The sequence below is a fragment of the Magnolia sinica genome, chromosome 9 (genome assembly GCF_029962835.1).
Source record: "Magnolia sinica isolate HGM2019 chromosome 9, MsV1, whole genome shotgun sequence".
NCBI lineage: Eukaryota > Viridiplantae > Streptophyta > Magnoliopsida > Magnoliales > Magnoliaceae > Magnolia > Magnolia sinica.
Genome location: NC_080581.1, coordinates 32,592,781 through 32,664,869, shown reverse-complemented (window position 1 = coordinate 32,664,869; position 72,089 = coordinate 32,592,781). Strand labels below are relative to the sequence as shown.

The following is a 72,089-nucleotide window of genomic DNA, read 5'->3' as shown; positions in this document are numbered from 1 at the left end:
ATTTGATGTATATGAGGCCTAATGAGACGTATGTAAGGCCTTTGTGTGGGCCGAATGTGATGTATATGAGGCCCATTGCGATGTGAGATTCCACCATGATATATATGACGATGTTTTTAACGGTCATGCCTTGGGAGCATGGTGGTTTGACGTCCACATTGTAAGAGCAATGATGGTTAAATGTCCGCATTGTAACTCTCCCCAGGGCCCATTGATTAGCCCATACTTGTAGTGTGTAGGCCATTTAGGTCCATCTTCGTTATGAACAGAATCCATCACCATATAACATGTTTAGTATAGTTCCATGATTCATGCTCATATGCATCATATGTATGCTTGATGTGAGGAGTGACTGATCATAACATATGCCTTCGAGCAAATTATTTATTGGTTCCCTAATAGGCGAAGTTGCCCTACATGAGCGCACGATACGCGCAGGATTACTGCATGACTGGATAATGTGATTCATGCATTTCGTATTATGTGACATGGTTACTGTACGCCCTAGCGACGTAAGGGTCGTAGCCTCCAGAGGCGTATCGTGGTTGGCAGGATTGGACACCGAAAATCTTGTTCTACATGGGGTACTATAGATGTCCCTGTGTGAAAGTCCCTAAACCGTTATGGTACTAGGAGGTTGCTCCAATGTTTAAACTAAGTGGATGCATGAGCGCCTAGTGCCGAATACCAGGAGGCCCACTACGTGAAAAATGAAAGAAAAAAGGATGAATTTAAAGACGACTTTGGACCGTCTTTAAAATTGCTTAGTTTAAAGACGCTTTAGAGACTGTCGTAAACCGTCTCTAAAATTTTAGACGGCCCCTGACCGTCCTTAATAGTCTTAAAAATTTGAACGTCCACAAATCATTTAAGCTTATATGGGTCATCTGAGACGGTCATTGGCCATCCGCATTAGAGACGGTCCTTGACCGTCTTATATGCGGTCATCTGAGACGGTCAGTGGCCGTCTGCATTAGAGACGGTCATTGGCCGTCTTTTACTTGTAATCTGAGACGGTCAAAGACCATCTCTATTAGAGACGGTCCGTAGTTGTTTTTTAGCCCTGCCAAAGACCGTCTCTATAAAAGACTATCAAAGACCATCTCTATTAGAGACTGTCAATGACCGTCTCTATTAGAGACGGTCCTTAGCCATCTTATAGCGGTCATCTGAGACCGTCGAAGACTGTTTGCATTAGAGATGGTTTTAAACCGTCTCTAATGCTCAGGTCAAAACCAAACAACAAAAAGAATTATGAAATTCAAAAAAAAAAAATTAGTTAAGAAGCTTCGAAAAAATAATTAACAATGTTTAAGAAAAATTTAAATTTTGAAAAAAAACTGTGATTTTATAAAAATTTAGATTTTGAAAAAAAATTAAGAACTTTGAATAATGTTGATAACTTTGAAAAAAAAAAGGATTTCAATAAAAAAATGATATTTTGAAAAAGAAAATATAAAAAATTAAACAAAATTGTGAAAAAATTGATAAATTGTAAAAAAATATATTTAAAAAAAAAAAAGAAAACTAGATTTTGTATTTTGACAAAAAAATTAAAAAGTTATATAACAAGATTTCGATAAAAAAATGATATTTTGAAAAAGAAAATTTAAAAAATTTAAAAAAATTGTGAAAATTTTGACAAATTGAAGAAAATATATTTTTTTAAAAGAAAACTAGATTTTGCATTTTGACAAGAAAAATTGAAAAGTTATATAAAAAAAGTGAGGTTAAAAAATTGATATTTTGAAAAAGAAAATTTAAGAAATTAAACAAAATTGTGAAAAAATTGACAAATTGTAAAAAAATATATTTTTTAAAAATGAAAACTAGATTTTTTATTTTGACAAGAAAAATTGAAAAGTTAGATAACAAAAGTGAGATTTTGATGATGTGCTGTATATCCATGCCGGTGCCCCTATGTTTCTCCAACCCATTTTTGGGCCGGGTGTAAAAAATTGTGTAGATTTAAATCTTAAGTGGACCAATATAGGACCTCGCCATTAAAAATTATAAAGAGCCCATCGTAAGGTTTTTGTAATGTTTATTTGCAATCCAACTTGTTGATAATGTAAAGAAGATCTAGATGAAGGTAAACTACAAAGATCAAATTAATCCAAAACTTTTGTGGCCTTCAAAAGGTTTTTAATAGTTATTCATAATTGTTTTGATTGGTATGGCTCACCTAAGATTATTGAGTTCTTGTGATTTGAAATCGCATCCTAAAATATGATGGAAAAATATATGGACGGTGTCGATATACATAAAATATATCAAGGTGGGCCCTACACGGTTAGAGTAACACCCATGAAGGAGTTACCTAAATAGTGAAATGGTATTATAAGGCCACCTCATGGGAAATTCCCATGAGGTTAATCTGTGCACCCCACCATGATGTGTGTAGAACATCAACACCATGCATTTGATGTATCACCTTTAAGTCCAAAAATCAGTTGTATACGAAACTCAGGTGGGCCATAGCATCTAAAACTATGCGAAGACATCCCTAAAACATATAAAAGCATTTGGTGGGGCCCACATGAGTTTTGGATGTGTATGAAACTTGGTCTGACTCCTCATCCAAGTGGGACACACATAATGAATGGGTTGGATCTATGAACCACATCTAGGTGGGCCCGATAAATGATTATGAATGTTTTAATGGGAGGGTAACGCTCTCAACTATAGTATGTGGTATGGCCCACCCAAGTCATGGATTGACTTTATTTTTAAGCTCGTGGCCCACCATGGAATGGTGCATTTGACTGACGGGGCATATCCAAAGTTCAAGTGGACCCACCATAGAAAAGAGTGGGATAGTGACACCCACTATTGAAACCTTCTTAGGGCCAGCCGCGATGTTTATTTGAGATCCAACCTATTTATAAGTTAATACTAGAGCTGGGCATCAGTCCGAGTCAGACCGAATTAGGTCCAACCCAATCAGATCTGAAATCTCAATGGCTTAACCCGAACCCGATCCGAACCGGGACCGAGTTTGGGTCACTGGCCTCGAACCGACCCGAAGTATACATGTCCTGATCCGATACGAGTCCGACTCAGTCAGGAAAATCGAGTCAGATCGGATGGGGCACTATTCGGATCGCTTCAGATTTTTTTACAAAAAAATTTTAAATTTCTTTTTTAAAAATAAAAATAAAAATTAAATTACCAGGACATCTTGGTAGATGCAATCCTTCTCTTCTCTGACATTCGCCTTGATCAATGCATGATACGTCTCTCTATTCATTGGAATCACAACACTCAACAAACGCACGAAAGCTTCTGTCCCTTCAGCATCAGCTTCGTCACCCAACTAACCCAACACACTGGAAGTGGAAACCACCCTATTGTTTGACCTCCATCCTTCATTCCCTAGAAATACTGAAATTGCCCTCTTCATATATTCCACTGCCTTCCCCATCTCACCCTTCTCTACATACACTGAGGCGATGATCCCAAAACCATTTGGTATCGGGGTTTGCTCCTCTTTTACCAACCGTTCGATCATAGCTTCTGTCTGACGCAATCAGTCGGGTTTACATCATCGAAGCAAAATATCAGACCTAACTGCTAATCATAAGTTATGATATAACTTTTTCCTATATTCTATCCCATATCTAGTTAATCCTATCCGTACAAAATGTGTCCCACACAATGATAATAATTTATTATGAAAATCTAGCCGTTCCATTCACAGAAAGCTCCACACATGTAAGTTATGTCACACCAACGGTTGTCCATTGATATTTGATGTTATTTCCCCGATCTATATTTGGATTCACCTGATTTCATATCAGATGACCACCATGGTGTGGCCCACATTTATTTTACCTATTTGACAGGTTGATGGAAAAGAAGATGCTATTTCATAACTTCGATAGAGCCGGTGTATCAAATCATTTCTCTACTTCCTAACCTATAATAGCAATTGAGAAAATGCTCCGGTGCTCTTATAGCACTATTTACAGTGCTCTGCAGTTCTCCTAGTTGTATTAGGAAATTTGTGAGTACAATCCATTGATCTAGACTGTTTATTAGGTCCAACTCATATTTCATAGGCTACCATGAATAAATCATACTGATCTAACTAAAAAAGAAAACGGATTTGATCAATGGTCTTAAAAATGGACAATCAAGATCATTTACAAAAAAGTAGGTCCGATCAACAATTTGATTCATCAAATTTTTAGGGACCATCATGGATTGCTTATGAGTATAAAGAATCACTTTTGTTAGCCAATTGAAAGCATCCTATCCATGTCTTGAAAAAAGGATGGTTAGAGAAAAAGGCCAAATTAATCATAGATTATATCACTTGTTTAGTTTAAATATTTTTCAAGGTAGCCCAGAAAATGTGTTCTGAACTTAATAGATGGTTGAGATCAACTGATTGGACCTTCTAAGTGTCTAAATACAACCAGAAGCACTATAAGTTATGTGCCTTGATAGCACTCCCCTTGACACCAGCCAATGACTGGTGGTCGGTGCTCTGTGGCCCCCACCATGATGTATGTGTTTCATCCATGCCGTCCATATATTTTTACAGATAATTTTACAATATGAGACCAAAAATGAGATATATCCAAATCTCAAGTGGACCACATTAAAGGAAACAGTGTTGAATGAGAGTCGACCATTAAAAACATTTTGGTAGCCATAAAAGTTTTGGATCAAGCTGATTTTTGTTTTTTCCCTTCATCTGGTCCTGTATGACCAAATCAATAGATTGGATGTCAAATAAACAGTACAATGGGCCTTAGGAGGATTTTAACGGTGGATATCCAATCACTATTGTTCTCATGTGGTGTGGACCACCTGAGATTTATATCCCTCTAATTTTTGGCATAAAGTTATAAAATGATCTTTAAAAATGGATGAACGGAATGGATGAAACACATACATCATGGTAGGGCCCACAGAGCACCTTCCATGGTCTCGCCCAAAAATGGGCGCGTGCTCAAAACATAGCGCGCCCAAGAACCCTTCATTTTTCTCTCTCTCTCATCTTCCTCTCTCTCTCTCTCTCTCTCTTTGTTCCCTAAACCCTCCCTCTCTCCCGATCTCTGCCCCATCTTTCGCAATCTCCTCCCTCTCTCTCTCTAATGCATCTCCGTCGTCTCTTCTATCTCCCTTGTATCATTATTTTTCTTGGACCTCCATTGCAGCAGCCATGAAGCACCGAAGGAATCTGAGGCTCCTCTCCATAGGTATGATTTCCTTTTGAAGTTTTCTTTTGTAATTTTTTTTAATACAATTTTTGAACTCGAATCAGCACAGATCTGTCATTCGCACATGTTTGATGTCTTGAAATTGAAGGAATTTGTTGCTCCTCCCTACAATTCGATCTCTTCCTCTTTGTTGCTCTCTCCTACGACCTCATTTTCTTTATTTTTTTTGTTAAGATTAGGGTTATATTTCTCTCTCTCTCTCTCTGTTTCACACTCTCAGATTTTGTTCTGCCATTCAGATTTTTAGCCCTTTTTAGATTTTTGGTGCATAGACCATAATATCATCATTTTATTAGGTCACTAAACAATGGTACACTTGTAAAAACTAAAAAGTCCCTTGTATAATATCTCTTATAATTGATGCATGCTAATTGTTTGATGAAATGGCTCAATAAGGAATGTTTTGTGTGGATATAGCTGAGCACAGGGTTGTTCTGCTTTGATTATGTGGGTTGGAGTTTGTGTTGTAGCAGTAAGAGGTGGGCTGTCATTGGCATTTGTAGATGCATGTTCACAGCATTCCTACTGTTAGATTCTCCTACTGGGGCATTTTGCAAGAGACTGTCCAAATGTGCTTGTCTTACCCGCTTTTGACACCAAGCTCTGCGACAATTGCTACAAGCTGGGCCACATTGCTGCTGATTGTACCAATTAGAAGGCATGCAACAACTGCCACCAGACTAGTCCAGTTGAAATTTGATTATGCAAAATCTGTTTATATAAAAAAATTATGCATGTGTCACCTATAGTGAAAAGTATGTAGGAACCAATCGGATCAAGATCCTCTGTTTCATACTGTTTGGTGTTTGCGGCTTTAGGATCCTGGTTGGATCTTCATGAGGGGATCATCAAAATTTTCATGAGGCAGATTCTGGTGACAATCATTACAGAAGGATATCTGTTGGAATTAGATAAACTCTCATAAAGTCACAGGTTGTTTTCTTCTTTCTAGTAATGTATCAGGATCCGTTGAATGGTGCCTGAGGGTACCCGATAAATGTTCACTTTTGGTCAAGGTGATTGACAGTCATCCCTATAAGCATTCTAGAAATGTGTCAAATTAAATGTTGTGGAATAGTTATGGACATTTATGGGCATGTTGGTAAAATTTGAGTGACATCAAGTGGTACAACATAATTTTTATGCACTGTTGTCTCTTTGATAACTTTTTGTCATGATTTGCTCCTATTTATTGTTCCACCAGGTTCATGCCTGGCTTCCAATAAGCTATAATTGGCTTTCAATGCCTCATGTTATTGTGAATAGAGGCCAGTGTTTTCAGGTTTTTTGCTCTACATATGCTTGAGGGTACTCCAGTCTCTTTGCTATGGCCCAGTCTTCACTTTACCTTTTGAAAGGTTTGGATTTTCTTGATCTACTAATTAGTTTTCAATTTTTGAAATATTACATGAATCCTTGCTTCATCATGGTTGAACAGGTAATTTGTATAATGTGCTATTCATTTGTTAAGAACCTTATCATATCGTGCAATGTATGTAGTTTTCATGTGTACCACTTGGGCAGAGTTTGTACTCCAAAGGAATGGTTGTACACTATGCATGCATGCATGGATGGACAGATTATACATGTGTCTGTATGCATGCATACATGCATGGATGGATTTATGTGTGTGTATATGTATGTATGTATGCATACATGGATGGAAGACTGGATGGATGGATCATCACGCATGTGTGTGTATGTGTGTATGCATGCATGGATAGATGGATGGATTGTTAAATCATGGATGGATGGATCATCATGCATGTGTTTATAAGTTATTTAATTGAAGGTATGACACCTCGATCATATTGGATACAATTCTATTTTGTGGACATGCAAGTGAGGTGTTACTGCAAGAATAGTGTTTTTTGCTACTTTAGTTCCTTTATATTGGCTTTTTCCTTATAAGTTTTATTATATAGCTTGATTGTTGAACTAGTTTCTTAACAGAAAAAGGGCTATTGGAATATGGGTATTACTGTCATGTGACAATAAGTCAAGTTTATAGGAGTTCAAACACCATATATCTGGAAGTCACATTTGAGCTTCTGGAAAATTCACAAGTTGCTGTAATTTTTCTTGCAGTGTAGCAGATTCCTTATTAGTTCACCTGGATATGGCATCTCTATACAACAGATTCCAATCTCATTATTGATCAACTCTATCCACACATACGGCCTTAGAGATCTCTTTGTAAGCTAAAATACAAAAGCTAAGATATAAAGAGATCTTTCAAATCTAGAGTTTACTAATTAAATCTACACCATGAGATGTACATTTTGAAATTTATAGGACATCAAAGGTAATGTCAACTTGGATGTAACTCAAAGATCCTTGTCAATGGATCCATCATCAATTTATGGACAGGGAGTAATGTAGTCAAAACCTAGACTTGGTGGTGCAGGTAAGATTGCTTGGTTATCTAGGAAATTACCACCACTTCCATGTCTTTACATCACATCTAGTCATCAGACATTTGGAAAGTTTTACATGTATTGTTCAATATACTGATTTAGGGGACAACAGGGACCATCGCTTTTTTGTCAAAAAATTGAGAGCCCTTTACTTTCTAAGTACACCCCTTGAAATGGTGAAAGGACCTTTAAAGACCAAAGATTAATTGACGTAAACTTCTGATAGCAGGCATTGAGCTATTGGTTTTGTTGTTCCTTTTCATTGCATTCAATAAAAAAAAACTTCAAATTTGGTGTTATCTTCTAAGATGTTAATATATGCCCTTTTTAATGAAAAAAAAACTTCATTACAGCAGGTATTGTTTATTGCATTTTGCTGCTCTTGTTTCCTAAATAACTTCTGAATTATTACTTCTTTCTTTTTGTGGATTGAAACTTCATATTTTCATTTAGTGCAAGAATGGTAAGACTGCTTTTCATATTTCAATCTACGTATGTGAGTTAATGCTTGAAAACTCATAACTTGATGTAGCCTGTAACCTATAACCTATAACCTAAAACCTGCACCTAATCATGTGCATATATTTGCGGATATATATAGATCTTTATTTTTTTTGTGATTGGTGACCACATGTGTGGCATGTTTTGACAGTTTATGAAAATTCTCTTTTTTTTTTATATATATATTGTATCTCATTTTTTATATGCTGCATGCACGTGATATCAGAAATGGATTTAACGCCCCCGAGCAAGAATTAGATGACGAAAGATATATTGAGTGATGAATACATTAAAGGCGTTGAATCATTTATTATTTTTATGGAAAAGAATTCGAGAGGTGTTGATTGGTATAGTTGTCCTTATGCTGGATGTTGTAATGTGTGTGGGAAGAAAATACTAAGTACAGTTTCTAAGCATTTGATTATGAATGGTATAGATCAGACATACACAACTTGGTTTTTTCTTGGAGAACAACTTCCCAATATGGGTGTCAATGCTAAGGCTCCTAGTACATCTACCACTGATTGTAATGAAGAGTTGTTGCCCAGAATGGTTGATTTGGTTAATGATACTTTTGGTCGTGTTCAACCTGATGACTTAGATACATGTATGAATGAGGTCAATGAGGAACATGGTAGTCAGCCTCAAGATGACATAGACAATGATACTCAGTACAATAAATTAAGGGAGGATGCGGTACAACCCCTATATCTATCGTGTAAACGTGAGTATACAAAGTTGTCAGTGATAGTTGAGTTTATGAGCATGAAGGCTAGATATCAATGATCAGATAATAGCTTTATGAGTTTGTTGTAACTGCTCAAGAAGATTTTACCAAGCGAGAACTCTTTGCCAGATAATACCTATAATGCAAAGAGACTGATCAATTCGTTGGGTATGAACTATGAGGTGATACATGCATGTCGTAATGATTGTATTCTGTACTAGAAGGAACATGCTAATAAGGAAAGTTGTGCTACATGTAAAGCAAGTAGATGGAAAGTGAATAGTGTTGTAAGATCAAGAGTCTCACATGTACCATGGAAGGTGCTAAGATACTTCCCATTAACACCAAGGTTACAAAGACTTTATAGTGTATGATGGATTGCATAGAATATGTTGTGGCATTCAAAGGGGGCTAAAAATGACTTGTACATGCATCATCCTGTGGATTCTTCTATGTGGAAGTTTGTACATAGAAAATTTAGTGATTTTGCTGCGGATCCACGTAACGTTTGGTTGGGACTTGCAACAGACAGATTCAACTCCTTTGGGCATATAAGCATCTCATATAGTTGCTGGCCTGTTATGGTTGTTCCATACAATCTTCCACCTCATTTATGCATGCGGAAGGAATTTATTATGTTAACACTTTTAATTCCCAGAAAAATGGTCCAGGGCATGACATCGCTGTATATTTACAACCATTAATTAAAGAATTAAATGAATTATGGAAAGGGTTGATAACATATGATTCATTCGGGAAGAACAGGTTTACAATGAAGGCGATTTTATTATGGGTAATACATGATTTTTCAGCCTATGGACATCTTTCTAAGTGTAAGACAGGAGGAAAGTATGTATGTCCTGTTTGTAGTGAGGAGACTGAGTCTCTTTAGCTAAAACATGGAAAGAAGTTTGCTTATATGGGGCACAGAAGATTCCTCCCAAGAGCTCATATCTTTAAGAGCCAAAGATCTCGATTCAATGGGAATGATGAAAATCGGCAGGCTCCAAAGTGTTTGTCTGGAGAACAGGTATTGGTTAAAATGAATAATATACAAACCAAGTTCGGAAAGTATATAGGAAATAAGAGGAAGAAGACCACGGATGAGGAGTCTAACCTTACTGCTTGGTCGAGAGATCAATCTTCTTTACATTGCCGTATTGGGAGCATATGCCCATTCGTCATAATTTGGATGTGATGCATGTCGAGAAAAATGTTACTAAGAACCTTATTGTAACAATCATGGACATGAAGGACAAGTCTAAGGATGGTTTACAAGACCATCAGGATCTTATGGCTATGAAGATAAGATCAAAATATTGGCCAGAGGAAAAAAATGGTAAGTTGTTATTGCCTAAGGCTCCTTTTACATTATCCAGATCTGAAAGAGAACTCATTTGTCGAACCTTGAGTGATTTGAAAGTTCCGAGAGGGTATAGTGCAAACTGGAAACATCATATCAGTATGGATGACTATAATCTCAAGGGCCTTAAGTCACATGATTATCATATTCTAATGCAGCAGTTACTACCCGTATTATTGATGCATTCATTCAAGAAAGAAAAGTCATTGCACGCCGCCATTATACAATTGTCAAGATTCTTTAACGTCATATGTTCTAAAGAAATTCATCGTATGGAGCTGCAAGAAATGAAAAATAAAATAGGGGAAACATTATGTGTTTTCGAAAAGTATTTTCCACCATTGTTTTTCATTTCTATGACACACCTTGTTGTGCACTTGGCGGAGGAGGCACAAGTTTGCAGACCTGTAGATATCGATGGATGTATCTTTTTGAGAGGTAACTTTAACTATTTTAATTTATTAACTTTTTCAAAATAGCTTATATTTTTTCATCAATACTTGATTTTAATATTTAGCAGGATGATGAGAACATACAAGAAGTAAGTGATGAATCAAGCTTACCCAGAGGGCTGTATTGCAGAACGCTACATTATAGAGGAATCTATGATGTACTGCATGGAATACTATCCTAATAATACAATAGGAGGTCATAAGCAAGGACTAAAAATATTCAATGATGATGAAAATACTGGTGATTCCCAGAATGATAAGAAAGGAAAAGTTTATGATCTTACTACAGTGCAATACCAACAAGCACGTAGATGGATTTTGCAACATCACGTTGAAAATTATCAATGAGAGGAGTAAGTTAATGAAGTATATTATTCTTTTTTATATTTTTAAATGGCTTATGGTAATAAACATTGTTATATATATAATTAATTGCTATGATTTGGAATTTGTAGGAAGTACCAAACATACATCCAGGGCCAAACACGTATGGGACAAAATTGAAAGGGTAATCTGTCAGTAGAAAAACCAATGGAATACATTCCTTGGTTAAGACATCAACTACGTAATCAAGAAATGTCTCAATTTAAGAGAATTGCCAATGGTCCTGACTTCAAATGCATATCATATAATACTTAGTAAATGGATATGTTTTTAGCACTGCGAATTCTGAAATGAACAGAACAACACAGAACAGTGGAGCCTCAATGAAAGCGCTAACTAGATTTGGGGCAAGCGCCGGGGATAGGAATCCTATAGAAGAAGAAGTCACTTATTATGGCATCATTAGACAAATTCTTGAATTGAACTACTTCGATTTCAGAGTAGCACTCTTCTACTGTGATTGGGTGCATATTGAAGATAAATTGAATGGATGTTTCATAGATCCCAAAACAAATTTGATATTTCTCAATCTAGGAAGGTTTAGACGGAACTTAAAGGAAGACGATGAGCCGTTTATTCTTACATCTCAGGCCGCTCAGGTCTTCTACTTTAAGGATCCAACTAGAGATGACTGACATGTTGTACTGGATGCTCCTAAGAGATTGACGAAAGATGCATATGTATTTGAAGATCCACTTGAGTTTGAGGCCAGAAGGAATGTAGGTTCTTCAGCACTTACATTAATTGATGATTTAAATGAAGAAGATGAAGATGTACAGGAAAAATCATGGGTAGAGAGTGAGCCGAGTACCTCACGTCATAGGAAACGGAAAAGAAACTAATAAGATTCAAATCAGTTTGAAAGTGAGTTGAATTCTATTTAGTAATGATTGTTACAATTTTTTAGCTATCAAAATATTAATAGAATGCCAATTACATAATAATGAGATATTGTTTTGTTTTATAAAATTGTAGGAATTATGTCGGATTTTGGTGTCAGATACTGCAGGCATCCCTCCAGAATGCATCAAAGTTGTAATAGAGGATATCAATGTTCGCACAGCAGAGTTATTTAATGATGATAGGACATTTGAATATATTCAATTGGGTTAAATTGTTGTTTGGCCCAAATTCCTGATGAGAATTTAAATATTCAGTAGTTTTGTTTAACTTTTTGAACTCTAGGACATTTTGTATGACGAAAACTTGATTATTCACTGAAATCCTTTTTTGACCAAGTTGCCTTTTTTATTTATTTAATCTTTAACATCCTTTTTTTTATTAATTATGGCTTGTTGTCATTTGTTTTTTATTAACCAAGTCACTAAAGGATTTCAATTTCAAATGTAACTGAAGTATTGACAGAACATTGTCTCTTGTTGCAGTATGAGATGTAACAAGAATATACATTGATTGTGTATTTGAATTTTTTTTAAATGCACCAACCAGAAATGATTTGAGACGATTTTCAATGATACTTTGTTAAATTTGAAATTTATGACCTTTAGTAACTTGGTTAATTAAAAAGAACTACGTAGTGACTTAATCCCTATCTGACTTTTTGGGTACGTAGGCAGCCGTTCATAATGTACTAGAATATCGGTGCAGCCATAAATCTTTTTTCTCCTTTGAATTGTAATAGACTATATCGGTTGCATTTTTCTCTGTCATACAGGTTGTGGCTATCAAAGATATAATATCACCTCCTTATAGGGAAACATTTAATGATGTATACAGGTAAATTCATTTTTTCTTATTCCTTATATTGTTTTCCAGTTATATTTGTGTTGGCTTCAGAGTACAGGTAATGATAGAAATTGTTGGTCGATTGTGGCTTGTAGACAAAGGGATGAGTAACCAACAATACAAATATGGGAGGCCTTTCCCAGGTAAAATGCACACTGTTGGAAAGTTTTCAATTTATCTTTCTGGTTTACTGCATAAGCATGGACATTTTAGTTCACTATTTACTTCCCATTTCATATACTATGCAATAGTTGACTGCAAGTCATTAGATTTTTCTAAATTTAGGGGGTTCCCGCAAAGTGGCAGTTTGGTAATTTTGGAGTCCTTGGTTAGGGTTTGGGCTGAAAGTACGAGTGTTGGAGCTGACGCTTTTGGAATCCGAACTCATTCTTTTGAAAAATAGAAAAATGGGAATATTAGTAGATATGGATTTTCTTATTAAGAAGAAAATGGAAGATGGATTGAAAAAACATAAAAAAGTTTTTTTTTTCTTCTTTTTTGCTTTAAGAGAGAGACGGAGAGGTGAGAGTGGGGAAATCGAGGGAGATATGGGGGAATGAAGTGGCCGTGTGAAATTTAAAAATAACGAGTGTAGTTTGGTTTGAAAATGACGTTTCGCATGTGTGGCGTGCATTTCTTTTAAGATAGTAATTTGATTTTACTGAAGACAATTGAATTACATAGGCAAGTGTTTAATGCAGGGAACTTCTCTGGAAATGTTATTCTGATAACTAACTTGATGAGAGTAATTTGTGCTTCAGTTCCTGAACCAATCTCTCTATCATATTCAAAGAAATCCACACTCTTCTTCATGTTTCTTACATGGTTCTCTGTCCCATTTTTGTTTAACTTGAAAGTAAAGGTGCATCTTCTTATTTATTCAATCATGGAATGTAGGATGTTGCCGTTAAGGTTCTTACAGATCAGGACTTTCATGAGGATTAACTGAAGAACTTTCTAAGGGAGGTATGCATTTGAAACATTGTTAATAATGTTCTTTAAAACTGTACCCATTTATGTATCCGAATGTGTGATGGAGCTATCTGGATGTTGAGTGGGGGTCCGTGGAAGGTGGGAACCGCTGTTATGACCATTGGAGGGGCCTGACCATTTGGACAGGCCATATTTATGCATTTGCTCGAAATTAATGGAGCAAATCTGGATGTGCATCGGAGCTATCTGGATGAGCGGGGGTCCTTGGAAGGTGGGAACCGCTGTTATGACCATGATGAAGCTGTCCATTTCCTGTGGACAACATTGGAGGGGCCTAGCCATTTGGATAGGCCGTGTTTATGTATTTACTTGAAATTAATGGAGCAGATCCGGATGTGCGTCGGAGCTATCCGGATGTTGAGCGGGGGTCGCTGGAAGGTGGGAACCGCTGTTATGACCATGATGAAGCTGTCCATTTCCTATGGACAGTATTGGAAGGGCCTGACCAATTGGAGCAGGCCGTGTTTATATCTGTATTTGCAGGGATCACACTCATAACCTATAACCTAAACCTATTCTCAAATCCCAAAACCTATAACTACAACCTAAACCTTAACCTAAACCTATAACTTATAACCTAAACCTATTATAACCTAAACCTATAACCTAAACTCAATTCCCTAAACTTTAAGCTAAAACCTAACCTAAACCTATACTTGTAACCTAAAGCTATTCTCAAATCCCAAAACCTATAACCTAAACCTATAACCTAAACTCAATTCCCTAAGCCTTAACCTATAACCTAACCTAAACCTATTCTCAAATCCCAAAACCTATAACTATAACCTAAACCTTAACCTTAACAAAAAACCTATAACCTAACCTAAACCTAAACCTATAACCTTAACCTAAACCTAAACCTATAACCTAAACCTAAACCTAAACCTATAACCTAAACCTATTCTCAAATCCCTAAATCTATAACCTAAACCTAAACCTATAACCTAAACTCAATTCCCTAAACCTTAACCTATAACCTAACCTAAACCTATAACCTTAACCCAAACATAAAACCTAAACCTAAACCTATACTTATAACCTAAACCTATTCTCAAATCCCAAAACCTATAACCTAAACCCTAACCTTAACCTAAACCTAAACCTATAACCTAAACCTAAAACCTAAACCTAAACCTACACTTATAACCTATAACCTAAATCTATAACCTAAACCTAAACCTAAAAGCCAAACGTAAACCCGATCTCGAACCCGAACCCAATTTCCTAAACCTAAACCTTAACGTATTCTCAAATCCCTAAACCTAAACTTACACCTAATCCTAATCTCAATTCCCTAACCTAAATGTCACGCCCCGAACTCGAAAACCGGGCTCACAAAATTCCCGATCGCCGAATCCGGCACCGACAGCCTCCGTAGAACCCCATTCTCGGACCCCAGCACCCATTCACCAGGTTCCGATCCTGGGAGACTACAAGGAGGGTTTCAAATCATCAGTCTGAATCATAATGAGCATAACAAAAAGCATAACCCACAAACAATAACCTCAAGAACACCACCGCAAAATCCATTATGATCAAAAACTTTTGAGTACAATGCGATAGAAAGGAAAATACAATGTAGTAAAGAAACAAAACTCCAGAAGCTCGGCTGCACGCTCCAACTACAACGAGACTATGGCTGCGACTGCGTCCTGGCGTCACCTGCACGCATCAATCGTGTATAAGCTTATGGAAAGCTTAGAGGGTGGTGTAAGTGTGTGCGCAATATAAACGTGCTCAAAATGCAAGGTCAGAGTGATGCGGAATCATGGTGATGAGCACATGAATGCAATCAGCCGTACCAAGGCTATGCGGTGCAAGATATGAATGCTATCGGCCATAACACGGCCATGCGATGCGAGATGCAACTCAAGCATGCCAATCCTTATCATGTATCAGTACAGTTCTCATTCTGGATAATCACTGGGGTTCAATACACTCCAAATAGCACTGTCGCTCTCCTAGCCGCACAGTCCAAGTAAGTGTAAGAAACCTCACTATCCGCCTGGCCAATAGTCTGCCAATACCTATCTGGCACGTCGATAGCGGACCCATTCGCGAGCTGGTCAAACTCAGCCTAGTATTGCCCCCTATCCTCGGGCGAGTAAGGCCACACTCCTTTCTAACCGACCACGACACAGTGGGAGACGCGGCCTCCTGGTATTCGGCCCTCGTGCGCTCATATATCCACTCGGTCTCGACATTGGAGTCATCCTCTGGTACCATCGGGTTTAGGGATTTTCACCCAAGGACGTCTATGGCGCCCGTATGCTAGAACCAAACATTTTCGGTATCCAACCCAGCCATCCATGATGTGTCTATGGAGGCTATGGCCCTGATGTCGCTAGGGCATACAGTAACTATAATCACACAAATGCAAGTGCATGAGTCACATTATCAGTCATGCAACACTCCCGTATGTACCATGCACTTATATGGGGCAACTCCGCCTATCAGGGAGCCCATAAACAGTCTGCCCAAAGGCATATGCTATGATCGGTCACTCCTCACATCAGGCATACATATGATGCGAATGATCATGAATCATGGACCTATACTAATCATGTTATGTAGTGATGGGCTCTGATCAAAAATGAAGATGGGCCTGGACGGCCTATATACTACAGGTATGGGCCTATTAATGGGCCTTAGGGAGAATCATAATGCGGACATTTAACCGACATTATCCTCACAATGTGGACATCAAACCAACATTGCTCCCAAAGGATGGCCTTCCACGAATCACACATTTCAATGGGCCTTTTGTACATCTTATTGGGCCTCGACCCATGGGCCTTTAATACATCAAATGGCCTCATACATGGGTCTCACAGATACATATCAAGGTGGGCCTCAATGACGGGCCAAAATTGCATCAACATGGGCCTAGTCACACGGGCCTTGCATACATCACAGTGGGCCTCATAAAATGGGCCTTAAATTATCTCCAAAATGGTTGGACAGTTGGATGAAACACATGCATCATGATGGAGCCCACTCTAATGGAGGGTATGGTTTACAACACATACATCAGTGGGTCCCATGAGGGGCCTACCATAATGTTTATTTCCCATCCAACCCATTGTTAAGGTCATTCAGACTGGGGCCCACAGTAATGTTTATTTTCCAAGCAACCTAGGGCCCAACATAATGTTTATTTTCCAACCAACTGTTCATATGGTCATGTGGACCCAGGTAGGGCCCACTACAATATTTATTTATCACCCAATCTATTCATAAGGTCACGTGGGCCTAGATAGGGCCCACTGTGCTATTCATTTGACATCCAAACTATTCATAAGGTGATATGGGCCTGGATAGGGCCCACTGAAATATTTATTTCCCATACAACCTGTTGATGGGGGTGTGTGGGCCAAGGGCCCACTGAAATGTTTAGCCACGAGGTGGAGGGGCCCACCGTAATTTTATTTTATTTTATTTTATTTTTAGCACCCGTTCTGGACGAGGCCCCACAGTAATGTTTATTTGTCATTAAGGTTGGTGAGGCCACCCAACCTAGGGCCCACTGTGATGTGGTCCATGGATCCAGCCCGCCCATTAGGTGAGTCCCACCTAGTTGACGGTCCAAACCAAGTTTTAGCAACGTTCAAAACTCAGTTAGGCCCCACCAACTGATTTTATATGTTTTGGTATATCTTCACATGATTTTAAGTGGTATGGCCCACATGAGTTCCGTATAAGGCTGATTTTCGGGACGGACGGCTAGTCTGTGGGGACCCATCAAATGCACGGTGTTGATCATCGAAATGCATCAAAGTGGGGCCCACAGCTGGGGCCGTGAGCCCCAGCCAGTCCGTCCGTCAGCGGCAGCACAGCTGCAGGCAGCGCGCCTGCGTCTTCTGACAGCGGCAGTAGCGCTGCTGCTTCTGCTTCTTCTTTTTTTTTTTTTAAATCAAACAGAGTCCAATATACGGCTTGTTTCTGGCAAATAAAAAGATTCAGGTGGTTTCAACGGTAAACACTACCGTTTCCTATGGTATGGCCCTCCAAGAAAAGGGATCGGTTTTATTTTTCGGCTCAATGCCTAAAATGACCAGGGGAACGAAATGGACGGCTTGGATTATGCATGTACATCAAAGTGGGGCCTTCATGAGAGGTCCACCACTTCTTTCTCTCTCTCCCTTTTTTTTTATAAAGCACACAGCGCCAACATCCAGCGTCCCTGGACGCTGGACGACTTACATAATCACTTCATTGTGGTGGGCCCCACGTGGACGTGGCCCACCAAATATATATATATATATCATATTATATATATAATACATATTATGTTATATATATTATATAAAATATAACATATATATATAAGTATATATATACAAAAAAAAAGTGCATTGGGCCCATCCAAACAGTGGATGGTGTGGATCATCACCTGTAATAGAGTGGACCTCACCGTCTAATGTAGATGGACGGGGTAGATGTAACACATTGGTGGGATCCACACCATTACAAAGAAAGAAAGAAAGAGAGAGATAGAGAGAGATATACGGTGAGATAGAGGAACCCCGCCACTATGGGCCCTCTTGATTAAATCACATACATCTAAATGGGTCCCACCAACAAGTGGGCCCTAAAATTTAAAATAATGGAAAATCACCCACCTTATCTTCCTTCTCCTTGCTCCCTTGGACTCCTTAGCTCCTTACCTTCACTTTTAATGGAGGTTGATGAAAGATGAATGGTTGAGATTGGAGATGAGAGGGTGGGCCACACTTGAAGTTGAGAGAGTGTGTTGGATGTGTGAAATTTCTCATGGGATTTGGGAAAATTGCTAGAGAATGAGAGGGAGAGATAGAAATAATGGATGGAGGGATGGGTGGAGTGATGGTTGTAAGAAAGGAGTGATGAGAGGTATGGTTTAGTTTGAAATTGGTGGAGAAGAGAGATGGTTGTGGTTGAAAATGAGAAAAAGAGGAATGGTGAGGTGGAAAGATGGTGGACTTTTGGAAAAAGAGGGAATGGGTGAAGTACTTAATGTATGGGATGCATTTATGGTTAATTGATGGGACTAATTGTGTAGAGGCGCCGTGTTTATTCGGAATTAACGCTGATCGGCATCTTCTTACCTAGGTATCGGTTCGGTGCGCAAGTCACGGCGTTGGAACCGCGGCGACGACGCGGTCGCTATGATACAACTTTCGGATCAAGCCGACGTCGGTGCGCGGGACCTGGCTTAGGATCGTGCGCAGACACCGAATACGGTGCGAAGGTTGCCAGAATTTGACCGGAAGGACCGCGGAAGCTAACGGAACAGTACGGACTAGGACACGGGTCTTACACTAAACCTAAACCTAAACTTGAAAACCCAAACCTAAACCCGATCTGCAACCCGATTTCCTAAACCTAAACCTTAACCTATTCTCAATTCCCTAAACCTATAGCTTATAACCGAAACCTAAACCTAAACCTAAGCCTATAACCTTAACCTAAACCAAAACCTATGACCTAAAACCTTAACTTATAACCTATAACCTAAACTTATAACCTATAACCTAAAACCTAAACCTTAACCTATAACCTAAAACCTAAACCTAAACCTAAAACCTAAATGTATTCTCAAATCCCTAAACCTAAACCTACACCTAATCCTAATCTCAACTCCCTAACCTAAACCTAAACCTAAACTTAAAAACCCAAACCTACACCCGATCCTGAACCCGAACCCGATTTCCTAAACCTAAACCTTAACTTATTCTCAATTCCCTAAACTAATAGCTTATAACCTATAACCTAAACCTAAACTTAAAACCTAAATGTATTCTCAAATACCTAAACCTAAACCTACACCTAATCCTAATCTCAACTCCCTAACCTAAACCTAAACCTAAACTTGAAAACCTAAACCTAAACCCGATCCTGAACCCGAACCCGATTTCCTAAACCTAAACCTTAACCTATTCTCAATTCCCTAAACCTATAGCTTATAACCTAAAATAAAACCTTAACCTAAACCTTAACCTAAACCTAAACCTTAACCTAAAGCTAAACCTAAACCTATAACCTAAAACCTAAATGTATTCTCAAATACCTAAACCTAAACCTACACCTAATCCTAATCTCAACTCCCAAACCTAAACCTAAACCTAAACTTGAAAATCCAAACCTAAACCCGATCCCGAACCCGAACCTGATTTCCTAAACCTAAACCTTAACCTATTCTCAATTCCCTAAACCTATAGCTTATAACCTAAACCTTAACCTAAACCAAAACCTATTACTTAAAACCTTAACCTATAACCTATAACCTAAAATTATAACCTATAACCTAACCTTAACCTAAACCTAAAACCTAAACCTTAACCTATAACCTATAACCTAAACCTAAACCTAAAATCTAAATGTATTCTCAAATCCCTAAACCTAAACCTACACCTAATCCTAATCTCATCTCCCTAACCTAAACCTAAACCTGAACTTGAAAATTGAAACCTAAACCCAATCCAGAACCCGAACCCGATTTCCTAAACCTAAACCTTAACCTATTCTCAATTCCCTAAACCTATAGCTTATAACCTAAACCTAAATCTTAACCTAAACCTAAACCTAAACCTTAACCTAAACCTATAACCTTAACCTAAACCAAAACCTATGACCTACCTTAACCTACCTATAACTTAAACTTATAACTTATAACCTAACCTTAACCTAAACCTAAAACCTAAACCTTAACCTATAACCTAAATGTATTCTTAAATCCCTAAACCTAAACCTACACATAATCCTAATCTCAACTCCCTAACCTAAACCTAACCCTAAACTTGAAAACCCAAACCTAAACCCGATCCTGAACCCGAACCCGATTTCCTAAACCTAAACCTTAACCTATTCTCAATTCTCTAAACATATAGCTTATAACCTAAACCTAAACCTTAACCTAAACCTAAACCTAAATCTTAACCGTAACCTATAACCTTAACCTCAACCAAAACCTATGACCTAAAACCTTAACCTATAACCTATACCCTAAACTTATAACCTATAACCTAACCTTAACCTAAACCTAAAACCTAAACCTTAACCTGTAACCTAAAACTTAAACCCAAACCTAAAACCTAAATGTCCCTAATCCTAATCTCAACTCCCTAACCTAAACCTAAACCTGAACTTGAAAACCGAAACCTAAACCCAATCCCGAACCTGAACCGGATTTTCTAAACCTAAACCTTAACCTATTTTCAATTCCCTAAACCTTAACCTAAACCAAAACCTATGACCTACCTTTACCTACCTATAACCTAAACTTATAACCTATAACCTAACCTTAACCTAAACCTATAACCTAAACCTTAACCTATAACCTAAAACCTAAACCTAAACCTATAACCTAAATGTATTCTTAAATCCCTAAACCTAAACCTACACCTAATCCTAATCTCAACTCCCTAACCTAAACCTAAACCTAAACTTGAAAACCCAAACCTAAACCCGATCCCGAACCCGAACCCGATTTCCTAAACCTAAACCTTAATTAAGCAATTCTCAATTCCCTAAACCTATAGCTTATAACCTAAACCTAAACCTAAATCTTAACCTTAACCTATAACCTTAACCTCAACCAAAACCTATGACCTAAAATCTTAACCTATAACCTATAACCTAAACTTATAACCTATAACCTAACCTTAACCTAAACCTAAAACCTAAACCTTAACCTATAACCTAAAACTTAAACCTAAACCTAAAACCTAAATGTATTCTCAAATCTCTAAACCTAAACCTACACCTAATCCTAATCTCAACTCTTTAACCTAAAGCTAAACCTAAACTTGAAAACCCAAACCTAAACCTGATCCCGAACCCGAACCCGATTTCCTAAACCTAAACCTAAACCTTAACCTATTCTCAATTCCCTAAACCTATAGCTTATAACCTAAACCTAAACCTTAACCTAAACCTAAACCTTAACCTAATCGTAAAACCTAAACCTAAACCTAAACCTAAAACCTAAATGTATTCTCAAATCCCTAAACCTAAACCTACACCTAATCCTAATCTCAACTCCCTAACCTAAACCTAAACTTAAACTTGAAAACCCAAACCTAAACCCAATCCCGAACCCGAACCCAATTTCCTAAACCTAAACCTTAACCTATTCTCAATACCCTAAACCTATAGCTTATAACCTAACCCTAAACCTAAACTTAAACCTATACCTATAACCTTAACCTAAACCAATACCTATGACCTAAAACCTTAACTTATAACCTATAACCTAAACTTATAACCTATAACTTAAACCTAAAACCTAAACCTTTACTTATAACCTAAAACCTTAACCTAAACCTAAAATATAAATGTATTATCAAATCCCTAAACCTAAACCTAAACCTACACCTATTCCTAATCTCAACTCCCTGACTTAAACCTAAACCTAAACTTGAAAACCCAAACCTAAACCCGATCCCGAACCCGAACCGGATTTCCTAAACCTAAACCTTAACCTATTCTCAATTCCCTAAACCTTAGCCTATAACCTAACCTAAACCTATAACTTACACTTGTAACCTAAACCTATAACCTTAACCTAAGTCTAAAACCTAAAACTAAACCTAAAACCTAAATCTATTCTCAAATCCTTAAACTTAAATCTACACCTAATCCTAATCTCAACTCCCTAACCTAAACTTGAAAACCCAAACCTAAACCCGATCCCGAACCCGAACCTGATATCCTAAACCCAAACCTTAACCTATTCTCAATTCCCTAAAGCTATAACCTATATACTATAACCTCAACCTAACCTAAACCTTAACCTAAACCTATAACCTAAATCTAAACCTTAACCTAAACCAAAACCTATAACCTAAACCTTAACCTATAACCTATAACCTAAACCAAAACCTATAACCTAAACCTTAACCTATAACCTATAACCTAAACCTAAAACCTAAACCTAAACCTATAACCTAAACCTAAAACCTAAAACCTAAACCTAAACCTAAAACCTAAATGTATTCTCAAATCCCTAAACCTAGACCTACACCTAATCCTAATCTCAACTCCCTAACCTAAACCTAAACCTAAATTTAAAAACCCAAACCTAAACCCGATCCCGACCCCGACCCCGAACATGATTGCTGTAATAATGTAGCCCAATCACATGGCAACAAACAAGAATGTATCCCTTTTAACACATGCCCCTTTTTACAAAGTTTTAATTTTTATTGTTGTTTCTATTAACTTGAATTGAAACACTTTTTTGCATTATTTTCTTGCATTAGTTTTATTTTAATGATCAGTTTTATTTTAAAAAAGTGTGCCCACTTTTTTGGAAGAAAAAAAAAAGTGAATGAAGTTTCTGCAATTCTTCATGATTCTGAATTATAATGTTTTGTTGGTTGAATATTTTTTTATCAGTGAAAGACAAAAAGAAAATTGTTGCTAATTTCCTTTTTTTATTTATGATGTTCAACTTATATGTATTTATGCATGGATGGATGTAATGTGGATAAGATTGTTTGTGTTTGGATGGACGTAGTTTATGTTTGGATGAATGTAGTTTATGTTTGGATGAATGTACGTAGTTTGGGTTTAGATGGATGTGAATGTGAATATGATGAAATATATTATATAACAGGTGTAAATCAGGAAGAATACGATGTTGTAATAGGTGTATATCAAGAAGAATACGATATTGTAATAGGTGTATATTGTTTGTGTTTGGATGGAAGTAGTTTATATTTGTATGAATGTAGTTTATGTTTGGATGGATTTACGTAGTTTGGGTTTAGATGGATGTGAATGTGAATATGATGAAATATATTATATAACAGGTGTATATCAGGAAGAATTGCAATAGGTGTAATAGGTATATATTCGAATATGAGACGGTCGAAGACCGTCCTTTTTAGGGTCATAAGAGACGGTTCATAGTAGTCCTTTTTAAGGACGGTCCATGACCATCCTTTTCAGGCTCATAAGAGACGGTCCATGACCGTCCTTTTCAGGTTCATAAGAGACGGTTCATAGCAGTCCTTTTGAAGGACGGTCCATGACTGTCCTTTTATGGTTCTTCAGAGACTGCCTACAACAGTCTTTTTTACCGAAGTTCATGGACCGTCCTTCTTTTAAGCTTCATGAGAGACGTCTAATGTCTACGTTTAGAGATGGTCCATGACCATCCTTCTTTAGAGACGGTCCATGACTGTCCTTCTTTAGAGACGGTTTATAGCTGTCCTTTAAGTAATACGACTCCCCAAAATATGACGGCCCTTGCGACGGTCTAAGACCATCCTTTATGGTCTTTTAAGACGGTTTTCGACCGTCCTTTTTTTGCTATTTTGGCGTAGTGGTAGCGCTTTCTACTGTGTCATGGTCGGTTGGAAGGGGGTGCGGCCTTACCCGCCCGAGAGGAGGGAGCAAAGTGTAACGCCCTGTATTTTTAGGACCCGAGTATATAACCCGTTTCCCAAAAACCCAAGTGTTAGCTTATAAAATCCAGTGTAAATTTGAACCATTTATCATTAATCAGAGTTAACAGTAACGAAGCTAGATTAAACCATACATTATATAAAAATATTCTGATCATTATAAAATTCCAAATGTAGCGCCCATACAGGACTTATACAATCCCAAATACAAAGTTCATTAATAACAAAAACTAGAAACCTATCATGTAATGGTGGAACTCAATATGGGCCGCAGGGACCCCGCCTAGCTCCCCAGATAACTGATCTGCTTTAGTGACCCAGTGAACAACATCAACTTGCTGTATACCTGCATCAACTGTTACGGTTTGATAGCGTCAATGACTATCGAAGTGAGGAGCACCCTCTAAGATAGCGCACTCATCATTCATAATCCATTATAGATCGCATGTTATGAATATATTAAACAGAGCATTTCATAATCATGATCATATACTCAAAAATCAAGCCAATTAACAGAATCTCATCGTAGGCAAAATATAATAGCAATCGCATTGCAAGGAAATATGTTTAGATATTCAAATAATCAACCATACGACTTTCTATTGCACCCGAAAATCACATTGTACGTGAACTCTGCAAAATGGCTAGAAAATAATAAGATATACGAATATAACCATCAAGCCACAAAAGGGCACCAACAACCCATTAAAGCCACGAAGGGCAAATAGACGATCCAAGCCACGTTGGGCAAACATGAACCGCAAGGAGGAGTCCACAACAAGTCTCATTCTATCTATTAAATGATCACAAGTAGCAACGTCTAATGAACTAGCAGGTTATACAAATGGAAATAGAATGTGAGCATCAAATCATTTATACTTGCTAAATTTAAAGAGACATGTCCATTATATGAATCAATTTCACAACAGATTAACATATTCATATAATAAGGTAAGTAACTAAATAGGAGAAATCAATGTACCATCCATATCTGGATTGATAAATTTAAGTGGGAAACTCAAAGGGTGAGTCCTCACCTTATGTTTGAACCACCTGCACCATCGTTAAAATGCGTGCTTCCTTGAAATTAATTCCTACCATTAATTGCAAAGTTGTATAATTAGACCCAAGCTTACACACTTTTTAGGATTAGGGTCTTAACCTAGAGTTTAGGTTACTTAGGTTTAGGATTTTATCCTAGAGTTTAGGTCTAGGCTAGGTTTTAGGGTTTGAATTCTAGCTAAGGTATAATTAATTGAAATGTTAACTTACTAACTATAACATAATTATTAACATTAATGATATAACTAATATTAGTTTATCATTGCAATAATAATCATTATGATGGTCGTACATGGCATGTCCTACTATTAATGGAAATATTTCTGAGAAATGAATGGGATATAAATATCTAATAATTGTAACTTTGTTTATAATAACTAATATTAACATAAATAGTCCATTAATGGCTAATCATATCTATATTAAAATTCATGATAATAGTAGTAAGGATGATAATTGTAAATCGAATTACTTTAGTTTGGGAAAAACGTGTCGACTCACCATGGTCGACCTGCTAGCTCAAAGGTTTACAATTTATTTATAAGTAGGACCAACGTTAGGATCTTGGTCATATCATCTAGTGGGCTTTGACCCATACTCTAACTAAGGTCGAGGTTTGAGAGATACAAGCTTAATAGCTACAACAGCTAATTAGATGATCGAATATGATTTACAACATAAGAGGATGGAGGGTTTTTATACCTCAACGGAGGTTGAATGTGGCCCAACTTGACTCGAGAGGTTGGGTTGACTTGGCCACTGCACTTTTTCTCTCCTTTCCTCCTCATTTCTTTCTTCCTTTCTTATTCTCCTTTCTTGTTGCTAGAAACACAACATGACCCAAACCAGGCCCAACTCGAGCTGAACTCGGCAGATTTTAGCCGAGTTGACTCGGTAGCAACCTACAACTCAAACTCTCTCCCTTCTCACCTCCCTCGCTTCTTCTCTCTTCCTCTCCTTCCATTCTTCTTACTTTCATAACCCAACAAACCAACCAGCTCAAGACTCAACCTGACCGAGTTCTAACGAGTCAGCGACTCGGTCCGGTTTGAGCTAGTGCGGCAAATGCACTTTCTTCCCCATTATTTCTTCCTCTTTCTTCTCTCCCTTGTTGCAAAAAATATTGATTTTAATAAAATATATTTCAATAATAAAATAATATATAATATATAAAAGTTGTTTTGAAAAAACACTTTTTGTGGGTTTTTGGGAATAGTCCCACATGGAAAAGAGAAGAGAAAAATCTGTGGTTTATATGAAGGATGTGGAGTATTATAATATTTACTTACCTAGTCCATAGACTATGGACCTTGCGTGTTCCAGTGTGTAGCACTGGAACACCCGCGCGCATGCTCGCGCTCGGGCACGGGCACAGGTTCGGGCTTGGACTCGGTCTCGGACTTGGACTCGGACTCGGACTCGGACTCGGTCTCGGTCTCGGGCTCGATGCGAGGGCGTGGGCATGTGAGGCAGTGTGGCTGTAGAAGCGCTAGTGGCGCACTTTGCACTTCGCATGTGTGTGAGTCGCTGTGCGACTAAGTGGCTATGGCAGGTGGCTGGTTAGCAGAGAGACTAAAAGACTAGGAGAAATCTCTCAGTATAAATAGAGGGACTGAAAAGAGCTGTTGCAGCAGAAACTGTAACAACTGAGCCATTAGTGCAGGGTCCAGCTATAACTGCTGCATGGCTAGCCCAATAGCTAGAAAACGGCTAGCTGTTGTCTCACAACAGTCAGCATGGAGCAGCTTAAAGGCTCATGCACAACAGTCAGAAAACGGCCATAAAACGGCTAGTTTTCCAACAGTCAGAAATGGCTTAATGGAATTTAAGTCTCTGGACTATAACCCCCTAGCCACCATAACCTATAAAAGGAGGACCTGGATGGGTTTCCAAACCATCTCAACTCACTCCAGCAACCCATACGAATTGAGACAACTAGCCCATCTCCACTCATATATTTTAGTGTTTCCAGCAACATAGCAAGGCTTAAACCTTAGCTTGAAGAACAAACCAGCGGTGTGGTCTAGAACGGTTCAACTGAACCAATGGCTGAAGATTTGAACTGACCTGTGCAGAAGTCAAAAATATTTTTTCTCTTCTTTTCTTCTTCTCTTGGGATTTTTCCTTTACACTGTAATACTGCCAGAAAGTGTGTAATTGAGTTCCATTTGGTGGGCCTTCGTGTTTGTTGAACGCAGACCCACACCAGGCTCGTCGTATCCTAGAAGCTATTTGCCTATAACCTATCAGCATACTCAATTCATTTGAGTAGGGGCAAATAACGCTTTAAGGACAGCGTTTCAGACGTGCTATCAGCCTGTCCTAATTTCTGATTACTTTACAATTTTCAATTTTCACATTATACAAAAATACATTAATCTGTATAATTTTCAACATCCCTTTCCCTCTTCCCCTTTTTCTCAGACCCATCCGGCATATCCAGCGAGATTGCTGGACCAAAATTGTCAACAACTTGCCCTGACTCAAGGGTAGAGAGTTAACTCTAACTCCTTGCTTCTCCTCTTCTCTTCCTTCTTCTTTCCTCCTTTTATTTTTCTTCCCTTTCCTTATATCCAAACCGGACCCAAGCTCGGCCAACCACGTACCCAACTCAATGTTAAACCGACTCGAGTTAGCACAGCGACTGGGTGTGGTCCAACAGCCCCTGTCATGCACTCGAACAGGAATGCGGCTGCACCACACCCCATCTCTCTGTCTTTCTTCTTTGTCTTCTTCTCCTTTCTTCCTTACTACTTTTCTTCCCTTCTTGTTGCTTCTCTGACGGCTGGATAGGCTATGCATTCAGCCCGAACTCAGTCCGAGCGACATTGGTAAGGCAGCGAGTTGGCAGAACCGACGTCTCTCTCTCTGTTTTGTTCTTTTCTTTTGGATAACTGCCCTAAAAGGGTGCTTATATAATCCACATTAATTCCATCTTAGAGAGTCCAAAGCACTAATCAATGAGGTAGTAGAGTTATTAATTAAATTCATTTTGAATTCGGTTGTGAAAGATCGGTCAATCAGAGGTTGTTTTGAATACATGGATAGCATATGTTGATATAGAGGGTCATCTGGTACTAGGGCCCACCAGATGGACGTTTCTGATTTGAGAATGGGGCCCACAAGGGATGGTGGGTTGTTTTAGCCAACGGAGAAGTTGACTCCATCGGTAATGGTATCTCATTGATGGATGGCTAATCTTCCAATCCATCACTCGTGGATGGCGTGGATACGATCAAAGAATACAGTGGGACCCACTAAACGGATGGTGATGGGTAGTTTCACTTAAAGAGTTCGAGTGCAACGTGCAGAAGCGGCGGAAGGAAGTCTTCAAGCCATCATTTGGAAAGCCCTGGTTTGGAGGGCTCTGATTTCGCCAAGTGGAGGATTGAGATGTTGTAAGAGCCATTGCACGCGGATCGCTAGCGTGGAAAGGCAAGAAACGCAGATTTTTTCGTTTTCAAAAATGACTGTGCTTGTTGCCTGATTTTTAGCTGATACTGTGTGCACACGTGTACTATCCAACGGGTGGATCAACTATCGTTGCAGTCGTTGATATCTCTAAGTGAAATGGATGGTTCAGATCTTCCAACAGAGTGATGATGGTGGGTCACGGTCATCACCAACGGACGGCCCTCGTTCATGCATCGCAGGCGAGAGATTTTCAAAAGGAATGAAAATCTTTCCTTTTTCGTTTATTCACGGTCAGAGCCGGTTTGACGACTGGCTACTTTGGTGCGGCGTGAGTGTACACCTGCTGTGTACACGCATGACTCAGGGTGGGGTCCACCATGATGATTTCGACCAATCCACACCGTCCATCTGTTTTTTCAACCTAAAATAGGGCCCGACCCAAAGAATGGGATAGATCCATGACTTAAGTGGGCCATATCAATTGAATTATGGCCATTAAGTGTCAACCGCCGTCGATTTACTGTGATCTGAGGATCACTCCCGCGATCAGGACCATTCACCTAAGTAATGGGCCAATCAGGTTCACAACCCATTTATATAAGTACCATCTTATATATACATATATATTATACATTATTTTATATTTGAATATAATTAATAACATATTATATTTTATAATAATAATCGTTTATTAATTAATAAATTTTAATTGGTAATATTATATATATATATATATATCATAATTATCATTAAGAATATTCCAAGCGTACTATAGTTAATTTATGTAATATCCTTATACATTAATTATAATAATATTAGTAAATAATGTTTTAGATTATAAAATTAAAATATATTTCTATATTTGTTTAGTACAACACATTAATAGTTATAGGTAAGTATTTATTTACAATCACTAACATTTACAAGGCATTTTTGTGATTATACATGCACATATAGTATAGTAAAATTAACATTAAGTAATATATATTATATATATATACTACAATAGTATAAAATTAAAAATGTAAATATACATCAATTATATAATGATGTGTGGGCATACAATTTATTTTATATAGTTTAAATAACATACATGATTGAATCATTCATGTAACGTACGAATAATTATAACATTACTCTGTATTATAGTATACATGTACAATTACATCACGTTAAAATCAATTATTAGGGTATCAACTTAAGATAAGCCACCCATCTAACTTGAGGTAGATCCATTGCTCTAGATCTGACGATCACTCCTAAAATTAGATTCCCCTACATATCAATTGGACGGTAGATCCCGAACCTCGTAGTTGCTCCACCATTTCGACGGTAGGATTTAGGCCAGAGTGTGAATGTTCACATAAATCGGGGTTGTATTTATACTAAGTCGAGTTCCCATAGTAACACCCGAGTACAGAAAAGTATGGGGTGTTACACAAAGCTAGGTTGAGCTTGACCAGCTTGAGGAATGGGTCCGCTATCGATGAACCGAGTCCAATATTGGCAGGCGGATAGTGAGGTCTCTTCCACTCACCTTGTTACGCGCGATGGGGCGACAATCTGGTTTGGAGTGTACTAGACCCTGGTGATATTCTAGAGTTGAATTGTATTTATATATGGACTTAGAAGAGGATTCGTATGCTTAAGTTGCATCTCGCATCGCATGGCCTTGGTATGGCCGACATCATTCATGCCTTGCATCGCATGGCCTTGGTACGGCCAATAGTATTCATGAATTCATCAGCATATTCTGTATTACTCTGATATTACATAATTATATTATTACATTACGCACACACTTTCACCACCCTCTAAGCTTTTCGTAAGCTTATATATGACGATTGCGTGTAGGTGACGTTGAATCGCGGTAGCGCCGAGGCAGGAGCATATAGAAAATCATCTTGGAGCTTTTGTCTATCATCATTGTATTTTTCCTTTTTGTGCATTGTACTTGTAAGTTTTTTATCATAGTGGAAATGTGATGGAGTTTTTGGTTGTTTTTTGTGGGTTATGCCTTTGATTATGCTTAATACGAATCAAACTGATGTTGAAAATCCTCCTCGTAGCATCCCAGGATCGGGACCTAGCGAATGGGCGCTGAGAGCCGAGAATGTGGTACTAAGGAGGCTGTTGGCGTCGGATTGGGAGACCGAAAATTTTGTGAGCCCAGTTTCTGAGTTTAGAGCGTGACATCATGCCTATCTCAGCTTCAACTAACTAGGGGCACACCCTACCTATCTCAGCCTCAATTAACCAAGGGCACACCATATCCCGGCGATGGCATCATGGCTCGAGGGTGGTGCTAGGGCAATCAGGTAGCTTGACAATGGCACGACAATGGCTTGCCTGCGGCTCGATAGGGGTTCCATGACGACCAGGCATGTGGTGCCATAGTGGCCTACTTACAACCAAACCATGGCCTAACAACAATGCCACGATAGACTGCCCATGGCCTTGTTGTAGATTGTCGTCAGCACACAGAGTTAACAACTTCACTTCTATAAATACCTCTTAAGGTTCTTTATTTAATTCATTTAGAAAATCTTCTTTGAGAACTTTTTACTCCTCTTCTCCCAACTCTCCTCTCATTTTCTTTCTCCACACTCGCTCCCAAATAAGTAAGGAGAGACGCCTGCTCACTCATATAGACAACGAGCTAGGGCGATGACCATGCGTGCTGCTACGACGGCGCCTATCGCCCATCTCTCAATGGAGCACAGATTTAGGCTCACCTATCCAATGCTCTCGCATGTGCTCACTCTTGAGCTACCCAATACAACATCCAATGTTTGCTGAACTACACACATAGGTAATGCCACTCGTTGACCTTACTATCATATTTCACAAACGAAGCCCTAGTCTGTCACATAGACACAGATACAAGCTACTCAGCTATATGAACACAATTGCATGCTCCATGTTGGCCTAGACACAACCTAGAGGTCTCTATCTCATGCACGACAATTTGTTATGCCATTACGCTACCCGTCTTATATCCGGCACAACTCTATGTTGTTCGTCTCATACCCGGACTACATCATACACCTTTCATACACCAATCTTAGTTAGCCATGCATTCAATACCTGATATTGGATGGTCATAAGGGGAAGTTATACGAGTGCATTCCACTCAATTAGATCACAGTCCCACTCTCTTGTGCTCCTGGGAGACTTGAAGTTCGTTGTCAAGATGTCGCCCAATAATGATCTGGATACATCGAATACGAATGATCAATAGTGAAGGTATGTGCATTGTATGTATTACTTTGCTTTCATTTGTCTCAGAGAAACAATACTTGTACTCCCGATCTCCTTCATTTTAGTGGAAGCTTTGTATTACGTGTTGGCGTATTACCAAACCACGTAAATCTCTGTGTTGTGGATTGTAATTTGATGTTCTTCTTTATTGGTCTTTTAGCTTGTATCAAATATGGAGACTATCCTCAAGTGCTTTTCCTCATATTAGCTGGCACCCTCAGAGTCCGCCTTATATGGTCCCGAGCCTTCTTAACTGTACTTTATATAACTCCATCTGATACAAGCTCATATCCCTTTTATATATCTGGATTACTTCAGTTCATGGCATTGTCTATTTATTTATGTTGTATTAAATTTTATTGAGCTTTCACTACAAGAATATGGGGCATAGACAATGGTGGAGATTATCCTCTACCGGCGCTAGGTAATAACGGGCACTGGCAAGCATATGCTATATAAATAAAAAATAAAAAAATAAAAAAATAAAACCCTAGCAGCTTCCTGCCCGACTCTCTCACTCTCCCCACCCCGACTCTCTCTCTCTCTCTCTCTCTCTCTCTCTCTCTCTCTCTCTCCCCCCACACCCCCGATTCCCTTGCCTTTCTCTCTCTTTCACCCCCTATGCCCCTATTTCCCTTCCCTCTTTCTCTCTCCCACCCCCTACACCCCCGATTCCCTTTCCTCTCTCTCTCCCGGCCCTCTACTCCCCTAATTCCCTTCCATCTCTCTCTCTCTCTCTCTCTCTCTCTCTCTGCATCTCATTTCTCTCACGAATCTCCCAAAACCCAACTCTCTATTTGAAATCTTCTCTACCTAAGGCTGCCTGAACTAAAGAGATTGCTCCAGGTTTTGAGAGAGCGACGAGCGAATAAGGTCTCGATGGTTTTTTTATTCTCTCTCTTTTTGAATCTTTCATGGTTTTGTTTACTTGTCTGGATTTGGGGTTTTACAGGAGATTCACTGGATCATTTACTTCCTTGGATTTCTAGGGTTTTCTTGTTTCTATGCTCTATTTTGCACATAAGGGAAGGTACATGATCTGTAGTTATCATCATTCTTATCAGCATCATTTGTTCGATTTCTAGGGTTTTTTTCCTTATGATGGGAGGTACAACATGGAATGTGAGTTTATCACAGCAGGTTTAAACTGATTTTGTTTTATCGAATTAGTAGGTTTCAACTGGTTGGAGAATGCTAGTTAGATGATTTCTTCCTATGAACATGGACCATTAACTAATTTATTTCTATCCACATACTTAATACCCACCAAATGAATGGTTAGGATAGTTACTTACATCTGTGTAATTTTCATCCTATGCCGACCAAAATTTGGCCTCATTAATAAGAATGGTCTAGATCAATGAATATGTATGTATGTATGCCGTCTATGGGTCACCATTACTACATTTAAGTGTAGTTGTTGTTGTGTTTATTTTGGCTTTAGTTTGTAGGTGTGTGATTTTGTAGTTGGGTTATTGGATCTTCATTCTTCTTTGATTATGTTGATGCACTTGAGGTGTATCATGGCATGTGTATGGCATGAAAACTGTCCTGTAGGGTCACATCCCCACTGTGAAATAGGATGCCTTAAAAGACAGACCAATCCAATCAGCCACACCATAGAGAACAATGGACAACTGCCCAAAAACCTTCAAATTCATGTGGGGCCATTCAATAGTTGTATTGGCCAGGTATTTAAAGGTGTCCTGTTATAATGGTGGGGTAACCCACTGGAGGATGGGTTATAGTTGCAATCACCTCATTGGCATTTCCATCACCCATCCAAACTATTCATCAGGGCTAGTGAACTCTTTAAGGCTTCCTTGAAAAATTAGACTAACTGATGATTTAAGTAGAATAAGTGACGAAACTTCATGGATGGCCATGATTAAAAGAAATCATGCAGGAAAGCAAGATCTAAGGCAAAATTAGCCTAAACCCAAACTATAACTTCCGGTAGCTGCAACTTTACAAATTGATTATTGGATTCATGTATATAAAATGGTTGAAAAGCTATCAATGAGCCTTAGGAAATGAGAACTGACAAAGTCAGCTGACTATAAAGATTTTTTAAAACTTGGTATTTCCCTGACTTCATCAAATCCGATTCTATTAAATGAACACACTTGAGACTGTCCATTTAAATGGCATAGGAGATCTCTCTTCTCTTCAGATGTGTTGAGATGGGAATGAGATCTCTCTTCTCGCTTATCAACAAGGCATGATGGCTGGGATTCTCTACCCTTTTGTTTATTTATATAGCTGGTCTCATGCTCCTTTTCATAGACTGTTGGCTTGCTTTATGCCCTTCCGTTTATTTATATAGCTGGTCTCATGCTCCTTTTCATAGACTATTGGCTTCACTACAACAAATGGGACTTTTATCGATGCTCACAAGTGCCAGTAAAAGCTCCTAAAAGTGCCGGTGATTCTATAAGCGACGCTAGTCAAGCACCGCTAAATGGGTATGTCGGTAAAAGCATTGCCGGTGCTATTTTTCCAACGCGAATAAGCGCCGCTAAAAGTCACTTCGAGCGCCGCTAACAGTGGTTTGTGGACACTCTTTCTCATGAAAAAGCACCGTAAGATTTCTATACAAGCGCCGGTAAAAGCCTTTGTATGGATTTGAGAGGCGCTAGAATGCCAATAAATTTTTTTATTATATATAATTCAATCAAAACCTGTATTTTTAAAATATTTGAAACATAAAAATGATGCAATATAAATAAAACTGAATATTAAACAAAATTTATATTACTACACAATTAAAAATATATATAATATTCATTACAATAAATGGTCTTGAATATAAATGAATAAATAAAAACAAATCCTCTATATGGTCTACTCCTAGCACAAGTGGCGTCAAAAGGCTAAAGTGATTTGAACTCTGGATTGACCCACTTGTATGCAATGAGAAGAGTGGATCACCCACCATTAGCCATTTGAAAATTGCTCCTATGATAGTCAAAACAAGGCTAGTCCTTAGCTACTCCATGGAAGTTGGTTTTTCGGCGCTTAACGTGCTGATCTGTTGGGTGGAAAGAATGTTATGCGGCAATATTCCTTTATGACTTGAAGAGAGCTCTTTCTGCAGCTCATCAAGCTTCATCTCTAAACCTGATGACATACTATGCTTGGTAGCTTTTATATTTCCAGTGTTACCATTCTGTCCAATGCATATTTCAAGTTCAATTGTCTTCTTCCCTATTAGATGACTACAAGACATGTATCAACTGCTGAACATGGACACACCCATAATTATGCAACTTTAAGTATTGTTACAAGATTGAAACAACAGCAGAATAGTTATTGACGAAGCAAGTGAGTATGTACAAACATATTCTTGGTTTAATGTGAAATTACGGTAATGACCGCTTTACTTGAAGTAGGAATATGTTAATATGTCCTAGAGGGGGGTGAATAGGACTTTCTAAAATTTGATGCTTATTAAAAATCCCATTAATCTGATTCTGAGTAAATAGACATGCATTGCGTCGGGATATCTTCAAAGTAACTCTACAGCTTCCAAGCCACGTAGGGGATCCAATCATAAAACTACTTTGCAAAATAAACAAGATATAGATCAAAGTTTATGATGGATGTGACTGTGTGTGAAGTGTGATAAAATATGAGAGCATTTAAAGAAATCACACAAATAATCAAAGAAAAATAACAATAACAAACACAGTCATTTTTATAGTGGTTCGACTATTTGTCTACTCCACTCCCGGCAGATACACTTAACCCTTGAGTGTGCTGGATTTCACTATGGAGGTTTCACACGGTTCACCTCAAACCCAAGGTTTTAAATCTGGTTCACCTTTAACCATTACAACCTACACCTAGGTTGACTGTTTATGCTCCCCGAGCAAGGGTCAACACATAGCACTCGATTTTAGGCACATTAGCTAAGGATCCACATAAGGAACCTCTCACGTTTATGCTCTCACAAGCAAGGGTCCACACAAGGCACCTACTTTTAGGCACACTGGCCAAGGATCTTCTATAAGACCCTAAGTGTTTATGCTCTCTACAGAGCATGAGTCAACACAACGTACCCACCACGTATACTCCCGCCGGAGGCTTCTTAGAGGACTTGCAAGGGGTGAGAAACACCTTAGACCCAATCCTACAAAAGGAATGATCACAAGTGTCCTCTGGACTCTAATAACTTACAAATAAGTGGATGAGTCTCATTTAGTGCTTTGTCGAAGATTTCCTCCTTGTTGATGAAGAATCTTCTGCTTCCTTGATCCGCAACTCAGATGATGTACCAATTACATAGCGACGGTTAGTCAAGGCTATGATGAAATCCTACTCTCTTAAATGTTTTCCTATAAGGAATATAAAGTGATTTCAATCATCTATGCATTCAAGGCATCCCAACTTAATTATTTGCCATTAAGGTAGTAGCTGGAGGATCCTTGAATGCGGAAGTTCATTCCCTAATCCACTCTATTGAATATCAATGATAAGGGTGGATTGGAGGATGAACTCCCATGAGAGAAAGGGCTTTGGGTATATGATCTAAGGTCAAACACTTAAAAGCACTCTCTTCTTTCTCTACCAATAACTAAAGACAAGTTCTTTATTTATAGGCAAAAGGTTCCAATGGATATAAAACGGTCATATTTATGACAGAGTTCGATATCATCGAGCAGAGTCGATATCATCGAGCATATACTCTCGATTGCATCGACTGGCCGCTCGCTGACACAAACTCAATGTCATTCGCTTTTGAAACATTTTGCCAACTAGTCGAGAAGATCGAAACACTCGTTGATGTTATTGAATTTCAAACTCTGATGTCATTGATTCCTTGACATTTGAAAATGAGAGAGACTTACCTTTGAAATATTTCAAGTCAAGGATATGATAGAAGTACACTCGATATCATCAGAATTTGAATGTCGATGACATCGATAGTCATGTCGATGCATCGATAAATCCAAAGGATCTTCCGGTTATCTTGCTGGACAGTTTATGTCCATTCTCAATGCCATTGACCAGGCCTCGATATCATCGATATTTGAATATTGATTCTAGCGAGTGACCCTCGATCCAAGATAAAAACCACCTGAAAATATTGCTGGATAACTTAGTGTCCAAGATCGATATCATCGAAGGCCTACCGATATATCAAGTTTTGAATTCGATGATATTGAGAAGGACTTCGATATATCGACGATCTTATGATTTTTCTTAGTAAAAATAGGGACACATTTGCTCTGCTGTCAATTTTATCGAGTCAACTTCGATAGACTCGAGATTCAAATATCAATGATATCGATACAGCTATCGACATCAATAATTCCGTCTAGAAGGATATGTGGTTGCTGGACAACTTATGTCCTCATTCGATACTATCGAGTGAGCTTCGAGGGCATCGACAGAACTTCTCGATTATATTGATCATACTATCGATAAATCGACAGAGGTAGAAAAATTAGAGATTTTTTGAATTTTGAAAAAAAAGTTTTCTAACTCAAAAACCCTATGATATTCTAATCCATTTTAAGGGTTTTAATCAACTCTTGTTTTGGGACATGGGATGTGAGGCTTAGATTTACCTGTGGCGAGTTCAAGCCCACATTTGGTTGAGATAGACAGTTGATTGATCTTCCTATGGAGTTTCTCTATCTAGCAGACTCAACACTCATGCTAATTGACAAATCAGGGCACTTTCAATCTCTCCCTTTGTCAATTACATGACAAAATACCAAAACACCCTAGAACAATATCTAGAAAAACACTCCTAAATTATGTGTACATGCACTTTACATAATTTTACAATTTTTTCTGGTGAAGCACACACATATGTAGAAGCTGCTCCTCCTAACAGCATTCTCCCCCTTAAACTAGCTGCTCCCCTTTACACCTACATCACCACAGATAGATAGATATACAATTTTTTTAAATTGGGGTGTTTGATTTGTTCTCCCCCTTTTTGTCAGTCATTGATAAAGGATAATCCAATAGTTGATATTGACTGAAGTTTGAAGCAATAGGGAGAACCAATATTTAGATAGCATACATATATACCCGATAGATGTTTCAAGAATCGAAGTAGTTGAATAAACATTGATCTCATTTACAGAAACCATGTATGCAAAGAAGTCCAAATAGTGCAGAGATGTAAACAGATAGAATAGTGATTAAACACACCATGCATCAAAGATAATCAGATAAAGACATGGCAGAAAGATGTGAGAATTATAATTAGCCATAACCCAAATTGTCAAACCACAGTACTGCCCATGATTGGCAATAAACTATCCAAAAAAAATTCCAAGCCCATTCATGGGCACCCAAAACCAGCCATATGTATTTTAGACAATCCAGGGGCATATACAACACAATAGAAGAGACAAAAAAACTGCTCAGACTGTGCAGTTAGCGAGTCATCACATACACTCATGCAAATGTAGGGCATACAAAAAGATACCCATGACCCTACGATGAGATAAGAATAGAGTGTATGTGGCAGCACTCAAACTGTCTTTTCATGGAGGAGGTGCAGATGAGGACGGTGCAGTGTCGTCATGTCAACAAGTGAGTAGATCAGCCAATTGTTGTATTGTTTGTTGCACTCCATTTACCAGGCGCTTCAAGATAGAAAGCCTTGCGTTCACTGATTCCTTAGCTATCTTTTCATGGAGGAGGTGCAGATGAGGACGGTGCAGTGTTGTCGCGTCGGCAAGTGAGTAGATCAGCCAATTGTTGTACTATTTGTTGCACTCCAGTTACCAGGCGCTTCAAGATAGAAAGCCTTGTGTTCACTGATTCCTTAAGCTGAGAGACATCGCATTGTATTGTTCCAATTCGATCTTGATGGAGCTTAAACATTTTCGCATGCCCGAGCGCTGATGTGGTCGGAGCTTGATGGGGCGCAGGAGGTTCATTCCCAGTCATTTCAGTCCCTTCAGTGGGAGCATTGTCTTCCCCTCTTTCTCCTTCCTCCTAAATTCCTTCCTCGTCTTCGGGAAACTTGTGAAACTTTAAATCCATCCTTCGAATATTATTCTTGTTGAAGTGTTGAAGGGGAAGTTCCGGATTGTTTGTCATGGAAAAGCCGATCGCATTGCATATAGAGTTGATGATCCATGGATAGGGCAAGTGCACGTCTTGAGACATATGAATGGCATACACCAGCGAATGAACGATCAGGGTAGGAAGATAGATTTTGATTTCCACAGCCACGGAGTAAACTATCATGGCCATGAACCCGGTGAGATCAGACTGATTGGTACTTCTAGGATATATATTTGAGGCAAAGATACCCTACAAAATACATTACCGGGGTTCTATGAATTTGGATTTTAGTGCATTTCCTTGATACCATAGGATATCATGACCATGACATAGAAATTTGGTAACCATGGACTAGGTTTCAAGGTTCTCTAGGTCCAAATCAGGAAGACCAACAAGTGATAGTGTAAGCCCAAGAATGTTTGCAACCGAAACTGGAGTGATCATTATGTCATCACCATCAACAGAAACTATGATGGACGGAGGGTCAGACACTGGCGAGTGACAAGCCGCAAAGAACTGGTAGGTCCGTTCATAGTGACAGGGACCTCCAAAATTAAGTAGAGGTAGCCATCCGATTTTGGCTAATAGGGGTTCCAGATTATACAGTTGTAGGCATTCCCTGTCTACCCTTCTCTCAAAAATTAACTTTCACCCAATGAACTTTGCCAGCACTGGATTTATTCTGGCAGGAGGAGGTGCTGGAGCTCCAGATTGGGGCACGCCGCGTGTGGTCAGTCGTGTCCGCTGTCGAGTAGGAGTCCCACGATCAGTAGCTTTTGCTCTTTCCCTTAAAGCAAGAACTTTCTGTCAGGATGATCGTGAAGATTCCCTAGGCCCGGATGATTTCCCCTTATCCTTCCCCATTTTTTGATTCTCTCAAAAAGGGATTTGCAGAGAATGAAGACAGAGGAGCAAGGTTCCTTTTGAAAATCAGGAAATACCCTAATAAGTCCAAGATGAAATCTTGATAGTGAAGAGGGAATAAAGAAGTATTACCTGATTTGAGGAACATCCGGAACCCACTGATGAACTTCCTTTTGAAGGGGACGAGCAGAAAGAAAGTAGAGAGGAAATGTAATTTTTCCTGCTCGATCGCCTTTTATCGAGCTGCCTTCTTCGATATCATCGATCATTGTTTCGATGATATTGAGAGACCCCACTCGATATTGTCAAAACTGTCTTCGATATCATTTTCGATCATATGACTCTTCTTATTCCAAATAGGCGTCGATGATATCGACCCTTGATCGATTAATCGAGAATCTATATGACTTAACAACTGACATATCGAAGGTGAATAATATTTGTATTTTTCGTAGTTTAAAAAAAAACTTTCATGTATAGAGTATCTTTGATTCACCAGTATACACAACAAATTTTTTTTGTACAATCCATGTATTGATCAAAAGAATAAACATTAAGATGCTTATATATATATATATTGAGGTGAGGAACCTCAGTTGTATCATTAGGAATCAGCGAGATTGCATCATTTCAGCAAATATCCAGATCTCGATGCAAGATCTGGACTTGTCTTTTCATGCTCGATATTGCTAGGCATAGGGATTAGCCCTGCCTTTGCCTTTGATGACATAGCAGTGGTTATTTGTGTGACAACCCTTCGTAGCTGTTTTTCCTGATAGGTCTAAGATTTTGCATTCGTCTTTGTTGAATGTAACCACATGCATATTGTCACATATTTGAGAAATGCTTAGAAGATTATAAGCTAATCCTTTTATGCAAAAGGCATTATCATTTTTGAGAGATTTTATTCCTTTGATGATTCCCTGTCCGATTACCTTAGCGGTGCTTCCATCTCCATAGGTGACTACCCCATCATTAAGATCTGAATAGTTTGAAAGAAAGGATTTGTCACCTGTGACATGTCTTGAACAACCGTTATCTAGGTACCACTTAGTATCACTGCCTGATATATGATTTGAGTGAGTAACAAGGCAATTTTTCTTTTCTTTTACTATCCATTTTGTGACAGGGTTTTTAACTGCAATAGGTTTAGTTTTCTTGTTTGTCATTCTAGGCGGTGATGTGTGTGTTTCGTCTGTTCATATCCCTAGGTGGACTCCTATCATTTTGTATTTCTCTGGTTGGTTCGATTTTACCAGAATTATATTGAGTCCTCCTAGAAGATATGCATTCGAACATGTGATGTCCAGAATCACCACATATATGACAAACAGGAAGGTTTCTTGTGTTGCTTCCTGAAAGAGCAGCTTTTTTAGCCATCTGTACTGCATTTTTAGATTGAAATTTTTCATATCTTAAACCGCTCTTGTCCTTTCCATGTCTTCCCATACCTAAGAGTTTTTCTAACTTTTCACCACTCCGGGAAAACTTATAATTTACCTTAGTGATTTTTTTGGACTCTTCTAAGTCAAACAGGAGTGTATGATTTTCATTTTGAAGGAGCATATTTTCTTCTTTCAAGAGCTCAACCTGTTTGTTTAATTTTTCAGACTTGGATTTAAGGAAAGTGTTGATTCGTTCAAGTCTATCATTATCTGAATGGTATTGTTGTAAGTCATTGATTAGATGAGTATTTATTTCCAGAGTTTTATCCAAATCTTTTTGCAGCAATTCCTTTTTGTGTTCAGATATTCCAAGCCTTCTAACAATGTTGATGCTATGAATGTAAAGTTGATTGTAAGCATCTTGTAATTTATTCTGTTCTTCTTCTTCTTCCTTTTCAGTTTCTTCTTTATCTGATGGAAATGATTCAGTGGCTTGTGGTTCTTTCTCTTCCTCAGTTTTAGTGGGAATGATTGGAGCAGTGGAGATCATAAGAATTTTCAAGGATTTCTAGTCTCCATCGCTTTCTGAGTTTGACTCCTCTGTATCATCCCATGTGGCAGCCATTGCCTTACCCTTCATTTTTTTATTTGGGCATTCAGTAGATAGGTGTCCATACTTTTGATAGGCATAGCATTGTGGTTCTTTGGCCTTTTTACCAAATTTACCTGCATAAGGTTTGTTGTCCACCTTTCTTCCTCTGGAAGGACGGCCACGATTCTTCTGAAAGAACTTCCTGAATTGCTGTACCAACAAAGCCACTTCCTCATCTTCGTCTTCTCTTTCACTTCCACTGTCCTCATTTATTGTTTTCTTTGAAGTTTTTAGGACAGTTGTTTTGGATTTAGGAGTTTGTTTAAAGTGTAGTTCAAAAGTTTGTGGGGAACCTACCAATTCTTCTACTTTCATTTCATCAATATTCCTACACTCTTCAATGGTTGTTACTTTAGGGTTGAACCATTCCGGTAGTGATCTTAGTATTTTTCTTCAAATTTTTGACACCGAAACTTTCTCACCTAATCCACCGATGGAGTTGCAAATGAGATTCAACTTTGTGAAAAACTCCATAAAGGTTTCATGCTCTTCCATTCTAAGACTTTCAAACTGTGATGTTAGAAGTTGTAGTTTTGATCTCTTCACAGTACTTGTTCCTTCATGGGTTGTTTCCAACAAATCCCATGCTTCTTTGGCTATCCCACACATACTGATTTGATTAAAAATATCTTGGGACACAGCACAGTAGATAACATTCATAGCTTTAGCTTCAGATGTTTGCTTTTCTTTGTCGAATTCTGTCCACATTTCTTTGAATTTTGGTTTGGTGATAGCTATGCAATTTTCGAGTACTACTTGTTCAGTTGGTGGCACATATCCTCTTTCAACAATATCCCAAGCATCATGATCCAAAGATCTCAGAAAGTAGTGCATCCTAGGCTTCCAGTATACATAATTTGATCCATCAAATGCTAGAGGTCTAGTGACCGATGAGCCTTCTCTTTTGGCCATATTTCCAACTTCAGGTAAGATCACTCTCTAGGTGGTGAAGCCCTTAAGAGAGACCCTCTCTAATACTAATTGAAATTATGGTAATGACCACTTTACTTGAAGTAGGAATATGCCAATATGTCCTAGAGGGGGTTAAATAGGACTTTCTAAAATTTTATGCTTATTAAAAATCCCATTAATCTGATCCTGAGTAAATAGACATGCATTGCATCAGGATATCTTCAGAGTAACTCTACGGCTTCCAAGCCACGTAGAGGATCCAATCATAAAACTACTTTGTAGAATAAACATGATATAGATAAGAGTTTATGATGGATGTGACTGTGTGTGAAGTGTGATCAAATATGAAAGCATTTAAAGAAATCACACAAATAATCAAAGACAAATAACAATCACAAACACAATCATTTTTATAATGGTTCGACTACTTGTCTACTCCACTCCCAGCAGACACACTCAACCCTTGAGTGTGCCGGATTTCACTAAGGAGGTTTCACACAGTTCACCTTAAACCTAAGGTTTTAAATCTGGTTCACCTTTAACCATTACAACCTACTCCTAGGCTGACTGTTTATGCTCCCCAAGCAAGGGTCAACACATAGCACCCGATTTTAGGCACACTGGCCAAGGATCCACACAAGGAACCTCTCACGTTTATGCTCTCACGAGCAAGGGTCAATATAAGGCACTCACTTTTAAGAACACTGGCTAAGGATCTTCTATAAGACTCTAACTGTTTATGCTCTCTACAGAGCAAGGGTCAACACAACGCACCCACCATGTACACTCCCACCGGAGGCCTCCTAGAGGACTTGCAAGGGGTGAGAAATACCTTACACCCAATCCTATAGAAAGAATGATCACAAAAGTCCTCTAGACTCTAATAACTTACAAATAAGTGGATGAGTCCCATTCAGCACTTTGTCAAATATTTCCTCCTTGTTGATGAAGAATCTTCTGCTTCCTTGATCCGCAACTCAGATGATGTACCAATACATGGTGATGGGTTGGGTCAAGGCTATGATGAAATCATACTCTCTTAAATGTTTTCCTATAAAGAATATATAGCGATTTCAATCATATATGCATTCAAGGCATCTCAGCTTAATGATTTGCCATTAAGGTAGTAGTGGGAGGATCCTTGAATGCAGAAGTTCATTCCCCAATCCACTTTATTGAATATCAATGATGAGGGTGGATTGGAGGATGAACTCCCATGAGAGAAAGGGCTTTGGGTATGTGATCTAAGGTTAAACACTCAAAAACACTCTTCTTTCTCTACCACCAACTAAAGACAAGTTCTCTATTTATAGGTAAAAGGTTTCAACAGATATAAAATAGTCACATTTATGATAGAGTTCGATATCATTGAGCAGGGTCGATATCATCAAGCGTATACTCTCGATTGCATCGACTGGCCGCTCAATGACACAAACTCAATGTCATTCGCTTTTGAAACCTTTTACCAACTGGTTGAGAAGATCGAAACACTCGTCGATGTTATTGAATTTTGAACTCCAATATCATCGATATGAGGATCGATTCCTCGACATTTGAAAATGAGAGAGACTTACCTTTGAAATATTTCAGGTCAAGGATATGATCGAGGTACACTCGATATCATCGGAATTTGAATGTCGATGGTATCAATAGTTGTGTCGATGCATCGATAAATCTAAAGGATCTTCCAGTTATCTTGTTGGACAGTTTATGTCCATTCTCAATGTCATCGACCCAGCCTCGATATCATTGATATTTGAATATCGATTCTAGTGAGTGACCCTCGATCCAAGATAAAAACCACCTGAAAATATTGTTGGATAACTTGGTGTCTAAGATTGATATCATCGAAGGTCTGCCGATATCATCGAGTTTTAAATTTCGATGATATCAAGAAGGACTTCGATATATCAACGATCTTATGATTTTCCTTAGTAAAAACAGGGACACATTTGCTCTACTGTCGATTTTATCGAGGGAACTTCGATAGACTCGAGATTCAAATATCGATGATATCAATACAGCTATCGATACATCGATAATTCCGTCCAGAAGGATATGCGGTTGCTGGACAACTTATCTCCTCATTCGGTACCATCGAGTGAGCTTTGAGGACATCGACAGAACTTCTCGATTATATCGATCATACTATCGATAAATCGACAGAGGTAGAAAACTTGGAGATTTTCTGAGTTTTGAAAAAAGTTTTCTAACTCAAAAACCCTATGATATTCTAATCCATTTTAAGGGTTTTAATCAACTAGTGTTTTGGGACATGGGATGTGAGGCTTAGATTTACCTGTGGCGAGTTCGGGCGCACATCCGGTTGAGATAGACGATTGATTTTTCTTCCTATGGAGTTTCTCTGTCTAGCGGACTCAACACTCATGCTAATTGACAAACTAGGGCACTTTCATAATGAAAAATAACATAATCCAAGGCAATAATTAACCTAAGTAACTACAAAAAATACCTAAAGGAAACGCTCTAACCTAGCACTTGAATGTTCAGGGCCCTAACCATCATAACCATGAGGAAGTAGCACAACAAGCCTAGTTTGGCACAGCCACTTAGAGTCCCCACTACTCAAAAACTGATCAAACATCACTTGAGCACCATTTGAAAAATCTCGAAATTGAGCTTCCCACATAACTAATGAATTTGGATTTTCCATTAAATAGCCCAACTCGAATCCAAGGACACCAAACTCTGACAGAGAATTGTAGCTCGAAACAACCATTTTGCATATCATTTTAGAGTTGTACTAAACCATAGTGCTCCCTTTATGAAGAGAAGGAAAATGTCACACAGTACAAGGTTTAACCATCTCTCAAAAAACTAAAAATAAAAAAATAAAAATAAATAAAAGATGGGGCTTAACAGAGCATTGCATTGAGCGAAAATTTTCTGTCATGACGCGTTTTGAGGTTTAACGAAATCGTCAATTTACAAAAAAATAAAAATAAATAAATAAATAATAATGTTGTCATGACCTAATCCACGGTACCTTGCCAGTCACTAAATTTCTTCCAAGCAATCATCAGTCTGACCCAAATTGCTCGGATAAGGCTATGTTTGCAGTGGGGCTCAACAGATCGAGGGTTTGGATCACTGACCAACAGGCAAACCTTGATCATCAAGATGAGAGGATCATACACTCTTAATTTATTTCATATCCACAAAATGCTTCAAAAGAACCAATATAGATTATCCAACTCACCTTCAACCACATCATTGAAGCTGGTAAATGCATCTCTAAGAGATTGGTAAATGCATCTCTAAGAGATAATCAATCAAAGAGCTGTTAATTCTAAAAGAAACAATGGAATGATATAAATCATGTTTAGTGCAGTGGACAGTCAACAGACTACAAACCAAATGTTGATTCAGCAGGTTGTTGAGATTTCAAATAGTTGCAGTATGCCACAAGAGTTCCATATACATGCACATTAGAAAGTCAGTTAGTAGAATAGATGCCCATGGGACAATTTCATACCCATGGGACAAATCTCTTTTTAAAGAATATTAGAACAGATGCCAAAAGCAAGTTACATGCCATTTACAAAAATCAACAGAATTTATTCTATACAATTCTAACTTATAAGTTTGTGAGATTTAGTAGTCTGAAGATCAAAACCCAACAACCAAATTCCTTATCTAACCAAAAAAGTCCTAGTAAGAAAAGATACATGTATTTTACAAGACTAACCACTTGTGAATTTATGAGCTGGTATAGCATATCTACCTGCTTTCTGATCAGAGTTAGGGACGGTGAAGATCCATCTTCTTTCAAATTTGTTAAGCTTGCATCAGAGAGTTCACTTTCCTCAATCTCACTATTGTTAAGACAAATGGATAAGGATTCGTTCTGTATTCATGTAGCTGATAGACGTAGCATGAACACAAAATTACACAGAGAAAATAGTAAAAGACAATTTGTCAAATTGGATCATAAGCTCATTTTATGAGGAAAATATAGGCTTATCTTGTAAATCATGAGATATATTGTCATAATCACATCATCCACAAATTCAAGGGATATATTTACCTGGAAAGTATTTCTGCAGAGGTAGCTTTCAGGCATAACAACTTTGGCAAGATGTGATGGTTGATATATGTGGTATACAAGTAACTCAAATTAATCCGTCAGCACCAACTTAGATGCATCATAGTCCAAAAATCACCTTGAATTGATTACCAAACTAGCCAATTGGTGGACAAGTATCAGATGGTTAAAATTGAAAAATAAAAATAAAAATTAAGAGAAGAAAAAAAAATAAGAAATTGATGAAATTGGGATTGTCCTAATTGATCATGGTTGCAGAAAGAATGAAAAGCAAAAATGAAATCAACACTTTATGAAATCAAAGAGCTCGGTATTACTCTAATTTACAATGGTTTCCATGATTAGTAAAACAAAATCTAACAACAAACATTCTCTAGAAAAATGACAATGATAACAATAATGAATAATAACTGGAAATTTGATTGGTCAAATTTGAAATATTGCTCACTTTGGAGAGGAAGAGATCGAATTATATCTTGGCTGCAAGCGAGGGGCTATCGCTGCAAAGAAAACTCCAAGAGGCAGCTTGGCTTAAGGAAATTCGGCCATGACTTCTAGAAGGCTTCTCTGATTTGCAACTATCCATTGTGCATATTAATCCTGCATCAAGAAGAAGATTCCATATGAAAAGGAGATCATTTAGAAAAACAGTAAAGATGCTAGAGTTCCAGAGACTATTCCTAACCTTTACGGCAAGAGACGCGAGAAATCTCAAACGTTCAGCTTCACTGAGGTCAAAAGCATGAGCATCTAATGCAAGTAGAGCAGCCTAATAAGATGCATCCATACACATAAACATTGTGATTCTTGGAGATTAAGATGAATACAAAAAACCAGCATGAAGTAGGAAAACAGGCACTTCAAGCAGTTTCTAGAACTTAGATGGGTGTGTACATAGAATATAACCACCCATTCATTTTAAAGAAATAAATATGGTCCAAATATTAATTCTTAGAAGAAAAAAAAACTGTGGAGAATGAAGAAAGAGAAAAAGGCACTTTTATAGAAATTCTTCCTGAGTTATCTGCACAAGTTCCTGCCTTAAAAGTTTTTTAAACTATAAGAAAAGGGCATTTTCTTGTCAAGAATCATAAACCTTGTTTTTAAGTTTCCCCAGAATTTCAAAGGCAGTCCACTTTAAAAATCAACATGTTCAGTCGGCCCCATCCAAAAAACACACCAAAAAAAACAACTGCTTCAAGTTACTTTGCAAGTCAACAGTAGCAACTATTTAAGTTTCACAAATAATGCATCACGGGTCAAGGCTTGGTTTAGTAATCCTGACCATTGGCCCTGCCATGGATAGAACATGCCCCAAAAACCTCCTAAATGGAACAATCCTAAGTTCCTGACCATCATTTATGGCCTGAAAATAGACTGTCGAGGGAAAAGAGGAAAAAATTAAAAATTAAAAAGAAAATGAATTGAAAATCAATATAATGAATGAAAAAAAAATAATGGAAAAGAACTAAGAAAACATTTCTTGACTAGACTTGGTAGATTCAAGCAAGATCCATACCAAAGTATCAGCTTCAGGGTACAATCCACCTTCTGACACGGCTCATAAGAGATCCTCAGAGGAAGCAGGTGTGGATTGTGGAAGCAGTGATTTTTAAGAAAATGAGGAAGCAAGAGAGTTTAAAAACACATGCAACAATTACTATTGAAGAATTAATGACATGTATTCATATTTGACAAAAATACAAGCCCTAACTTGATTTAATTTATAGTTTAAGGGGACTTACGTATCTTTATTCAAATATGAGAAAACTATAGCAAGCAAAACTAGAAGAGCTAGAAGTGGTCTTGAAGCAATATGATAGCAGCAGTAGTTAATGTTAGAAGAAACAGGTCCAAAAGCAAGTAGAAAATACTACTGCTAAATGCATGAGCATAATCAGTAGACTGTTAAAGATCACAAAATGTAGAAGATACATAACAGACTGTCAAAATCATTGGTAGAAGATACATAGCAGACTGTCAAAATCATTGGTAGAAGATACATATGAGTTGAATCATCAAATAAAGAAATGCTTTGATCCTTAAAAGCAGAACATTTTTTAGAGAAGTATGAAGGAGCATACTATGTACTGAAGAAATAGCAAAAAAAAAAAAAAAAAAGAACTATGCTCCACCCAAGACCTAAAAAGAAAATGAAAAAAAGAAAAAGAAAAAGAAAAAGCAGGGTCATTAGTTCAAGAGGGAAATGTGGATGTTGAACCAAGTGTAGGACATCCTTCCACCCCTCTTAAGTGAAAAGGGTGTTATTTGGTACTAAGAAAAGGCTGTCGACCATTTATTTTAATAGAAGAGACCAGAAAGTCCACATGGAAGTCTCATCCTTGAAAATTTTGCGTGCATCCTGATGGGGTTTTCCTCCTAAGGTTAGAGGAGGTGAGGTGCGGTTTAGATGCCACAAACAGTGGAATCACCGCGCTAGTCGACCAGTCCTGCAGCCTGCTCGACCAGTCGAGTGAACAGTGCTCGACCAGTCCTGGGTCACTCGACTCAAAGTCCAGCGAGCTCTGTGAACAGTGCTCGACTGGTCAAGGATTGGCTCGACTAGTCGAGTGAACAGTGCTCGACCAGTCCTGCAACCTGCACGACCAGTCCTGGTTACGCAGATTTGAGTCCGATTTTGTTCGAGATGTGGAATTTTGAGGCAGTTTTCGCAAGGGTGCGAAAGTGAGTTTCCTAAACTATAAATAGGAGGTCCCTAGGGTTTTTAGGGTATGCAAGAGGTAATGCAAGAGGCTTTCCTAAAGCTTTGCGAGGGTTTAGGGCTATCAAAGGTGAGAGAGAGAGAGAGAGGAAGCTTGTGGAAGGGAGGTTATGCTCGTAGAGGTGATCTACTAAATCTCAGCCCTTTCACGTCCTCGTAATCGGTGAGATCTCTCCATTTCTCTTTTATTCTCTTATTGTTTATCCACTCCTGTATGAATGAAGAAGGTTGTGACATTCTACTTCATAGTGGATTATTGATATAGATGAGGTCCCGTGATTTTTACCTCTTTGAGGGTTTTCCACGTAAAAATCTCTTGTGTCATGTGGTTTGTGCTTTGATTTATTTTATTACTTTATTATCCCATAATTCTGATTTGTTTTAAGAGGTTAGATCCTAAAGTTTTGTTCAAGGCCCCCAACAAAGTGGTATCAAAGCCACGTTCATTGAACGGAGTGGGATCGATTTTGAATTATGGAAAGGGGCTCATCAATGATGATTAGCCTCAATGGTTCTAACTTGACCTTATGAAAGGCTAAGATGGAGGACTTGCTTTATTACAAGGACCTATATTCTCCAATTTTAGGCATATCAACAAAATCCAAGGATATGTCTGATGATGATTGGAAGAAGATGGATCCGAAGGCGGTAGGGTTTATTAGACAATGGTTTGACGATTTCGTATTCCACCATGTGTTTACGGAGGCCTCAGCTGCTAGCCTATGGCTGAAATTGGAAGGGCTGTATGAGAGGAAGATAGCCGATAATAAAATCTTCCTAATAAGACGACTTATGAATCTTAAGTTTAAAGATGGTGGTTCTGTGGCCGAGCACATGAATGAGGTCAGCAATATAGTGAACCAACTCTCTGCTATGAAGATGGTCTTGGATGATGAATTGCAGGCTTTGCTATTGCTTAGTTCATTGCCTGACAGTTGGGAGACATTGGTGGTGTCTCTAAGTAACTCTGCACCAGACGAAAAGATTTCCATAGAATAAGTTACTAGTTGTCTCTTCAACAAGGAGACAAGGAGGAAGTCTCAAGGGTCTACTCAGCAAGAGGCCCTTGTGATACAGGAACGAGGGAGAGGAAAGAACAGGAAGGGTGGGAAGGCTCGAGATAAATCAAGAGGTAAGTCGAATAATAGAAATGATGTTGAATACTGAAATTGTGGCAAGAAAGGCCACTACAAGCATAAATGTCGTCAGAATAAGAACGACAAGAAAGGAAAAGGAAAGGAGAAGGAAGATGAATTAGATTCCACTGCGGTCGCTTCAGATGGTGACATTGTAGTTATTCTTTCAGCAGATCATGATGTTTGTCTCACGGCTACGAGTCAGGACACCAACTAGGTGATTGACTTAGGAGCTTCTTTTCATATGACTTCACGTAGGGACTTCTTCATAGGCTACAAGTCAGGTGACTATGGGACCGTGAAGATGGGAAATTTTGGCGTATTGAATATCGTAAAAGTCAGTGATATTTGTGTGAAGACCGATGTGGGCTACACATTGGTTCTCAGGGATGTGAGGCATATCCCAGACCTTCGCCTCAATTTGATGTTAACGGGAAGGTTGGATGATGATGGCTATGAAAACCGGTTTGCTGGTGGGCACAGGAAGTTTATTAAGGGTTCGTTGATCGCAGCCAGAGAAAAGAAGTGTTGCACCCTTTACAAGGCAAGTGTCAATGTGTGCAATGGTGGGTTAAATGCAGAGGAAGATTCAGCTATTGACATGTGGCACAGGCGTTTAGGCCACATGAGTGAAAAAGGGCTTCAGCTACTTGCGAGGAAGCGGCTCCTTCCAGACGTGACAGGTATACCTCTCAAAACCTGTCTTGATTGTTTATCAGGGAAACAATATAGAGTTTCATTTGTTAAATTTACTTCTCATGTTAATAAAGTGCATGCATTAGATTTGGTTTATTCTTATGTTTGTGGTCCTATGAGGATAAAAACCTTGGGTGGGGTATTGTATTTTGTCACTTTTATAGATGATGCATCTAGGAGGGTTTGGGTTTATGCTTTGAAATCCAAGGATGAGGCCTTTGGTGTGTTTAAATTGTTTCATACTATGGTCGAGAGAGAGACAGGTAGATCATTGAAGTGCATCCGCACTGACAATGGTGGTGAATACATTGGTGACTTTCATGAGTATTGTAAGTCCCTGGGTATACGGCATGAACACACGGTTCCCAAGACCCCCCAGCATAATGGTGTAGACGAGCGAATGAATCGCACCATTGTTTAGAGAATTAGATGCATGTTATCCCATGCGAAGTTGCCTAAGACATTCTAGGGAGAAACAATGCACACGGCAGTGTATTTGATAAACAGGTCTCCATCAGCCCCGTTGAATGGAGAAGTGCCTGAGAAGGTGTGGACTAGACAGGATTCATCGTACGTACAGTCATCTCAGGGTGTTTGGATGCAGGGCATCCGTTCACGTACCAAAGGACGAAGGTCCAAGCTCGATATGAAGATCAGGCAATGTGTGTTCTTGGGGTATGGTGATGAAAAGTTCGGTTACAGATTGTAGGATCCGACCGAGAAAAAGCTTGTTTGGAGCGGAGATGTGGTTTTCTTTGAAGATCAGTGTATAGAAGACATTGGTAAGCCAGAGAAGAACCAGCCTAGTTTAGGTGAGCTAGAGGACATGAATCCGATTATTCCTCCCGTGGTGCCTGATAATAGGGGAGTACAGCAAGGTGCAGAGGATGAGGGAGTTCCTTTAGAAGATGGACTAGGGGAGCAGTCACCGCTTGATCCACCTGTTGATCCACAGGTGAGGAGGTCATCTAGGGCCAGACAGCTGTCCAAGAGGTACTCACTGTATAGTACATTATGCTGACTGACGGGGGAGAGTCAGAAGATTATTCTGAGGCCCTAACCGACGAGCATAAGGGGGAGTGGTTGAAAGCTATGTAAGAAGAGATGAAATCCTTGCATAAGAACCACACCTATGATATGGTGAAACTGCCTAAGGGCAAGAAAGCTTTGAGCATCAAGTCAGTGTTCAGAAAGAAGGTTGAGCAGAAGAATTTACAAACGAGGTTCAAGGCCAAACTTGTGGTGAAAGGGTTTGGTCAGAGGAAAGGCATAGACTTCAAGGAGATATTCTCACCAGTGGTAAAGATGACATCCATACGGATGTTGCTTAGGTTGGCGGTTAGCATGGATCTTGAGATAGAACAGTTAGATGTTAAAACTGCTTTTCTCCATGGTGACCTAGAAGAAGAGATCTACATGCACCAACCAGAGGGGTTTGAAGTCAAGGGCAAAGAGCATAGGTGTGCAGGCTGAGGAAGAGCTTTTATGGGCTGAAAGGTGCTCCACGGCAATGGTACAAGAAGTTCGACTCATTTATGTTAAAGCATGGGTATGATAGAACGGAATCGGACCATTGTGTGTTCACACGCAAGTACTCAAATGGTGATTTCTTAGTTCTGCTGCTATACGTTGATGACATGCTCACATGGGAAAAGACATAAAGAAGATCGACAGGCTGAAACAGGAGTTGGGCAAGTCGTTTGCGATGAAAGACTTGGGCTCGGCTAAACAGATCCTACGAATGGAGATAACCTGTGACAGAAGCAGCAGGAAGCTTTGGCTGTCACAAGAGCTCTATATTAAGAAAGTCCTAGAGCGGTTCAATATGAATGCGGCGAAGCCGGTTAGCACTACACTAGATGGTCACTTCAAATTGAGCGACAGACAGTGTCCCAAGATGAAGGCAGAGGTGGAAAAGATGCAGATGATACCCTACGCATTAGCTATAAGAAGTTTGATATATGGTATAGTGTGTATACGCCTAGACATAGCATATGCGGTTGGTGTTGTCAGCCGGTATCTAGTCCATCCTGGCAAAGAGCATTGGGCAGAGGTGAAATGGATACTGCAGAATCTAAGAGGCTCATCCAGGTTAAGCCTATGCTATTGTGACAGTAAACCTATGTTAAAGGGCTACACAAATGTAGATATGGTAGGCGACATAGACTCCAAGAAGTCTACATCAGGGTTCATGTTCACGTTTGCAGGGGGAGCGGTTTCTTGGCAAAGAAAGCTGCAGAAGGTCGTAGTATTGTCGACGACAGAGGCCAAGTACATTACAGTCATAGAGGCATTTAAAGAGATGCTTTGGATGAAAATGTTCCTACAGGAACTTAGCCTGAAGCAGGAACAACACATGATCTATTGCGATAGTCAAAGTGTTATACACTTGAGCAAGAATCCAAGTCAGCACTCAAGTCAAAGCACATAGAGATTTGGTATCACTGGATCATGGATACTTTGGAACAAAAGGTGTTACAGCTTGAGAAGGTCCACGCGGATGATAATGGGTCAGACATGATGACCAAGGCTTTGCTTAAGGGCAAGTTTGAGGTTTGTAGAAACCTGGTTGACTTGAAGTAAGTGAATTCCTCTTGAGTCAGAAAGGGAAAGCTTTGATGGAGTTTTCCTCCTCAGGTCAGAGGAGATGAGGTGTGGTTCGGATGCCACAAACAGTGGAATCACCGCACTGCTTGACCAGTCCTGCAGCTTGCTCGACTGATCGAGTGAATAGTGCTCGACCAGTCCTGGGTCACTTAACTCAAAGTCTAGAGGACTCTATGAACAGTACTCGACCGATCGAGGGTCAGCTCAAGCAGTCGACTGAACAGTGCTGGACCAGTCCTGCAGCCTGCACGACCAGTTCTGGTTACGCAGATTTGAGTCTGATTTTGTGCGGGATGTAGAATTTTGAGGCGGTTTCGCAAGGGTACGAAAGAGAGTTTCCTAAACTATAAATAAGAGGTCCCTAGGGTTTTTTAGGGTATGCAAAAGGTATTGCAAGAGGGTTTCCTAAAGCTTTGCAATGGTTTGTTAAAGGGTTTAAGGCTATCAAAGGTGAGAGAGAGAGAGAAAGAGAGAGAGGAAGCTTGTGGACGGGAGGTTATGCTCGTAGAGGTGATCTACTATATTTCAACGCTTCCACGTCCTCGTAATCGGTGAGATCTCTCCATTTTTCTTTTATTCTCTTATTGCTTATCCACTCCTGCATGAATGAAGAAGGTTGTAACATTCTACTTCATAGTGGATTGTTGATCTGGATGAGGTCCCGTGGTTTTTACCTCTTTGAGGGTTTTCCACGTAAAATTCTCTCATGTCATGTGGTTTGTGCTTTGATTTATTTCATTACTTTATTATCCCATAAATCTAGTTTGTTTTGGGAGGGTAGATCCTAAGGTTTTGTGTAAGGCCCCCAACACATCCAGCCACAATACCTCTGGTTGTTTCCATACCGATAAACACTATGTATGATTTAAAAGAATGTACATAAAGTAAAGGTCATTCACCTTTTCAAAATCACATCTACTTCAGAAAAACCATTGGCCAAACAAGGCTATGGTGAGGGGCTATCACCCTATCAAAATTGGGAACGGATTAGGTGCGGTCCCATCCTCACCAAAGATGGTGCAGCCTTAAACGTGGGGCCCACCTTGATGTATGTATTCTATATCCACACCGTACATCCATTTTTATAGATCATTTTAGGGTATGAACCTAAGAATTAAGTAGATCGAATTCTCAGGTGGACCTTACCATAGGAAATTGTGGTTATTGAATGCCATACCATTAAAAACTTCTTGAGGCCTAGTGTATTATTTATTTTCCATCTAACTTGTTGATAGGGTTAAATAAATATGGATGAAAGGAAAAATAAATAAATATCTGCTTGATCTAAAACTTATGTAGCTCATTAATGGACAGTCACCACCATTTCTAATGGTATGTTCCTCCTGAGAATTGGACCCTCTTCATTTCTTCGTTCATGCCCAAAGATAATCTTAAAAGAAAAAAAAAGGTCTGAACCATTTCAATGCTTAAGATTGGCAAATTTACTGATCAATATCGATAAAATAAAAAATAAAAAAAATTAGGTCACTTCATGCACAGTCAGGCCTCAACACTCAATTATAAACAATATCACACCCGAGTAAGAGATGTGCAAATGTGCCTTTTGCAGATCATAAACTATAGCCATATTTACAGAGATAAAGACGGTGAATGTGATTGGGACAATAGCAGTTCCAGACCATTATCATCATATTCCCATTTTTGTGGCACATTTTGCAGACAAGAGCGTTAGCACATCCAACTATTAATATTTTTCTAGATGCACTAAACAGCTCCAATCTAGTGCATGTGCACCAGTTGATGCATACTCAATTTCATTCTCATTCTGGGATACATCCAAACAAGTGTTCAAGAGTTCATATTCAAATTTCAAATTTAGCCATCAAACTTCATATTTAACTAATTAGGCCGCTGGATAGGAGTGGATTAGGTGAGACCCTGAACTCACCCAAGATGATGCGGTCCACACCATGGGGCCCACCTTGATGAATATATTTTATATCCAAGCTATCTCCTTCAGGCACTCCTCTACTCTCATGGTGCGGACCTATACACAAGCATCAAAACCAGTTAGAATTACAAGGATCCATTCAAGACATGGCCTACAAATCAGACCATTCAACTGATTTCCCATTTCATCTTGCATGGAACTATTTAAAATTTGTAAACTCCACTGTCATGATCTAATGTTGAATACTTGACATAAGGTGTTAGTCTAGAGGATTGAATAACGCAATAGAGAACAGGGGATTTTCATTTGATCTAGAACTAATGTTATTAGTCATGAGAAAATAGGCATTGGTATTCAACTGGTTACCTGGTTTTCAACTGTAAATCTTGTCGGAGACTTTCTATCTTCTCATCTGCATGAAAAGGTTGGATGGTTTTTCAATTCCCATGGCATTGCTGCCACCAAATGCAGAGAAACTACCACTCCCTTGCGAGTTGCCAAAGGCCCCAAAGACTGAAATAAAGGAAATAAGTTGCTTTTGGAAGTTAAAAAGCAAAAGAAGTAACTTACTTTTTCTTAAGAGATACTTATGTAAGTTTAATAACCAAACTAAATAAGAAGTAACTTCTTGACTTACATAAGTTAGAAGGACTGTGAATGAAGTTAGAAGGAGTAGAGTTCAACCTGATGTATGAGAGGGTACCACTACAAGAAGAAGGATCTTTAGCGGTGCTTTTAAGCGCTGCTAAAAACCCTAAAAGCATCGCCATTTTCTTTTCCTGGCGCTAGACAAGCGCTGATAAATGGGGGTGTCGGTGAAAGTTTTAGCGACGCTAATATACTTTCATTGGCGCTTGTCTGAGTGCCGTTAATTGTATACTCTTTTTCGATGCTCATTCTACCTTTACCGACACTTTGGGTGGCTGCAGTATTTCTGAGAAAAGCGCCGCCATAAGTCTATCCAAGCGCCGCTAAAGCACTATATGTTAACACTTTTTTCCCTATAAAAGCGCCGGTAGAAGTCTTTGTATAGATTTAAAAGGCCAATAATATTTTTCATTATATATAATTCAATTGAAAAACCTGCATTTTTTAATATTTGAAACATAAAAAATGATGCAATACAATTAAAGCTGAATATTAAATAAAATTTATATTACTTCATAATAAAAAATATATAATAATTATTACAATAAATTAAAAATGGGCTCAAATAAATAAATAAATAAAAACAAATCCTCTATATGGTCTACTCGTAGCACAAGTGGCGTCAAAAGGCTGAAGTGCTTGTAGGCCTAAATTCAGGCATAATTGATTAAAAATCCTTCACACAAGGAAAAAAAAAGTCAAAAAGTAGCATTCAACAAATTGATGCATGGAAAATAATTAATCATTTGATCCTATCCTTAAAAAGTCAAAAAACTATCAAGGCAACAAATGTTGTAACTTGAATTCCATTACATCTATTAGCCCTACATTGATGCATGTGTTTTATCCACGCCCGTCCATCCATATGCACCCTTCACACGTGACATTTAAGTGTACACGTGACCAATATCATTGGTGAATCTGGTTCATTAATTACATTTCTATAATCTGCTTTAGGTGACATGGATGAAACTGGATGGTATCTAAGATGTGTTGAGAATCTGAGCAAGAATCTTCTGCATAATGATCGCAATAATTGTAGTAAAGGAACATATTTAGAGAGTTGAGAGAATCTATTAGCATCTACAACAACTCTCAATTTAATTACACTCTAATATTTAAAAAAATAGAAATAAAAATAAAAATCAAAGAAAACCTCCAAAATATCAAAGTATTACCTCATATATTTTTGGGGTAGATGAAAACCCATGCCTTATTTCTTTGCATAGATAAAGAAACAAGGTTCAAAAACTGAATCTCCCTGCCGCATGTGAATGCATTTCCTCAAGTCAATTTCATTAACGTCTAGCTATGCTGATAAAGTAAAGCTTAAGGAAAATTAAGTCATTAAGAAGAAAGATGACTAACAAAGCATATAGAAATGTGTTGCAATATACACTTGCCTCTTTCTCCCGATCAATACGCTACGTGATTACTATAAGGATGAGGATCTATGGAGCAATCCCAGTAATCATTCCACTCCAAATTCCCTTAATACCAAAGACAAATAAATAAAATTTCACATACAGAAATATAGAATTGTAACAGAGAATCAAGCCTACCATAAATAGTGATAAAGCTTATGCAAATGAATGGCGAAAACACCAAGTTCTCCATTTTATAAATATATAAATCATTCCACAAAACAAGCAATAATGTCATAAGCAGAAACACAACAGGAAGTAAATGCAAACTAGTGAACAAATTAAATGGCTAAAGGAAGCATATACACTGATAATGGTAGCTGGAAATATGAATATTTATTCACACCAGGAAAAAAAATGAAAATAAAAATGATTAGAGCTAAACAAAAGTCAAAACAGAATGTTGGTTAGAAAACAATAGCATGCAACCAACTATAGTTGCTTCACAATTCCAAAATCACTGCCACATAAATTTTCTGGAAGAAAGAAATTACATACATATTTTTGTGCCATGGCTTGGAGATCGATCCTTGGAATCAGCTTTACGGTGGCCTCTTTCGTGCATCATCAACAGCCACAACCTACAGAAAGGTGTATAGATAAAAGAGAACTTTTAAAACCAGCAGAAAGCCAGCTAATTCTCATCTCAAGAAAAGACACCTCATACCTGTGCAAGGTCCCCTTTGTATTTCCCATACTTCACGCGGACCCATGTGCCCTTAGAAACTTCACTTGATTTGATTTGAAGAGAATAGAGAACTTCATTTTTGGGAACCAGCACCACTCTAATAGAATATATACTACAAAGCGCTTTACATACCTGTTTTGAAAATTGGTTCCATTCCTAATTAGTCTGGAAAGCATGTAAAAAGGGAAAAAGAAGAAATAAAAGTGCTCTACATCTGCAAGAAAATACCTCAACGACTTCACGTTCCCTATCAGCTTCAATATAAATATAACCTTTCACATGCTCAACAGAAAATTCAGATATTATCTGTAATTTAGTTCCAATAGTTTGCATATCAACATACTTCTGGATGAGGCAGAATGCTACCTGCATCTCATGTCCAACCTGCAGCCAAGATTTTTTCAAGAAAACATACAAATAGAAAGAGAACCACTCTGCCAATATTTGACAGCTGATGACTTGATAGCATACCGTGCATTTGAATGTTGGAGGGCCTCTACAGCCATTGGCCTCTTGCTGGGGTCCCATGAGCAAAGTGACTATACATATGACATATCCACAGATCATGCAGGAATAAGCACAACTAGTTATCTTTTCTCTTCTTTTTTTTTTTGGGTGGATAAGGTGCATCCATTCGGAAATCAAGCATCCAAATCCTACTTAAAAGTCCAAGCCATTGTCAGCAGAGAGAAAACTACTCAACAGAGAACATTTACCTGTTAAACCGAAAACTAACAAGAAGTTGTTCACTCATTTGTTATATTTATGCCAAAAAAAATAAATGAGGCAAGGTTCCCCTGTTTTCAGTGCAAGAAGCACATTAGCTCCCTTGGTACTTTCTGGGAAGAATAAAGAAATGTGATTGTTGTTTGATTCCCTCTGTAAGAATTTTGCACATTCCTTCCTCTCAGGATACTACAAGATAATTCATTAGCTTCACCAAGCATATGGCTGAGCTCCACCTTAGTGGACTGGAATATATAACATACATCTACCAAGATCATATATTGAAATGGGCTCTAAAAGAGAAACTGACAAAAAAACCTTTGGGGAAGGAAAAAACGCATAGTAAAAATCTTGTAACAAGGCATGCAGATGATATTTATTGGAATTTTTAGGGAGTTTCTGGTGTATGGTTTAGCAGAGGATACACAACATTGACACATTTATCAATCGATATGTGAATTAGTTTATTCCAAATAATCAATTATGCAGCGGTACTTTTTTCTTGTAATTTACTTCACACAGAATACAGCAGTGTCATGTAAAATAACTTTGAAATTTAGGTGGAATATTTTTGTTACCAGAATATAGCACAAGGTATATGATTGTAGTCAGCTTTAGTAGGCTATCCACCGAAAACAGTTTTCTACAGGCAACATAGAAGAAAGGAAACAATATGATTTTTTTTTGCTTTTCAATGGAAGGAATAAAAACGTTTTAGTGAATAAGTAGTCATAGGATAGTGTAGTTGAAATGAGGATGTTGAGATGGATGAGTGGCAAGACAAGGAAGGATACAATTAGAAATGAATGAGTGGCAAGGCAAGGAAAGATACAATTAGAAATGAATGCATTCTATGTTAGTGAATCTTAACTTATTGTTTATCATCTGTGCATGGTGATAGGTCTAATACTATCAAGAAAAAGAGGTTTGAGCAAATACTTGATGTTGGTTGGGCATGCACTGAGCAAATACTTCTAGATTAAATATATGACTTTTTAGGCAATATCAAATATTATTAAAAAAAAATGAAGGATGAGCACCTTGATGTTGGTTGGGAATGCACTGAACTATTCATATGAGAGTCAGGTCCTGAATTGTACAAACAACTGTGGCTTATTTAAAAAGAACGAACATCAAAAAAAAAAAAAATGGACATCAGAGATGGGTGCTTTTATAGAAATAAATTCAAAGTGTGGAACATATATATATATATATATACATATATATATATATATATATATACATATATATATATATACATATATATATATACATATATATATATATATATATATACATATATATATATAAACACCTGTCTGAAAGTTTTGAGTCCATGGTAATCTTGAAACGAGGCATTTTTTCTAAAACTAGAGATCCCAATCCCCCAGTTAGATGCTTCTGGATGCTATTCCATATACTCTGTCAAATCAAATGAAACCTGTTCAAAAGATAAAACACAACATTTAATCTAAGGCCCAAGATTATAGCTACACATGTACTTACATTCATAGGGAAATAAAACTCCTTGATTTTAATCAAGAAACCTAATAACAACGATTGAGCATAACTCATAGGGAACTAGCATAAAGCACTCAATGTCCAATGGTGCAGATTAGCTATAAACTTTAGAAGTCAAACCAAATTCGGACGAATACACAAGTGAAGAAAAGAAAATTTGCATAGACTATGGTTTGTCACTTCCTTTCACTCAACATGGAAGGAACTGTTGGATTAGCTATAAACTGTAAATTAATCAAATTTGCATGAATGCATAAGAGACAAAAACAGATAAAACTCCTTGATCTCTAATACATATGAACATGACCGATAAAAAGTCTATTCAACAAACAAAACAAGAATAAAACGAAAGACATGTAGCAAATCAACCACCTGTAAACATGAACCACTTAACTCTTAACTGTTGCTTCCATAAGTCATCCAGGCAATAATACTCAGCTGATGAATCCAAGATACTACAACATTTATCTATCCAGCCATTAGTAGATCAGCAGTTACTCCCCTATACAGAGTAAAAACAGAAAATATCAGATTCTCACCCTGCACAAATGTCTCTAGGATGCACTCTAAAACAAAGAAAGAAATAAAGGTGCTTTCAAGGGAACCATCTAAATTAATTTCCACCTGGAGAAAAATCTGAGATATGGTTGCACAAAATATGACAGGAAGCGGAGCAGAATCATGTATAGAGGTGGGCAAGCATCTATTACTCTATTCATGATTGATATTTTACAGCCAACTACAAGCTTCATGTTGGGTGCAAACACGGAAATACTCGAATCTTATGCAGACACAGCAATACAAGTTGGAAATTAAGACTGATGATTACTTTACCTATCTCTTCTAGCTATTTTGGAAATACTAAAACAACTGAAGCATCAACCAACATTATCCTCTAAAATCGCTAGAAACTTCTCAACCTGAAACAAAGGGTAAAAAACAAGGAAAAAAAGACACCCCCCCCCCCCCAAAAAAAAAAAAAAAAAAAAAAAGAAGAAGAAGAAGAAGAAGATTCTGATCAAAACCTGATTCAAAGCTCTATTAGAAGCCATACATATCAGTTTGAAAATCATTTGCGCATTTCCTACTTACCCTTCCTAATGATGTATGATAATACATATGCCTTTCCAACCTTCCAAGATCTAAGGCCCCTCCTAATTCTATCTTGTGACAGCATCATCATTCAACAATCTCTAAAAGTAGATTCTCAAGTTGTCACAAAATCCAGTCCTTCATTGTCGTCGTCATCTAAAGCCTTAATGCCAATGTATCACAATACCCAGTTATAAATTTAGGAAAAGAAGAAGGCAGACAAAACATTGACGCTAAACTAGACAATAGAATATTGAAGAAAAATGCTAATGATAAATAATAATAAAAATTTTAAAGCACAAATCCAATTGGAATCCCCTGCTGGTCAAAAGGACTGTCCAGTTCTAAAATGACCAGTCAAACAGCAAAATAATACCTCGGGATGCACTGCGATAGCTGTATCAGCAAATAATGTCTCTGGGCATGCTGTTGCTATTGTCAAATAGACACTCCTTTAGCATAAAACAAAGCATGTAAGCAAAAGAATTGGTACAAGGATTATCCTACGCAATGATGCATGTGCAATGCAATTTTCAGCCTTTCTATACATCAGCTAGGAGATTGTATAGGTTATTTAAGTCAAAACGATTGGGTAACATGAGCAGCACAGTTTTAGAATGTATGATAAAAAGAAAAATAAATGCATTAACCATGTAGAATATGTTCTCTTCCAGAATTACTTGTCATATTGAAAAAGTAACAGATAAATAAAACACATGGATTTGTACATGATTTTTCCAATGCCACTTCAAATTGGCTAGAGATTTAGTATTTTGAAACATAAACTAATTCCAGTTTATAAAAGGACAATTGAACTAAATCTATAATAAAATTATTTTATTTTCCCATCAGAATTAGAATTATAAAGAGCAAACTGTCATTCAACAAAATTATAAAGAGCAAAGGCTTCCCTGAATTAGAATCCCATTAAAAAAAATTAGAATTTATAAATATTATCTAAATCCAGCGAAAGAACCACAAGGAAGAGAATTTATCATACATCAAGTGAAAAAAGAACGATAATTGAAACCCAAAAATGTACCTAAGCCAAATTGCTGAGCAATGCCATCATCTAAGCCTTATCCATGATCTCAATGAGCAACTATACTTGGGAGATCATGGACATTGAGAATAGCCACAAAACAAGCACAAAAGTGACAAACCAAGAGAACAACTTGCATTCAGTCAATGAGCCTAATGACCAAAAACCATGATGTTGTCATGAGTTTCAATGCAGGATATTTGAGCCATGCAAAAAGGTTGACCAAAGACCATATAAGACAAGGAATTGTCCTCTTCCTCTTTGTATAGAATGGTTTCAGAATTTAAATTATTGAGAGTATTAGATCTAGCAAGTGATGGATGTTTTTGGTTTGGTATCCTAGGACAGTTTTTGGTTTTTAGGTTGAGGAGTGGTCTATGTTTGTTTTGTTTGTTTGCATGTTTGCAGCTTGGGGATCTTCTTAGGCAAGGTGATGAAGTGGTTTTGAGTGATCTTCTTGGAGGCCTATGCTAAGATTGTTGGTCGTGGGCCAGAATTTTTTTGGTCATTTGCATCTGCAGCCACATTTCCAAGTGGATTTTGGTCAGAAGATGGCAAGCCAATGTTTCAAAGGGACTGGATGATGAAGTTTTTTAGTTGCTGAATTAGAGTTAGGCTGTGCTCAAAGTGGCCAGGTCGAAGTAGGGTTGATTTTGGATCTTCTCAAAGCTGTGTTCCAGCCAACTTGCAGGCAGTTTTGGATGCTGCTGGGTCGGATCCTATAATTGCTCTGTTTTGATCAAGTCCTATATGTATTATCATACATCATTAGGAAGGGTTAGTAGGAAATGCCCAAATGATTTTCAAACTAATATTATCATACATCATTAGGAGGGATCCACTCTGATGTCTGTGTTTTCTATCAATGTTGTCCACCCTTTTCAGCTCATGTATATGTTTCATGTCTCCTATGTCCCTCCATTTTTAAGGCATGAGCCCAAAAACGAAGCAGATCAAAGCTCAAGTGGACCACACCACAGGAAATAGCAGGGATAATGACACCCACCATTGAAAACTTCGATAAAGTTCCATTTACGAGCCACACGCCAATAGAGGGATAGAGAAAAAACCTAAACAACTGCAGGATGATCATGACGAGTAAAACCATCTGTCCATTTCTTGAAAGCCTCACTATCATCGATCTCACTGTCTATCAAGCGGCCCCTTTCTACCACCCTCTCTACCTTCTTTTTCATGCTTTTGTACAACATCTGCATGAGAGAAAGCAAAGCAACAGATGCTCAACAGATACTCCCTACAAATCCACATAGTTCTTTGTTTTTTCCTCCTAATCAAAGAACTACACCAAAAAAGATCTCTGTAATTAAAAAATTTTAAAAAAAAATTTAATATGCAAAAGATCTAAATCATCAAACAACAAAAAAATAGATAAAACAATAAAAATCCCATGAAACAATCTTGACATCAAAATGCAACAGTAGAAACCCCCAAAATTCGTTGGATAACACATGCGACTTAAGAAACCCTAGAAAATAGAATAGACTTCGATGAAACCCTAATGTTACAATGCAGGAGGAGATCGAAAGGATCACATTCTCTCTTACCCTAAATCGATAAAATTGGGAACAAGAAATTAGAAGAAACCTTAAATCCGATGCGAGCGCGAGAATCGAACAGGTCTGCCATTGAAATTACATGAGCTCGTTGAGATCTGCAAATCCAAAGGGGAGCTCTCTCCTCTAGCATTTAAAGTGAGAGAGATAGGTTGTCGATTTTGGAAGAATGGAATGGAGGGCGGGGAGAGAGAGAGAGAGAGAGAGAGAGAGAGAGAGGCCGTCGGTTTTGGAAGTGAGAGAGGGAGGGACGGAGAGAGAGAATGAGAAAGGGGGAGGTAGGGTTTTCTTTTTTCTTTTTTAATGGACCTTCGTCAGTAGCAGGTTTCGGTTACTGTCTTCAAAGGTTACTCCAACCCGATAGAATAGATTTTCAAGACGCTCGCCGGTGGTGCATGTTGGCCACCAGCAAAAAAGTGTCGGTAATGCAACAGTTTCTTATAGTGTACATTGAGTTTGTACAGACGGGGCACTTAAGAAGCTCATTCACACCATTAGTGGAAGATACACCTCCTTTAATGCTAGGAGCAATAGTAGGCTTAATTAGCTGGAATTTTTTCAATTCATCACTTGCAATGGATAACTCATGATCTGCAGCTTGAGATTCAAGGACTTCCTTGCAAATGCTACTCCTAGTCCTAGGAGCCATGCTGACTAATTCACAATCTCAGTTTCACATAGCCCAGACAAACAATGGCCAATGCTATGTTATAACATTCCAACTCCTTCCTGCAGCTGCACCTATCCGATGCATGAACCTAAGAAAATCTTTGCTCTCACATAAAATAAAACACATGATTAATGCCAATCCATTCACTGCTGCAGTGGCAAGAACTGTTGTAGTTGCTAAGCCTTGTGCCACTTGGCTAGGATATGCACAGTTTCACAATCCTATTTGTCAAGCACCTAAGGAAAAATAAAATAAAAAAGCAGATTTGAGTCCTCTATGATGCACTAATCACAATTACTAGACTATAATTTTCTTACCAACGAAATGATGTAGTTGCAGCAAAAACAATAGCAAGCCTATTGAACTGAAACCATAACATTATTTGTACGAAACCATTCATAATACAGAAAATTAATATTTATTTGTTGATAGATAGTCTTTAGCAAATCACATCCATATAAGAATACTCAGCTTTTGATATCACTGTTCTCTCACATAAACTTGTATAAATTTAGCTCAGGCACCCTTCTCATGCCAAAATGGAAATTAATAATCACCATGACCTAAACTTAAATAAAAAGAAACTAGAGACATACCTCACTGCCATACAATTCCAATCCAATCCCGATTCATGAATTAAAGGAAATTATTCAAATTTCACACTTACATTAGGAATAACTCATTGAAATTCAACTGATTAGTGGCTTTTCGAACTCATATATGGATTAAACCTATCCAGACTTCAATGAAAGACTATTATAACGACTGTTAAAGTTTTAATACAGACACCAATTGGCAGATCCTCAAAATTTTCATCAATAAAAAAGAAGAAGAGATTCAAGCTAACTAAAAGCTAAGCATACTGTCAAATTCTCATCTGCAAAAATTCAAAAAAAACAAAGCCTCAACAGCCAGAGACAGTGAATTCATTTGCTTATGCTTAAAATCTTGTTCAAGACTTCACATCCATGAAACATAGCCCTCAATATTTCAATTTGGAGAAAGGAAAGACTACAGTGACGATTCGCCAGAGGACTGGAACCATACAACTCACCCTGTATCAGTTGGTTTTGATCATGTTTTGGCATGGTGGCCCATTTCATTTTGGACCAAAACCAAAGGACTCAAGAAGATAACGAGCTGTATCAGATGATTTTCTAAATCATCCCTAGATCCCTCTCACATGCATCATTCTTCGGCAATGGGATCCACAGGATCATTCAGCCATACTTCTAATGGGCAACAGCAGCAGCAACACAAGGTGTCCCGGAATTAGTTTAGTGGAACCATACCAGAGTAGCTGGCAAGGAGCATCCATAAAAAGGCCCTTATCACCTTGAGCAACTACTGGCACTCAGTCACTACTAAGGTACGAGCTGAGAGAAAGGATATCCACGATGGAACACCACCTGGTGGTATGTTGGGAATCAGTTTTGAGAGAAAGGATATCCATGATGGAACCCAACCGATTAGATGATAAGCTATGTTGAGGGTCGAATATTCAATATTAGACCCCAATTACTACCTGGATTTATGAACATGACACTGCTTAATGGTTTATTTTAATCGTGTTTGTGATGTAAGGTGAATCTAGGAGTGTGGACTAGAAAGGATGCTAAAAGCATGGATTTAATGCTCAGGCATCACCAAGGCATTGGACGGGGCTCCATGAGACCAAGATCGAGGATTTACACACCGAAGATCAGAGAAATTCCAGCCACTCATCTTAAACAGGCCTAAAAGACGTCCAGAATGCAAGATCATAGGGTTCCCACTATCTGATCGGCTCAAAACTTTATACACGGCCTAAGGACTATAAATTAACCGTACATGTCAAAAATAAGTCATTGGATCATTCTAGAAGTGGCCCAACGGATAGATCAGCCCCTAAAAACCTGATTTGGGGCTCACCTGATATCTGGATATGCTTCAATTTTGGTCCTAACTGTTAAAATAATTTGAGAAAAGATATGGACGGAAAGGTTTTGTCATGAACATTACAGAGGACCACACATATATATTGCATGTACATATGGTACATGTGTACAAGAAATGCACTAGACGGAGAATCCTGTCAAATAGAGGGCTGACCGAGCCTTCCATTAAAAATGGAAATTTCCATTTTCGGCAGCGTTTGCACAGATGATTCCAATGGGCCACTATCATCATCAATTTCGACGATCCGAACCGTCCAATTTCTTCGTAGAGTGGCCAAGACCCTCGTCAAGCTCGCCTTTCGGCCCCAAGCACGTGTACGCACGAGGAATGTTGTAAAACACAAAATGGATGGCCGAATCTTTACCGCAAGATAAATCAAATGGGCCACACTAAACCCAATCCAAAACCATACATATCTGAATGGTTTTTCGTGCAGCATCCTATGGACGGATTGGATTTCCAGAAAATCCCAATCATAGGCCCCACTGTCAACACAGCGTAAGGGCACAAGCTCTATTGCGCGTGTCCAAAGACCCAGAATGATCTGGGTCATTTTATGATCATGGTAGGGATCGTTCTGGACATCTGGACCGTCAAAAACTTTCCTAAGGGAACACCGACCAAGCTCAAGGAGCCTAAATGTCTCGGATCTTGCGTATGAAATGGCCATGGGCCGACAATGTTGGAAAATGCAAGTGAGGTGCCTCTGTTGCTCCGTATCTCCTTGCGGGAACTATCTCCACCGACTCCAGCAAGGTCGGTTCTCCAAACCGTCCTCTCCACTGCCCCTGGCACCTATAAAACAGAGAAAGAAAGAGAGAGAGAGAGAGAGAGAGAGAGAGAACGTGAGATGGATCCTATCTTGGCTTGAACGTGCAGGAGAGAGAGAGAGAGAGAGAGAGAGAGAGAGAGAGAGAGAGAAAGATAGTAGTGTTTGCTTTCTTTTTCTTTTTCTTTTTTATATCTTGCTTTTGTTTAAGAGATCCAGCCCATTCATGTTGGGCTGAACCTCTTGGCTAGGGCTAAGAGGTGAAGGTTGTAGTGTGATGGGTAGTTTCCTATTGTTTTGATTCATGTTGATGAACCTTCTCTGATTATAGTTTGATATATGGAATGCCTTTAGTTTTTAATGGTTTGTTGTGACTGAAATTACAATAGATCTGCGATATCTTCTGGTATTTTCATTCATGTATGAAGGTTATGATCGTAAGGACATCGTTGTTCACCATTGTCTCATGGGCATAGATAGATGATGGAATCCTTCCCTATGTTCATAACTCTCTTCGATTGGTTGTGGATTGGCTAAATTCTGTTGTTTGCTTTGTCTCCTGGGCATGGTTTTGTGATGGAATCCATTCTAATTTACATCCATCTTATCTTTTAAAAACTATACCAAAGGAAGTTTAAATTGTGCTTTAGTGATATATCTTCCAACTGGATGAAGAAGGGACTCGAAGTCCAGTTGAGTTCGTGAATCAAGCGTAGATCTCCCTGATCTCTACAAGTGGATCCTCTGAATCCCTAGTTACCTACCTTTGATTTCTACAATTTTAGATTAATACGTCATCATTATTTTCTCATATTCCCTTGATTTAGATTTCATCTTATTCTAGTTCTAGTTCTGGTTATTTTCAGATTACGTACAGGTTTCAGTCCCTTGGGATTCTACCTCGGTCTCACCGAGTTTATTACTACATCACAACCCTATACTTGGGGAGTGAACAAGTTTTTAGTGCCGTTGCCAGGGACTGACGGCTACGATTCTCTAAAATTAATTGGTTTTAGAAGTAGTTTAAGATTAAGATTTTACTAACTTTAGTTTTAGATTTTTCTTTCTTATTGATCTTTAGAACTAACTTGTTTTCCTACCTCGTAGGATTTTTGTAGATCTTCTAATCTGATAACTTCATCCTTATTTCCTTACTTTCTCTAGCCTTTAGATTTGGTTTTTTCTTTTAAAAACTAACTTAGTTTGTTTTGGTTTGCAAGATCTTCACTTAGGACTTTGAATTCGATAACTTCTTTCCATCTTTCTTCTTTATTTCTAGAATTCCTTTCTATTCTTCCTCTTAGGTCTAGGTTTAGGATCTAAATTAGGGGCTGCGAGTGTTTTATGACCAAGTAGGTTCGTGATAATACCCGACGTCTCTTGACCGAAGGAGGATTAGTTGAGGGGTTGATTGTCTAACGTAGGATTAGACACCGCTCGAGAACCCCAGAGTTAGTTGAAGTAATGGCCGCAAATCAACTCCCTCCACCTAGGATGGATGACATTTAAGATGAGAATGAGGTGCATCAAGCACCCCCGCCTCGTACTTTATGAGATTATTTACAACCGGCGAGGGTAAGTACGCCCTCATGCATGATTTTTTCTGAAAATACAAGACATATGAACCTCAAGCCAGGGGTTATCCAACTCCTTTCTAAATTCCATGGGCTTGAATCAGAAAGTCCATACTTACATTTGAAAGAGTTTGATGAGATCATAACCACTTTATACTTTCCTAATGTATCTGAGGATACAGTCAGGCTGAAACTCTTTCCACTTTCATTGAAGAAGAAGGCTGAGACATGGTTACATTCACTACGTCTTAGATCCATTGGCACATGGAATGATATGCAGAGGGAATTCATAATGAAATTTTTTTCACATAATAAAACGATTACCCTTAGAAAACCAATCATGAACTTCACCCGAAAGGAGGATGAAACATTCTTGTAATGTTAGGAAAGGTTCAAGGATCTTGTCAGTTCATGCCCACAACACAGCTTTGAAACATGGAGCATTACAAACTTTTTCTATGATGGACTGACATCTTCCATGCGCCAATTGGTCGAGACAATGTGTAATGGAGAATTCATGAATAAAGATATCGATGAGTTATGAGATTACCTCGATAGCCTTTCTGAAAAAATACAATCATGGGACCATTACCCAAATTCGGACACCACGTCTAGGCCGACTCAATTTAAGGAGAAATGTGGATTGTATCTTTTGAAAGACAAGGATGATCTCAATTATAAAGTGACTAATCTCATAAGAAAATTCGAGGCCATGGAAGGAAAGAAGGATAAGGTTAATGAAATTATTTACGGCATTTGTGATGGCAACATTCACACAATTGAAAATTGTCCTACAATACCTGCCTTTCGAGAAGTGTTGAATGAACAAGCCAATATCGTAAATAACTATCAAGGACCTTTCAATAGACCTACCTCTAATATGTACAATCCTGGTTGGAAAAATCATCCAAATTTTAGTTGGAGGAATGGACAAACTGCTACCCCTCAAAGTTTCTTTAATCAAACTTCAAAACAACAACAAGAGAAACCTCAAGAGAATCCGATTCTAAAACATTTTGAAAAGTAAGATCTTTTCAATCAGGGTATGCTACAAACCTTGCAAGACCTTAACAAAACATTACAAGGACTTAAGGCTAAAAATACAATTGAGAATAAGGGGAGCCTCCCAGCTCAACCTCTTACCAATCCAAAGCTGCAATATGAAGTTGGTAACCCAAGCTCTTCAAATCAAACAGAGCACGCTAAATCCATCACCACTCTTAAGAGTGGGAAGATTATTGATAAAACCCCTCCAGTCAGGCTCGAAAAGCCTCAAGAATCAGAAGAGGACAACAATGATGGATCTAGTGATGCCCCACAAAAATTAGAACCAAAACTTCTAGAGAAGCCAATTGCTCCATTTCCCCAACGGTTGGTTGCACCAAAACCTCTCTCTAACTCTCAGGATATTCTAGAAGTGTTGAAATAAGTGAAAGTCAACATTCCTCTACTTGATGTCGTAAAACAATTACCTTTATACGCCAAATTCTGGAAAGACCTATGCATGACCAAACGACGGCAGAGTATTCAAAAGATCTTCTTGACTGAGAAAGTGAGTGTCATCCTAAAGCAAGACGTGCTGCAGAAATTCAAAGATCCCGATAGCCCACCATATCATATGTAATCGGGGACTATCGAATTGATCACACACTTCTTGACTTAGGAGCGAGCGTCAATCTGATTCCCTACACGGTATGTAAACAGTTAGGTTTGGGTGAATTAAAACCCACCCTAACCACACTACAACTTACTAATCTCTCTGTTCGTGTACCAAGAGGGATAATTGAGGATGTGTTGGTTTAGGTCAATAGATTTTACTACCCTGTAGATTTTATTATCCTGGACACCGAACCCATCAATAACATGAGCACTCAGATTCCTGTCGTTCTTGGTCGCCCATTCCTTGCCACTTCAGACGCAATTATCAATTGCAGGAATGGTGTCATGACTATGTCCTTCAAAAATCTGACATTGGAGTCAAACATCTTTTCAATAATGGCAGAAACACAGAGGATGATGACGATTTCCACGACATTAACATGATTGATTCTTTCGTGGAAGATAGAACGCCTCTGACCTTATCCTCTGACCCACTAGAGACATGCCCGGCACACTCCCATGACTTGGATGATGATATTATTAGGGAGAGGTGTGCCTTGCTTAATACTGCACCGGTACTTGAAGTTAACCAGTGAAGGCCACAATTTGAAGAATTACACCAAACTTATGCCGTGCCTCTATCGTCTAACTTCAAGCCACTGAAGATTGACCTAAAACCTTTACCCTCTGATTTAGAATATGCCCATTTAGGTCAAGAAGAGACATACCCAATGGTGATTTCATCTCACCTTAAGAACAAACAAGAGAGTATGCTCATTTCTACTCTTAAAGAAGATAAAGGAGTTATTGGACATATTATCACAGATCTCGATAGGATGAATGAACTCCTTTCAACTGAATATTTCGACTCTTTAGATGATTGTTTAGCACACTT

General features: G+C 38.3%; 1 protein-coding gene, 1 long non-coding RNA gene and 1 other non-coding gene across 3 annotated transcripts; all 3 read right to left on the bottom strand.

The window, feature by feature from the left end:
• Nucleotides 1–34,680: 34,680 nt before the first annotated feature.
• LOC131254828 (uncharacterized) lies at nucleotides 34,681–47,649 on the bottom strand. Its single transcript, XR_009175925.1, has 5 exons — nucleotides 47,542–47,649; nucleotides 46,839–47,456; nucleotides 46,536–46,672; nucleotides 45,264–45,516; nucleotides 34,681–35,149 (listed from the first exon to the last, which is right to left on the bottom strand). It is a non-coding gene; the product is annotated as an uncharacterized LOC131254828 (long non-coding RNA).
• Nucleotides 47,650–57,979: 10,330 nt separating this feature from the next.
• LOC131254827 (uncharacterized) lies at nucleotides 57,980–61,468 on the bottom strand. The gene is made up of 8 exons (XM_058255541.1): nucleotides 61,331–61,468; nucleotides 60,731–60,856; nucleotides 59,161–60,058; nucleotides 59,056–59,073; nucleotides 58,822–58,961; nucleotides 58,669–58,732; nucleotides 58,500–58,582; nucleotides 57,980–58,067 (listed from the first exon to the last, which is right to left on the bottom strand). Exons 3-7 carry the CDS (start codon nucleotides 59,317–59,319, stop codon nucleotides 58,544–58,546), a joined length of 420 nt encoding a protein of 139 aa, XP_058111524.1. The 5' UTR covers nucleotides 59,320–60,058; nucleotides 60,731–60,856; nucleotides 61,331–61,468; the 3' UTR covers nucleotides 57,980–58,067; nucleotides 58,500–58,543.
• Nucleotides 61,469–69,917: 8,449 nt separating this feature from the next.
• LOC131257240 (small nucleolar RNA R71) lies at nucleotides 69,918–70,024 on the bottom strand. Its single transcript, XR_009177252.1, has one exon. It is a non-coding gene; the product is annotated as a small nucleolar RNA R71 (small nucleolar RNA).
• Between the last annotated feature and the right edge of the window lie 2,065 nt (nucleotides 70,025–72,089).

Excerpts from the sequence above, each read along its gene's own strand:
- LOC131254827 (XM_058255541.1), bottom strand. The coding sequence starts at position 59,319 with ATGCACCTTATCCACCCAAAAAAAAAAAGAAGAGAAAAGATAACTAGT. Across the intron at positions 58,733-58,821 it reads GGAACCAATTTTCAAAACAG|TGAAGTTTCTAAGGGCACAT; the intron begins GTATGTAAAGCG and ends AATCAAATCAAG. Across the intron at positions 58,583-58,668 it reads ACAAAGGGGACCTTGCACAG|GTTGTGGCTGTTGATGATGC; the intron begins GTATGAGGTGTC and ends ACCTTTCTGTAG.